A 72,089-nucleotide genomic window follows, 5' to 3' on the forward strand; every position below is an offset into this window, starting at 1 on the left:
CATACATTTCGTTTGTTGTTGGAATCCTCTCCAGGTTTATGCAAAAGCCTTGTGAGGGACATTGGTCTGCTGCAAAAAGAGTTCTAAGGTACTTGAATGGAACTCAAGACTTTGGAATCAAGTATACACAGGTGGACGACATCAGCTTTATTGGATACTCTGATTCAGACTTCGATGGAGACAAAGAAACTATTCGTGGAACAAGAGCTATCTCTTGGAGATCACGCAAACAATCAGTTCTAGCAGATTCCACAACAGAAGCATAATACGTGGCAGTAGCTGAAGCAACAAAAGAAATTGTGTGGCTCAGGAAAATTCTTGAAGATTTGCAGGTAAAACAAGTACAAACAACTCCACTCATGATTGACAATACCTCTGCAATAAAGTTGGCCAAGAACCCAAAGTTCCATGATAGAACGAAGCACATCAATACTAAATATCATCTGATTCGACATCATGTTGAGGCCAAAACAATCCATCTTCCGTCATTGTTCCACTAATGAGCAAATTGCAGACATCTTCACCAAAGCGATTGGAAGAGAAAAGCTTGAACGATTTAGAATGATGCTTGGACTCACCAACATCCCTTCAGATTAAGGGGGGGAATGTTGACACCTAATCATCAGGATTGGGTGAATATAATGTAAATAAATAAATAAGTAATATGAACAGTCATCGGGAGATGAAGTGAACAGTCTCTCCCTCATGTATATAATGAAGACCTACCTGAAGGAATAGGATATATGAATCAAAATTGCTTTGAGGAGTTACTGCCTGGCATGACACCAACATGTTTTTTAATACCTTATGTATAACTCCCCCTCCCCCTAAAAATTCTTGTAGGAACAACACATCTAGCTTGTTCTTCAACAAAAACCTCCTTAAGGTTATTTGTTCAATGGAGTTGGCCAACCCCATAAAGAAGGGCATATCATTTAAGCATTCCAATAGGTATGTTCATCACTTTGAGAACCACGTTAATTGTCATTTGTTTTCTAACAACAATATCTAATGTAGTTCTAACTTGTGCATTTTGAATATAATATTTCCTTCCTCTTCCTCCACCCCTGGGTCAACAGGTAACTCCTAACCCTAATCCAACATGATACCCTTTGGCTTTCAACTATGGATGAAGATTATATGACATCATGTTCTCTTCAAAGTATAAGGGTGGACTAGTATTAGAGAACCACAAACCATCAATATTTCCCTCCCTCATTAAATAATTAATTTTTAAAATAGGAAAAAAACTCGTGTCAAGCGCTCGCAAAAAGATGATGGCCTCAAAAGTGGCAATGGGGCCATCACAAATGTCCTCATGCAATATTAAGTGTGTATTCTTTTTGGCTTGTTGGGGCCTGACCCAGGTTTAGAAGTGATTTAGCCAAACAAATCCCGAAACTACTGGCCCTTTCGGCAACAGTCGCGGAGCGCGGACTGAAGTCTCACCCAAGGTAGTATGGGAGGGTGCTGGAACCAGGTTTTTGCACCCTAGGGATGTCTTGATGAGATCTGGAAAGGTCGCGAACTGATCCTGCGCACCTGTGCAGCTCCGCACAACAGTCTGACCTTCACGTAGCTCTGTACAGAGCGCGAAGGGGTGTTATCTAGATCCTTTACCCTTACGGTGTTATTATTATAGATCTAACTTAATTTTGTGGGCCCAGTATTCTTATTTACTCATTTAACATTTATAATTAATGCACGCAATCATAAGCTGTAAATAGATGCAAGGATATAATTGAAACATAAACACACAGATCAGATGCACAATATTCCAAAATCAACTTATCTTTTATTAACCTTCTGTTCCAGTACAATCCAATTCCACCTTGTGCACTCAGCTGCAGGGGTCCGCGTACATAGCTGCGGACTCTACCAGGCCTCTACGCACACAGCTGCAGAGCCTCTTCCTACTCCTACAACCCAAGACTCGAACTTACAGACTCAGAGCGAATATCGTATTCAAAAACCCATATCACTTAAGATCAAGACTAACCAAAAACTTACTTCTACACTTAGAGGCTCGCTCTATTTATACATTCCCATGGTCCGCAGACCATGGGTAAGTCAACACATTCTATATTAAATTACAATATTTTAGGGCAGACTACCCTAGACTCTCGCACTCCGCGCCCGCATTTTGCGGGGTCTTACATTACATTTGACCAAAATTCGGGCAACAAGCCCCAACAATTCGTTATGGGGGGGATCCGCTGCCCAACAGGCCCCCAACACAATCATTGTGACTCGTCCCGAGTCACCCCGTCGGTGTGGCGAGTCACACTACCAAGGCTTCGCGGTTCGCCATCCTTATGAGTGACACACTACAATCTGTTGCTCCATCATTACCTCCTACAACGCTTCTTCAAACTCTTGCTTCATTGCCCCTACTAATTTGCTTAATTGATGATGCTCATTCTGCTCTGCTAGGTTAACAAAAAGCGACCCCTCATAGGATTTTAGCTCTAGCTGAGATGTCAAATGTGTGCACTTTTTGTGCAAGAGCAGCAAGCTTGCGATCCTTGGTTGAGTATCCTCAATGTCTACTTAAGCTTGTGTTGCATTTTTGCAAGAGAGTTGTTGCTGTACGTGAGGTCCCAATCTTCAAGTTTCGTCATGGGCACGTGGCCTAGAGACAAAGTTTTAAACGGAATTCCGTCTTTTGTCTCAAGATTCACTGTCTTGCCCTTATCTTTCATAGATCGCTTACCAAACCGCAGGTTTCGCGGCGACATCCAAACCGGTCTTGCTACCTGTATGGGAATTTCTGGGACATCTCCCACCGTTGGTGTTGGGCTCCGTGCGACGTCCTTGGCTGTCGACATATGCTGTCTCGAAGGTCCTGCATCTCTTTTGGCAATGTTGCAAACACTAGGCTTACTCTCAAAGCGTCGAAGTTCGACGGGTTCATACCTATTGGATAGCGCAATAACTTAATTCTCAAGATGCCACGGTTTGTTCAGTGGATGACCAGTTGTGATTTATAGGCTTGAAATTCAAATTCGACCATTCCCCCCTTTTTTGGCTCATTAATGCTATACTGGCGGTAGATCGTTTCAAATCTAGTTCTGACTCCGTGTCTTAATTGCCCACTGTCTGCTCCTCGTTGTCTTAAATTGACCATCTTTTCATGAATAGTGACATCAACGGTCACTTTCCAGCCTGTCCACACAGCAGCGCAGCCCCTTATGTGCGACCGCGATCCCTGTGACATACCAGCCCTATGCAGAACCTTCTTTCCGTGCAACTTTCTTGCAGACTCGTTTATAGTCCTGGGCCTTCTTTCAAATGCTTGGAGCGCTAAGACTGTGCTTCGGTTGGTTAGTTAGACAGCCGGCCCACTCGTGTAGGGCTTCAAGAGATTGCCATTTACTCTTCCTGGGAAGGGCTCTCCATTAAGTTTTACTAGCTGGACCATGCCTCCGTCTGTGACCTCTTTCACCACATATGGCCCCAACCAATGCATTCGGAATTTTCCAGGAAATTTTTCGAACTTGCTCTCATACTGCAACACTAAATCATTTACCTTGAATATGCGAAACTTGATATGGAAATCGTGCTAAGCTTTCTTGCTCTGTTTCTATACTTGCTGATGGAATCCCGCCAGAAACCGTTCTTCCTCAAGTTCTTCCAATTGCATGAGCCTCTCTTCCAAAGCTTCGCGGTCTGACATGCTTGTCATTGCTGCTATCCGTAGACTGGGTATGATGTAGTTCATTGGCATGACTGCTTCTATGCCATATACTAACCTGAAAGGTGTCTGACTCGTCAACTTCTTGCATGTAGTTCTGTATGCCCATAATATGGCAGCTATGTGCAAGTCCCAGTCATTTCGTTGCGTGTTACACACTTTGGTCAGCGCAGTCTCCAGAATCTTGTTGAATGCTTCTACCGTCCCATTAGCTTGCATATGGTATGGCGTACTTTTCTGATGATACACTTGGAACTCCTCAGTGAGTGCACTAATAGTTTCACTTATGAAGTGCATTCCGCGAGCACTCATTAAAATTTTCAGGCACCCAAACCGTGTCAACACATTGTCGAACAAAAATTTCATTGTTGTGGCAGTCGTGCAATCCTTAACCGACCGTGCTTCCACCCATCGAGTCAGGTACTCTGTCGCGATGATGATGTAGCGCGCACTCATCTTCCCCTAAGGTTTGATTGGCCCTACAAAGTCTATCGCCCATTTTTCTTTGTCAAGCTAGGATCTCAAAGGCTCCCTGGTGTTCAAAGACCCGACCCCTCAAAAATTTGTCACCATCCCTAGAAGTTGAATTTAGTTGTCCATAGCTCATGGAGGGAATTTATAAATGTTCTTGACCAGTTCTCTCATTTGCAAGTCAACATTATCTATCAAAGAGCTAAGGTTCAACAAGGCAACTTATTACTAGAAACATAGCCATTCAAGGGCATGGATGTGCATTGGGAGCTTGGCATCGAGGTACCATGAGCTCACCCCCCAATCGTTTCAAGAGGAAATAACTCAAGAAGAATGAGATCTAGCTAATGAAAGGCTCATTCTCACTGATACAATGGTTTTGGCAAAAGTGGCATAATATTTTTTGGATGTAGGACACACTAGGGTCCACTATAGTCAATACATTTACATTGTGGATATCTATTGGCATTTGAAATTTCCTCTTGGAAGAGTTATAGTTGATAGAAATGAAATCAAGGAGGAAATCCTCTTGACCTTGAATGAGATGTAGAGGCACATGATCTCAATGAAATGATGGCTTGGACATTTAGAAAAGCAACTAGGCATCCCTCTTGATCTTTGTTGCTCCCTAGGTAACAACAAAGAACCCTTTCCAATCAAAGCCATTAATTTTGATAAGTGTGTTTGAATATCTTACAGAGACACTGCTTTTTCTATTTCTTTGTTTTAGTTCTATAGTTTTTTTTTAATAAAATAGGGCCCTAAAGGCCTAGTAGATAATCACCGAGTTTCTGTTTTTACGGCTCCAATCATAACTCTTTCTTTTGGGATAATGAAACAATTGAAGTTCTTTATTAGTCTTGTTTCCCTAATGACAAATTAGAAAACACACACATCATTAATTTGAAAAAACAAAAAATTTACTTTACATATAGAAAAGTGTTAAATAATTTTACTTAATACTCTTTTTGGGTAAGTGATTAAAGAAAGATTTGAAAAAATAAAAAAATTTACTTTACAAATAGAAAAGTGTTAGATAATTTTACTTAATACTCTTTTTGGGTAAGTGATTAAAGAAAAAGTATGGAATTTTATAGTAATTTGAAAAAGTATTAAAAAATATAATTTAAATACAAAATATAATTTAATACTAACTATAAAATATACATATTTTAATATTATAAATAATGTAATTATATAAAATTAATTGATTAATATTATTCCAAATGCAAATATCAATCAAATCAAATCAAAATAATATAATATAATAAAATAAAGATTTTTTGGTGGACGTAGCGACCACTCACTGAGCAAAGTGTTCGTGAAGCACACTAAAAAAAATATAATAAAATAAAATAGAGAAAATATGTCCAAACAAATTTTAATTATTAGATATATAAAATTTTGAAAACAAAACTTAATTAAATGCAAATATAAAGTACCTCTTTCATTGCTATTTTTAAATTTCTCACATAGATATTCGACGGATTCTCGGCAACTTGCTTTACACTGGCTATTGATATCATTGATTGCTGTGACAAAAAATATCGGTTAAGAAAAAGTCAGAAAAATGCAATTAAAAGGGAAAATAAATATAAAAATAATTTAAGTTTAAATAAATAAATAACAAAAATATTATTTATATATTTTATAAATATTTTTTAAAAAACAAATTACATTTTAATATTATATAAAAAAAAATAAAAATAAAATTATAAAAATAATTTAATTAAAAACATTATATAAAAGATTTAAATGATAAAAAATTGCTTTCTTAATTACCCTGTTTTTGTTGGTAAAAATTCTTTAAAGATATTTTCTAACTTTATTTTCACGTTCTCATCTTCCCATAGAATGCTTTTCCACCAACTAAGTGGATATCCTAATATTGCAGATAAATTTAGCAGCTTTTCTATTCCATTCGGAAATCTTTTAAAAAATGAGCACTTTCTCATCTTCAACACATGGAGCTCAGGGAGTGTCCTCTCATCCCACACTCCACTGTTTGAGGGTCCAGCTAGACTCTCTAACATCTCTAGATCTTTGAGAACCAACTTCTGTAACATTAAATATCCACTTGGAAAGCTCCCTATCCCCAACTTTCTCAAATTCTTGCACCCATACAACTTTAGAAGCTTCAAATTTGGCGTCGACTCTAATGGAGAGAGCTCCGTTATGTAGTTGCACCTGTACAAATATACCATTTCAAGATGTTCAAACTTCCAATTAGGCAGACTCAACCCTTCGTAACGCAATAGTCCTAAACTTTGTAGCTTCTTCATGCTCTGCATGTCTTGAGGAAGGTTCTCCATGATTTCATTTGCACTATTAGGTTGGTAGACCAACTGTAAGTGCCTCATCTCCGACCAGGTTCCCATTATGCCATCTTTAAATGCTGACTTTGTTCCACCCAGGTACGGTTTTATGTGTACTCTCAACTCCGTCAGGTTATTAAGACCCTTTAAACTCCAAATACTTGTAGGCGCTTCCTTTTCCACGCTTAAAAATGTGCCTAAAACAAAGCTGCTCAATGAAGTAAGTTCAGAGATCTCACGAGGAATCATCTGTAGCGACTCACACCCACCTAAATAAAGAGAACTAAGATTTTGAAGCTCTCCAATCTTAGATGGGAATGATTCCAGAGATTTACAGAATCGAAGATGCAAAAATTGAAGTCTAGAAATATGGTATATTTCTTTTGGAAAATATTTGATGGGAAGTTCCTGTAATGAGAGAAACTCAAGCATTCTTAGCTGCCCAATTGACATTGGGACTGAAGTTATTTTGGTGCAGCCGGACAGATTAAGAACCCTGAGAGAGGTTACACTGAGTAGAAATCTTGACGGAAGCTCTTTCAAATTTGGATTGTCGTATAAGTTGAGACTCACAAGCTTTGGGCATCTCAACTCAGTGGGTAGATCTTCCAAAAGATTATTGGCTAATGATATCCTGCAGCAATTCTCATCGTGAACCTCAGGGAAATTTCTTTGATCTTGATTTGCCATGAATAAACAGTTCTCCTCTTTCTGCCCAATGTACACAGCCATATCACGAATACAATCGTCAACTCTTATTGTATTCCATGTATAGACATCCGTGCGTTGCCTAACTTTTATTGTAGTCCTTCTAAATATATTCGTGCTGTGACGAACTCTCTGGAACAATCAAAATTCTACAATGAGTTTTAGGTATTTCCGCCCAATGGCCATGTCCATTAAATAGCTTCCTTGTTTTCTCTTGACGAGGCCTTCTCCAATCCACATTTTCAGTTATGTGAACATATCAATTTCTTGATCTTGCTTGTACATAGCACAATATAAAAGGCACCTCTTCAGGGCTGAATTGGGCAGGGAATCATAACCATACCAGAGTACTGCATAGAGCTCTGCATCAAGGCGAGGATGAGTCGCTGGAAAAGATGGATCTACCTTTTTAATGGAAGATAAACAATTATCCCATTCATCTACACTGGTTTTTCCAACCATTGCTGCAGCGACTGTATTTACGGCCACAGGCAAACCTTTGCACTCGTATTTAGAGAGGGGTTGTATTTCAGTGGATTGTTGTGCGCCCATTTCTGGAATCAGATCCTTCCTGCGAGTAGAGAATAGGAATTTACTGTGTTTATGATCGCCAAAACCCAAACCTAGTTCTTGCAAATCGAGGCGACTCCACAAGTCATCCAATAACAGAAGAAAGTTCTTCTCCTTCAGATATGCAGACAACTTCATCTTTCTCTCATCAAAATTGCTTGGGAGGCTTAAATCTATTTCATGAGCAAGACGATCCTGCAACTCTAAAATTCCACAATTTTGGGAAACTGTGATCCAAATGACATGCTCGAAAACATTACCTCCCTGTCTATATTTATTGCAGAGAAATGGGAGGAGGTGCGTTTTCCCAGAGCGGGATATGCCATATACACAAATTACGTGAACATGGTCACCTTCGTTAAGCCACTTCTCTACTTGATCTTGAGCATCTATAAACCCGGAACCTTCAAACTCAGAGGAGGTTGCTGCTTCTTGAGGGAATATTTCCTTCTTTTCATATAACGGTTTTGATTAAAAAAACTCGAGAGAAGTCACCAAATTTGACAAGTCACTTTGGATGCTGTCATAGATCTTGTCAAAAGATGTGCTCCATTCGCTTATTTCTTTGAAGAGATTCCTAGGTTCGCGCATGACACACACAACAAAGGTTCGGCGCCTTGCGAAGCGATCGAGCAGGCCATCTGCCTCTATAAGAGAATTTTGCAGCAATTGTAACCACTTCTTCACCATCTTCAGGAGTTCCCTCTTTTGACATTGAAAGAGGGTTGTAATATCGGGTTCATCTCGGAAGAGAGTGGTAATATCCTGTAGAAGCCTCTCCATACGCCTCAAGTCAGTTTGAAGAATCTGACAATTGTCCTCCTTGTTAATAACATCCTCCAACAGCTTGATGATCGGGCCAACCAGATGGTTGTTGATGGCATTGCTTGAAGGACCAATGTGTTCAAACCAGTCACTTACAAAATGTTGAGAGAGATGATTAAAAAATGCTTTCCATGCGCTTATTTCTTTGGACAATCTCCTTGGATTGGCATTGCAAACGACACTGTCGAGATACCTCCGGCGTCGTCTCAACTGATTGAGTAGGATTTTTACTTGTGTAAGTGAATTTTGCAGCAATTGCAACCAAATCTTGATAATCTCCGAAGGCTCTTTCTGTTGATATCGGAGGAAGATGCCAATATCTTGCACAAGGTTCTCCATACGCCTGAAGTCAATTTGAAGGATCTGACAGTCATCCTCCTTGTTAGTAACATCCTTCAGTAACTCGATGACCTTGTTGATTATGGTGTCGACTGGTACTGTGGTGACGGTTGCCATGGTTTTGTGAGAGAGTAGCGCAGAAAAAAAGAATGGGAGAATGCAGGGGTTATATGTCTATGACCTTCAGCCGAGTAATGGGGGTGTAAAACAAGGGAGGTGAACGGGTAATGGGGGCAGCTGTGATATGTAAAACAAGGGAGGTGTAGAGTAAGGGAGGAAACTGTTGGGAATTTCTGATAATTCCAAATGAAAATGAACAGAGAATAATGCTCTGTTTCTTAACACAGAGAAACAAAAAAATGTCTCAGGAAGGCAGAGTTTGACACACACACAAAAAACTTGTATTCATTAACAAAACTAACTATTACAAAAAGGTCTTCCTCTAACAGAGGGATTACACCAACACTGCTTCAGAGGCAGTTTGAAAACTTCACTCTGTCTCACACTGTTGTGTGTAATTTTTCTTTTTTTTACTACTTACTTTTTTTTTTTCACTGCTGTGCATTACCTTTTATCTCTAAGAAAGAACATTACATTTTTTTTTACTTGTATCGTAAGAAAAAAAACGACTCCCGTGAATTAAAAAAACAATAAAATTAAAAACTCCACCTACATTCAACAACCGTAATGAATTAACATTAATTACTTCACTGATAAAGCTGGCCATCAATGTAAATTCCAATTCACGTCAAGTAATAAATAGCTCCATGGTGCAGGTTTGTACATCAAGCCTTGATATTAATCGGACGGTTGTCAGCAAAATCGCATGGCCCTTTTTACCGCACTTTATGCGCCGGGGAAGGTTGTATTTGCAAAACTGCTCAGGGTACGTGTCGGCTGATGAAAGTGCTCGCTGCCCCCGGAGAATTACCACCATTCAGCAAAAAGCGGTGCGGGGAACTGGCAGTTTTGATGCTGCAGTTGAAAGTAACATTTCAACACTCCCCTTTAATTTCAACTGCTAGGTTATCAGTCATACCCAGACATTTCCTCAAAAACTCAAAACTTTTCTGCCCCAATGGTTTGGTCAGAATATCTGCAACCTGCTCCTGAGTTCTGCAGTGTTCTAAAACAATTTCTCCATTGTTTACCAATTCCCTGATGTAATGAAACTTTGTGTCAATGTGTTTCGTTCTCTTATGAAACACATAATTCTTGGATAATGCAATAGCTGAGCTATTGTCACAAAAAATCACAGTTCCTTTTGCTTGCTCTTGGCATAAACTCCTTAACATCCTTCTCATCCAAATTGCTTGACACGTTGTTGCTGTAGCTGCCACATATTCTGCCTCTGCTGTAGACAACGCTACAATAGGCTGTTTTTTAGAAGCCCATGAAATGGCTCCTGAACCCATGTGAAAAATATAACCGGATGTGCTTTTCCGATCATCTACACTTCCAGCCCAATCACTATCAGTGTATCCAATTAAATCTGAACATTCTGAAGCAGTATATAAAATGCCAAACCTTTTAGTACCTTTAACATACCTCAAAATCATTTTTGCTGCCTGCCAATGTGCTTCTTTTGGCCTCTCCATGAATCTGGATCAAACTAACATCGTGCATTATATCCGGCCTAGTTGCAGTCAAATACATGAGGCTACCAATTATGCTCTTGTACAAGCTAGGATCAAAATCCTTGCTGTTGTCCTCTTTGCTGAGTTTTAATCCCATAACTGTGGGAGTGATTGCTGCTTTGCTCTCCTGCATATTAAATCTTTCCAACACTTCATTAACATATTTCGCTTGTGAGATAAAAATCCCATTTCCATTTTGTTCTACTTCTATTCCTAAGAAGTATCTCAGCAAACCCATGTCAGTGATTTCAAATTCTTCTTTCATGACTGTTTTGAAATTTTCAATAAGGTAATCATCATTACTTGTGAAAATAAAATCATCAACATATAACATAATAATTAGTATTTTACCATCCTTTTCTTTGATGTAGAGGGTGGGTTCTCCCTCAAACTTTTCAAATCCATTTTCCAGTAGATAGGAATCTATCCTACTGTACCACGCTCTTGGTGCTTGCTTCAGCCCATAAAGAGCTTTCTTCAATCTGCACACTTTGTGCTCTTAACCTTTCTTTTCATATCCTAGAGGTTGTTTAATGTAAACCTCTTCCATTAACACTCCATTTAGGAATGCTGACTTCACGTCCATTTGGTAAAATTTCCACTTGTTTTGTGCTGCTATGGACAACACTGCTCTCACGGTTTCCATTCTAGCAACTGGTGCGAAAGTTTCCTCATAGTCTCTCCCATGCTGCTGCTTATATCCTTTGATGACAAGTCTTGCCTTGTGTCTTTCTATTTTGCCTTTAGCATTACTCTTGGTCTTGTAGACCCATTTAACTCTAATGACTTCCTTTCCTTTTGGTAGTTCAACTAAATCCCATGTCTTGTTTCTATGGCTTTGATATCCTCATCCATGGCTTCTATCTATTTCCTATCCTTAATTGCTTCTTCGAAATGAACAGGGTCATCAACATGACAATATAAAGAAAACAAAGAGTTCATACCTTCATTTGTTGCCTCTTGTTAATAAATGTTACTTAAATTTCTGAACTTCTTACCTCTTTCCTTTGGTGTATAAGTGCTTGAAGAAGCACTTGAATTTCGTCCTTGTGGTGTGCTTGGAGAAGCACTTTCATTTCTCCTCAAGGGTGTCTCTTGCTGCCCTTGTATTGGTGCTGCTGTTTGGGGATGCATTTCAGCCATCTCCTCATCATCTTCATCATGAGACAAAGAGTTCTTAACATTCACTATTTTCTCTAAGATCCATCCCAAGCTTCCTCCTCAATGAACTGAACATCTCTACTCACAATAAGCTTCTTGGTGGATGGGTTATACAACCTATAAACTTTGGATTCCTCACTGTATCCAATGAAAATACATTTCTCCCCTTTGCTGTCCAACTTCTTCCTCAGTTGATCTGGAATGTGTGCATAAGCCACACATCTAAAAACTTTCATGTGGGTGACTCCTTGCTTTGTCTCACTCCATGCTTCTTCCGGCACTCTGTTCATGACTGCTTTTGTAGGGCATCTATTCAAAATTTACGCTGCACAGTGTACAGCTTCAGCCCAATAATCATTTGGCAAATGCTTTACCTTTAACATACTCTTCGACATATCCATGATTGTCCTATTCTTTATTTCGGCAACTCCATTTTGCTGCGGAGTGTACTTAGTGGTAAACTGCTTATGAATTCCATTTTCTCTACAAAAATGTAGAAAAAATTTGGAGATATACTCACCTCCTCTATCAGTTCTTAGAACTTTGATATGCAGCCCACTTTGGTTTTCTACAAGTGCTTTGAAACTGCAAAATCTTTCAAACACTTCACTTTTGTTATTCAGAAAATAATCCCAATTTTTTTAGTAAAATCATCAATAAATGTTAGAATATAGTGGTTGTTTGCAAGTGATGGAGTTTACATCGGTCCACATAAATCTGAGTGGACAATCTCTAAGGGTGCTTTTGCCCTTATGCTTTTCCCAGATGGAAAACTTTCTCTGTGTTGTTTCCCCAAGATACAACCTTCACAAAGGCTGTCTGGTTTCTCTATCAATGGTAATCCTCTTACCATTCATTTTCTATTCAACAAGTTAAGACCTCCAAAGTTGAGATGTCCAAATCTCAAGTGCCACAACCAATTTTCATCTTTTGGTTCGCTTTGGAAAGCCTCTTGTGTCACTGCTGCTATTTCTTCTCCATTTTTAAAATCTGCTTTCATTCTGAGAGGGAACATCCTGTTCCTTGTCATCTTCACTTCAGCAATACATTGTTTGCTGGGTGTTTTATCCATGATGGTGCATACATCATCCACAAAGAAAACATTGTACCCCTTTTGAATAAGCTGTCCAATACTTATGAGGTTACATTTCATTCCAGGAACATAATAAACATCTGATATGGTTTTCTTTTCACCTTTCTTTGTTAAGACATTTACTTCTCCTTTTCCCATAACAGAAACTTTATTATCAGTCCCTAGTGTGACTTGTGACTTCACACTCTGATCTAACATAGAAAACAGGGCTATGTTTCCTGTCATATGGTTACTGCAACCAGAGTCTAGAAACCATACATCTTCACTCTTTGCTTCAGTCATATTATAGGCTAAAAACAAATTATCTTGGCTGATATTTTCTCTAGTGAAATTTGCACTAGTTCTATTACTCATATCATGTTGCTTCTTCCTACATTCATTTGCATAATGCCCATATTTTTTACAATAATGACATTGGACATTGGATTTATCATACCTTTGTCCTTGAGCATGATGTTGTCCACTTTGTTGGCTACTGCCTTGGCCTTGGTTCTGATTTGGATTGCTGCCTCTTCCTTGAGCATTTGCTGGACTGTTTCTTCCACCTCTGTTTTGGCTTTTGCCTCTTCCTCTCTTGTTTCCTCTGCCTTGACCTCTTCCTCTTCCAAAGAACATCTGGGTCTTAAAGGCATGCTCTAGAGATGAGTTTTCATTTCTACTCAATCTCTGCTCATGTGTTATCAGTGATGCATGTAGTTCATCAACTGAGAAGTTTGTGAGATCCTTTGTCTCTTCTATGGTGGTGACAATCACATCGAACCTTGAGGGTAGGATCCTCAATAGTTTCTCCACAATCCTCCTTTCTTCAAGAATCTCTCCATGAAACCTTATCTGTGTGACCAAACCAATCACATGTGTGAAGAATGAGTCAATATTATTTGACTCCTTCATGCAAAGAGTCTCAAAATCTCTCCTCAGCAACTGTAGTTTTGCTGTCTTCACTTTCTCCATGCCTTGATAGGCTATCTTGAGAGTTTGCCATGCTTCTTTGGATCTCTTGGCTGCTACTATCCTTGGAAACACACTCTCATGCACTGATTGACACAAAAAGTAGAGGGCTTTAGAATCTTTCTTCTTATTACTCTTCAACAGTTCTTTCTCTGCCTGAATTAAATAATTAAACTCATTTTCATCTGCTGGTTCTTCAAAACCATCCTCAACAAATTCCCATAAGTCTTGGGAAGCAAGCAAAGCTCTCATAGTTATTGCTCAATAGTCATAGTTTTTTCCATTAAATTTTGGGAGCTGAGTATTAAAGATACCCATGCTAGTGCTGGCTCCAGCCATTCTTGCACTCTTAACTATGCTTCAAAATACTTGACTGTGTATTTAAAATAACTGACTGTCCTCAACAGTAACACAAAAAATAACTTGAGAAATACCTTGGATTCTTTCTTGACTGAGTCTTCACTCTGCTGGAGAAACTGCTGCTACAAGAAATCCTTCCTTCAGCTTCTTTGACACTTTCAAAGAGCCTGGACAAGCTCTAATAGTCACAACAAAGAGTTCCACTAAAATTCACATACAACTCACTATTCACTCTAATTATAGAAATGTTTACTATACTCTAATAATGTTAGGACTTTGAAAATTATTCGTATCCACGTCGTTTTAATGTGGTTAAAACATGATGGATGCACATGGATTTATCACACCCATGGGTATTTTCAAATGAAGCATTTATGCAACTTTAATCATTTTATAACTTACCACTAAGATTCCAACTTAGGCCGAGTGCTGCCTAGTAGAACTCCGCAGCCTGTTGTTTGAGGGTAGTTACCCACTTTGCAAATCCCTATAATGGGAAGGGCCATGGATACAAGGATAAAATCTCTTTATCGTTCGTGAACGTTCTACCCCATCTGTGGCACATGCTTACCATAAAGGAAAGGGATATGAAACTGATTACAGCTCATTACTATGAAACCATGACGAAAGGCTATGAAATTCATTACTGTGCAACCAGGAAGAAAATCTGCCACTGTTTCCTTTGGATCCAACAATAGCCCATATAGAATTATCATAATTTCGTACCACCACCATTTCAAGAACATAGATGCACAACTTGGAATAGCGACACTCAAAAATGATGTCCAACCTCTGAGGCATTCCTTCGATGGCATTTCCCATGACTTCATATACACACCAAATAAATTGAAATAACATAACAGTGACAATACCATGGTAAAATTTGTCCACACCGCAGCCAAAGTGACCACCTGGATCCCCATGTGGAGATACTCCATGAACACAAGATTTAGGGGAAAAGGAAGAGCTTTCTGTTCTTTCTGAAGGTTCTGTTCTTTCTGCTCTGTAATGAGAGCTTTTTCTTGTTGTACTTCCAGCTCTGCTTCTACATATGTCTCTGTTTTCTCTTTCTGGTTTTCCTTCTTTGCCTCTTCCTCTGTTTCTGTCTCTCTCTCTTTGACTTATTTACTAACCTGTGCTGCTACAAACATGTTGTCTTCCACTGTCTCACCAAATAACATCATCTCAGTATGATGTTTTTGTTGCATCACCTACAACCATTCATCATTAGCCAACAATTCTTCATCAAATTTTACATCAGAAATATTATTTGTTGGATTCACCATAGCATTGACTACTCCAATAGAAGTTTCACTACCATCAACGAGTTCTGTTGCTGGATTTACCAAACTTTCATTAGCAAGCTTTGTTGCCGGTTTTACCAAATCCTCATCAGCAAGCTTCGTTGCTAGAATCATCATATTGTCTTCAACAAGATCTATTGCTGGAATCACCAAGTTGTCGTCCACCTATGGCTGTGCACAGTGGGGTTCACGAGCATCTATGTGCTCCTTCTCTCTTGCTTCTGCAACTTCTTCACAAACATCATCCACTTGTGACTGAGCACAGTGAGATTCAACAAACTTTTCATCTCAATGTAGATCTGTTGTTATAGATCCACCTTCATCTTCAACTTCAGTGCTCCCCCTTAACAAAAACTCCTCCCAAGGGTATCCCAAGCCTCCTTGGTTGTCTTGGCTTCTGAAATCAAGGGAAGCCTCTCGAATTTTCCCATTTGTTGAGTGTTGGCTCACTACGACTCAACAAACAAAACAAATTGTGGACATCACATCTAACAGCAATAAAAATGTCGTTGTTGCTTGGCTTCCACAAACAAACTAGTCTACAAATTTCTTTACAAAGACCTTAATTCCAAAAATTATTTACTAAAGAAACACTTTCAAAAGGCTTTTAAAAAATATTACCATGTCGAGAACTCACTTAGAACAATGTTTTTATTTTTTATTTTTTATAAATCTCATATTAAAAAAGAACTCTTTAAAAAAATGAAGCGCTCCCTTTTTTTTAATTCACAATACTTGGTTTGATGAGGAATGCAAAAGGCAAGGAGAATGTGGAATGAGTCAAACAAGGATAACATAAAGTTCAAAGCTTACAAGCAGTTATTGAGCAAGAAAAAGGCTAATTTCATGGTTTCAAGGAGGGAAGAACTAATCTTCTTTGGGAAAGATAATCCCAAATTATTTTGGAAGGAGCTCCAACCGAAAAAGATAAAAATTGGAAATAATATTACAACTTCTAAATGGTTTGACTATGCTAGACAACTCTATGAGCAGGTTCCCAAGGTTGACCCTCCCCCCTTGGTCAACACTGATACTGAACTCTTCACAGTACAAGAAGTAGAGATGGGTATCAAGAAGTTGGGCGTTGGAAAAGCAAAAGACTTAGTTGAACTCCAAGCAGAATATCTAAAGTGGGGCTCAAAGATTCTTGCACCTCACATTACAAAAATATTCAACAATATCATACAACAAGGGCTCCCCACAGATTGGACAACCAGTCTGGCAATAGCTCTTTTCAAGAGCGGTGACGTCAATTATCCCTCCAATTATAGGACCATCATGATAAAACCTTTGTTTGCAAAGCTATTTGGAAGCATGCTAGAAAACAAAATTAACAAGTGGGCAAAAGAAAGAGATAAGTGTGCTAAAGGGAAAGCAGGTTTTAGACCTAAACATTCCACAGTTGATCATTGTATAACTTTAAGGCACATCATTGAAAAAGTTTAGGAGAAAAAGGAAGAAGTCTTTTGTTTCTTTGCTGATTTTAGAAACGTGTTTGACTCGGTTCCTAGGGATAAGCTTTGGCATAGAATGGAGGAACTTGGGGTTCCTAAACATTTGAGAGAAGTGATGCATAGGCTGTATGGAGAGGTGAAAGTCAAAATTAGAACTTCAACAGGAATTTTTGAAAGTTTTAGAAGCGATATTGGGGTCAAACAAGGGTGCCCACTATCTCCTACCCTTTTTGATTTATATATCGATAAGCTTGAGGAGTGGTTAAATTTGCAAGAGGGTGATGGTATCTATTTGGGCAAATTTGTTATAAGGTTTCTTTTATATGCAGATGACCTTATTCTAATTACTAAATCGGCTCTTGGTTTGCAAGAGCACTTATTATCCCTTGAGCATTTTTGTAGAAGTGTGGGGATGCAAGTCAATCTTAGCAAAACAAAAGTAGTGGTATTCTCTAAGAAACAAAAACATAACCATCATAAGTTCTACTTTGAAGGTAATATTCTGGAAGAAGTTGCGGATTACAAATACCTCGGAATTGACTTCAACAAAAATCTAAGCTGGAATGGTTGTAGAAAGAAAAGAACTTTGGGGGGTTGGAAAGCATTTTATGCTTTTCAAAATAGGTGTAGAGATGCAGAGTTATGGAACTGGAAAACCACTCAAACTCTTTTTGGGCTTCTATTGATTCCGGTGATTCTCTATGGTTGTGAACTATGGGCCAACAATACATCCAACATGCAATGGAGACGAATTGAGAAAATTTAGAAGCGTTTGATTACAAACAAATTTAAGATTAAAAGTGCAGTTCCTTATGATATTTTGTTAAGTGAAACAGGGATTGCTCCTATTGAAGCAATTGCTATGGTGCAATTCATAAGGTATTTAAAAAAAAATGAGCAAATGGAAGAGGGTAGACGGCCTAAGGTTGTATTTAATGATAGATTGTGCGAGAACAAAAAAACTTGGATGCAACAAAATAACAAATGGTTTAGTAAATGGGGTATTTGCTTGAATGCGTGTCCCATAAACAACAAAGAGATAAAAGCTTTTTTATGGAAAAGTTCCACAAGCGTACTTGGGATAAAGAGCTAGGAAGAAAGAAAAATTACTATATTGAAGTGTTTAATCCCACACATAGTCATCAACCAAAAACATAATAGAGGTCAATATCTCTTGGAGAGCCAAAATTCTTATTGCTTAGTTAAGGACTAATTCTCATTAACTCTGTTGTGAAACAAGGGGATGGAAAAGGCCAAAGGAAGTGTGGGAGGAAAGAGTATGCATTTTTTGTTCTTTCGGAAAAGTGGAAACAGAAAAACATTTCATTTTAGAATGTGAGGCTTTCAAAGACAGCAAGGAAAGTTATGCAGATATGCTGGTAGCTAGCTCTTTGGATAATCTATTTAGCGAGGGGTTTGTCGAGAAGCTGGGAGCATTTATTTTGAAGCTTCACAGAAAAAGGACTGAATACATCAAATAGATGAAGAAGCAATCTATCCCATAGGCTATCTTTAGCCTCGTGGAGGTTAAAATAGTTTCTTTCTTCTTTCTTTATTGTTTAAAAAAATACCTCTTATATAACCTTTATGGCATAAGGCCTCCTTTAACAAAATAATAACAACGCACTCAAAAATTACACGAGGCCTTTTTAATACATGCACATTTGTTTATCATATATCATGATACCATATTCCATTTAAGACATTAAAAAACTGATGCTTATGATTTTTGGTCATGTACCTTGATGCTTTCTAGCTAACCACACTCCCGATCCTCTTCGTGCCTCACCTTTTTCCTCTCGTGCCTTGTGGACCTTTTTTTTTAAATATCACGGGTAATGCTAACGCTATGTGGGATGAGAAAAGGCCACGTGCTAACTCTTATGTAGACCTTGAAGGGAAGTGTTAGTGCTCTAACACACTGTCCATCAAAACTAACCCACGTCAATTGAAAATTGGTGCAAGGAAACTCGATTAACATACTTTTTCCTCTCACTTGCTCAGCGTTAGTGTTGTCACTAACGTACTGGTCTAACTAATGTAAAGCGTTAATCTCCAAAAAACCTTCTTCAACGCAGACTTTGCGGCAACCTTCATCTCACAACTGCTTCACTTTGCTACAATATCTATAGCGAATCTCTGCTCTTTTCTTGTGACTACACACATGTATGAAATGCTGCACTCAACGAGTCTTACGCTCACGTTGCTGCTCTCTCAGGGAGTCTTATGCAAACTCGTCTCTCTCTGTTCCTCTCAAGGATTATTACACAGGCTAAGCTCTAATACCATGACAAAAATTGAAGAGAACAAAAAGTGGAGCAAAGGACTTGTTCTTCTTAGTATTACAAATCACTTAAATAAAATTACATTGGAAACATCAGTAATAAATGACTGGAGTTAAACTCGACTAACTCAAACTGAATTGGGACACTTGGAGGGACAATTTTGACACCTAATAGGTGGTTGGAATTAGATTCTCCAACATGCAATGATTAATCATATAGGGTTAAAACTTAGATGAAAGTCACTTGGTCACTCAAGCTATTGCATTGTTTTAGGTTCCTTAGGTTTTAGAATTTCTTTGTCAAGCTGGGATCTCAAAGGCTCCCTAGTGCTCAAAGACATAGCCCCTCAAAAATTTGTCACCATCCCTAGAAGTTGAATTTAGTTGTCCATAGCTCATGGAGGGAATTTATAAATGTTCTTGACGAGTTCTCTCATTTGCAAGTCCAACATTCTCTATCAAAGAGCTAAGGTTCAACAAGGCGCGCCTTGTTACCAAAAACATAGCCATTCAAGGGCATGGATGTGGATTGAGAGCTTGGCATCCAAGTACCATGAGCTCACCCCCCAATCGTTTCAAGAGGAAATAACTCAAGAAGAATGAGATCTAGCTAATGAAAGGCTCACTCTCACTGATATAATGGTTTTGGCAAAAGTGGCATAATATTTTTTGGATACAGGACACACTAGGGGCCACTATAGTCAATACATTTACATTGTGGATATCTATTGGCATTTGAAATTTCCTCTTGGAAGAGTTATAGTTGATAGAAATGAAATCAAGGAGGAAATCCTCTTGACCTCGAATGAGATGGAGAGGCACATGATCTCAATGAAATGATGGCTTGGACATTTAGAAAAGCAACTAGGCATCCCTCTTGATCTTTGTTGCTCCCTAGGTAACAACAAGGAACCCTTTCCAATCAAAGCCATTAATTTTGATAAGTTTGTTTGAATATCTTACAGAGACACTGCTTTTTCTATTTCTTTGTTTTAGTTCTATAGTTTTTTTTAATAAAAAAGGGCCCTAAAGGCCTAGTAGATAATCACCAAGTTTCCGTTTTTATGGCTCCAATCATAACTCTTTCTTTTGGGATAATGAAACAATTGAAGTTCTTTGTTTGTCTAGTTTCCCTAATGACAAATTAGAAAACACACACATCATTAATTTGAAAAAATAAAAAATTTACTTTACAAATAGAAAAGTGTTAGATAATTTTACTTAATACTCTTTTTGGGTAAGTGATTAAAGAAAGATTTGAAAAAATAAAAAAATTACTTTACAAATAGAAAAGTGTTAGATAATTTTACTTAATACTCTTTTTGGGTAAGTGATTAAAGAAAAAGTATGGAATTTTATAGTAATTTGAAAAAGTATTAAAAAATATAATTGAAATACAAAATATAATTTAATATTAAATATAAAATATACATATTTTAATATTATAAATAATGTAACTAACAATTGTCCCAAAAGGTACAAAGAGAGGCCGATAGGATTATTAAATTGGAATTGTTGAATTTTTCTAGAAGAGTTAATTGGTTTGTGGAAAACCTTGTTTTCTTGGACTGGATCATTGTGCGATTACTTTCTTTAGATGTTTTGTTTATATCTATATTACAAGGAACACATTGAATGTCTTATTTCATTTTAGAGCAAATTAATCACCCAAAATCAAGAAACCTCTATAGATGGCCAAGCATATACGAAGAATACATCTCATTCATATGCAATACCAAATCCATTTTTTCTTTTCTCTAAGTAAAATTTCAAAAGCATGAACACATGCCATTTCATGTGCACAATAAACCCAACTTCTGAAATTTCAATGCTTGGATGTATCCCATTCATATGCTACAATAAAACCATATTTTCTTTAAATTTCAATCCATAAACACATCCATTTATGAGCCATAACAGAACCACAAAAAACAAAATCCAGCCCTACAATGCCAAAGCATTATGCCCATTCAAAAGCAAAGAAGTAGTCGAGCCATGCAGAAGGTTATATCTCAAGTCTCTGCCAGTTTAAACAACACAGCAAAGTCCTGTCAGTATCAAACCCTACTCATTCCCTGGGATTTTCAGATAAACAAGAGGGATAAAGATTGGGGAACTTCTTGAATTAGCTTTGAGATTAGCCAGCTCTGGCGGAATAATTCCCGACAGTTCTTCATATAGAATTTTTCTGCAAACAGAAACAGAAAGGCATGAGTCCAACCTTTACAGTACACACACTTAAAAATACTACGTGGAATGATGATCCGACTTACATTTTAAGGACATGGCAAGTGCTGTTCTTTTTGAAGGCACAGTTGCAGAGGACGCCGAGCTCCCCCTCCCTATCGTCGAGAGTATACCAGGACGAGTCGCGGCTGCATGGATCCACATTGAAGTTCCATTTGGTGACCCCCATCTTGCTTGCTATTATTCTCAACGCATTGACTGTTAAACATCAAAGCTTGTAATATAAGCGCCCAAAATGCATTCAAGAAGAGTGATTCCAGAGAGCAAAATACATTCAAGAAGAGTGATTACAGAGGGCAAAATACATTCAAGAAGAGTGAACTGTTTCTCACCTTCCTTTGGATCCGTGACTGCAGCAGCTTTGCTGATTTCGCTGTGACCAGACAATAACATGATGCAGTAGCAAAGGATGAGGAAACTGTGGAACGGATTTGCAATTTGTGGAGATGAGATTTGGAGAGGCTTTGCCCACCCATTCTGCTAATAAGACGAAATGCATCAAAATTTAGAAGTTCAGGTGTTCGAAACAGAAACCATCCATTTTGGGTCCGGTGGCAGAGTATCATTTATACGTGTAAGAGTGATTTAAATCCATTGACAACTAAATCCATTGACAAGACACAATACTTTGACTTAAACATAAAAATAAAAATAAAAATATCTTCAAGAGTGACATAAAAGGATGGGAAAACGCAGTAAAAATATTTTTCCATGTCACAGAGGGCACAGCAGAATTTGGAGGTGAAAAGAAGGCAACTCCACTTATATATGGAAAAAGCAGTCACACTTCAAATCAACGGTTGAAAGTGTCTCACCTGATCCAACGGAGCAGAGTAAAAGTGTTGACGATTGTTGATGCATAGGAAGGCCTATAGATCTAATTACATAAAATTAATTGATTAATATTATTCCAAATGCAAATATGAATTAAATTAAATTAAACTAATATAATATAATATAATAAAATAAAGATTTTTTAGTGGACGACCACTCACTGACACACTAAAAAAATGTAATAAAATAAAATAAAATAAAAAAACTCTGTCCAAACAAAATTTTAATAATTAAATATATAAAATTTTGAAAATAAAACTTAATTAAATACAAATTTAAAGTACCACTTTTGTCGCTATTCTTAAATCTCTCACATAGATATTCAACGGATTCTCGGCACTTGCTTTACACTGGCTATTGATAACCCATCATCGATTGCTGTGACAAAAAAAATCGGTTAACATAAAAATTAGAAAAATGCAAGTAAAAGGGAAAATAAATATAAAAATAATTTAAATTTAAATAACAAAGATATTATTTATATATTTTTTAAAAAACAAATTAGATTTTTGAATTATAAAAAAAATAGAAATAAAATTATAAAAAATAATTTAATTAAAAAACATTATATAAAAGATTTAAATGATAAAAAAATTGCTTTCTTGCTTACCCTGTTTTTGTTGGTAAATATTCTTTAAAGATATTTTCTAACTTTATTTTCACGTTCCCATCTTCCCATGAAATGCTTTTCTACCAGCTAAGTGGATATCCTAATATTGCAGATAAATTTAGCAGCTTTTCCATTCCATTCCGAAATCTTTTCAAAGATGAGCACTTTGTCATCTTCAACACACGGCGCTCAGGTAGTGTCCTCTCATCCCACACTCCACTGTTTGAGGGTCTAGCTAGACTGTCTAACATCTCTAGATCTTTGAGAACCAACTTCTGTAACATTAAATATCCACTTGGAAAGCTCCCTATCCCCAACTTTCTCAAATTCTTGCACCCATGAAGCTTCAAATTTGGCATCCACTCCAATGGAGAGAGCTCCGTTATTTAGTTGCACCTGTACAAATATACCATTTCAAGATGTTCAAACTTGCAATTGGGCAGACTCAACCCTTGGTAACGCAATAGTCCTAAACTCTTCAGCTTCTTCATGTTCTGCATGTCTTGAGGAAGGTTCTCCATGATTTCATCCGTACTATTAGGTTGGTAGACCAACTGTAAGTGCCTCATCTCCGACCAGGTTCCCATTATGCCATCTTTAATTGCTGACTTTGTTCCACCCAGGGAAGGTTTTACGCGTACTCTCAACTCCGTCAGGTTATTAAGACCCTTTAAACTCCAAATACTTGCAGGCGCTTCCTTTTCCACGCTTAAAAATGTGCCTAACCCGAGGCTGCTCAATGAAGTTCGTTCACAGATCTCACGAGGAATCATCTGTAGCGACTCACACCCGCCTAAATAAAGAGACCTGAGATTTTGAAGCTCTCCAATCTTAGATGGGAATGATTCCAGAGATTTACAGAATGGAAGATGCAAAAATTGAAGTCTAGAAATATGGTATATTTCTTCTGGCAAATCTTTGAAGGGAAGTTCCTGTAATGAGAGAAACTCAAGCATTCTTAGCTGCCCAATTGACGTTGGGACTGAAGTTATTTTGGTGCAGCCTGACAGATTGAGAACCCTGAGAGAGGTTACGCTGAGTAGAAATCCTGACGGAAGCTCTTTCAAATTTGGATTGTCGTATAAGTTGAGACTCGCAAGCTTTGTGCATCTCAACTCAGTGGGTAGATCTTCCGAAAGACTACTAGCTAATGAAATCCTGCAGCAATTCTCATCGTGAACTTCAGGGAAATTTCTTTGACCTTGATTTGCCATGAATAAACAGTTATCCTCTTTCTTCCCAATGCACACAGCCATATCACGAATACAATCGTCAACTCTTATTGTATTCCATGTATAGACATCCGTGCGTTGCCTAACTTTTATTGTAGTCCTTCTAAATATATTCGTGCTGTGACGAACTCTCTGGAACAAGCAACGGTCTACAATGAGTTTTAGGTATTTCCGCCCAATGGCCATGTCCATTAAATAGCTTCCTTGTTTGCTCTTGACGAGGCCTTCTCCAATCCACATTTGCAGTAATGTGAGCGTATCAATTTCTTGATCTTGCTTGTACATAGCACAATATAAAAAGCACCTCTTCAGGTCTGAATTGGGCAGGGAATCATAACCATACCGGAGTACTGCATAGAGCTCTGCATCAAGGCGAGGATGAGTCGCTGAAAAAGATGGATCTACCTTTTTAATGGAAGATAAACAATTATCCCATTCATCTACACTGGTTTTTCCAACCATTGCTGCGGCGACTGTATTTACGGCCACAGGCAGACCTTTGCACTCGTTGGCAATTTTCGTGGCACGGTCTTCTATATCCATAGAAACTTGCTCGTCTTTGAAAGCCACTCTGCGAAACAGGTTCCAGCGCTCGTCTTTAGAGAGGGGTTGTATTTCAGTGGATTGTTGTGCGCCCATTTCTGGAATCATATCCTTCCTGCGAGTAGAGAATAGGAATTTACTGTGTTTATGATCGCCAAAACCCAAACTTAGTTCTTGCAAATCGAGGCGACTCCACAAGTCATCCAATAACAGAAGAAAGTTCTTCTCCTTCAGATATGCAGACAGCTTCATCTTTCTCTCATCAAAATTGCTTGGGAGGCTTAAATCTATTTCATGAGCAAGACGATCCTGCAACTCTAAAATTTCACAATTTTGGGAAACTGTGATCCAAATGACATGCTCGAAAATATTACCTACCTGTCTATATTTATTGCAGAGAAATTGGAGGAGGTGCGTTTTCCCAGAGCGGGGTATGCCATATACACCAATTACGTGAATATGGTCACCTTCGTGAAGCCACTTCTCTACTTGATCTTGAGCATCTATAAACCCGGAACCTTCAAACTCAGAGGAGGTTGCTGATTCTTGAGGGAACACTTCCTTCTTTTCATATAACGGTTTTGATAAAAAAAACTCGGGAGAAGTCACCAAATTTGACAAGTCACTTTGGATGCTGTCATAGATCTTGTCAAAAGATGCGCTCCATTCGCTTATTTCTTTGAAGAGATTCCTGGGTTCGCGCATGACACACACAGCAAAGGTTCGGCGCTCTGCGGATCGATCGAGCAGGCCATCTGCCTCTGTAAGAGAATTTTGCAGCAATTGTAACCACTTCTTCACCATCTTCAGGAGCTCCCTCTTTTGACGTTGAAAGAGGGTGGTAATATCTGGTTCATCTCGGAAGAGAGTGGTAATATCCTGTAGAAGCCTCTCCATACGCCTCAAGTCAGTTTGAAGAATCTGACAGTTGTCCTCCTTGTTAATAACATCCTCCAACAGCTTGATGATCGGGCCAACCAGATGGTTGTTGATGGCATTGCCGTTCAAACCAGTCACTTACAAAACGTTGAGAGAGATGATTAAAAAATGCTTTCCATGCTCTTATTTCTTTGGACAATCTCCTTGGATTGTCATTGCACACGACACTGTCGAGATACCTCTGGCGTCGTCCCAACTGATTGAGTAGGATTTTTGCCTGTGTAAGCGAATTTTGCAGCAATTGCAACCAAATCTTGACAATCTCCAAAGGCTCTTTCTGTTGATATCGGAGGAAGATGCCAATATCTTGCAGAAGGCTCTCCATACGCCTCAAGTCAGTTTGAAGAATCTGACAGTCATCCTCCTTGGTAGTAACATCCTTCAATAACTCGATGACCCGGTTGATTATGGGGCCGACTGGTACTGTGGTGACGGTTGCCATGGTTTTGCGGGAGAGCAGCGCAGAAAAAAAGAATATGAGAATGCGGGGGCTATATGTTTGTGACCTTCAGCCGGGTAATGGGGGTGTAAAACAAGGGAGGTGGACGGGTAATGGGGGCAGCTGTGATATGTAAAACAAGGGAGGTGCAGAGTAAGGGAGGAAACTAAGGAGATGTGGTGCATAGTAAGGGAGGTGGATTGGCTGTAAACAAGGTAAAGGGCAGTTATCCAACAAGCATTAATATATAAGCGTACAACCGCGGTGTTATGAGAAAATAATTTTTTCAGGGAGCGCTCGCAGAACGTGGCGGTGAAGCAAACCTGAGAACGAAGAAAAATTTCTGGGAATCTGAGAGTTTATTTCGAAAAGAAGAAACAGAAGGTGTGGTCATATCCGTGTTCATGGCGCTGTTGAGCCACTGTTGTTATTGGGAAAAGTTGGAAAAATAAATTCTGCTACCGTTGTTGGGAAAATTTAAATAACTAATTTGTTTTTTTTTATACAACTACTTCAAATCAAGAAGTGCTATGTGCAAGACGAGTTGTTCAAAAAAGGGAAGCCTTGCCATAACTATAAGTTTTCACTTAGTGGGGCAGCATGTGCGAGGAGGGGGCAGGGTTTCCTTTACCAAAAGGAAAACAAGAAACATCATATGCCTCGTTAATTGGAGATACTTTAAATAATCATGCTCATATTTAGCTCTTTGGATGAGTCTAGATTCTAAAGAACCAAGACATAAAAAATATGATAATGGTTGTTTCTTCATGCGTCGAAAGGACTCAAATTTCAATCAACCAATTGATGTGATAGCCAAGGACTCAAATTTCAATCAACCAATTGATGTGATAGCCAATAAGGCCTGCTCATTTCCTTTTGGTCAAATTTGGAAAAGTGTGTGGGACAATGCCCCAAGATTTTTACCCACTCTTCTTATTGAATGATCACAATAACAATGCTGACAAGTGGCAATTCAATTGCAACAAGGAGTTGTATAAGACATAAGGGTGGCCTGTTGTATCATTAATTCATTTTGACAAGAGACACTCTTTATTATCCCTGGTAAAATGTCCAGATGGGATGGCGCAAAGCGTGTAGGATTTTTCTTCACCTTTTGATGGACATCTAGAAGTTTCAATTCTGGTTTAGTAGGAGAGATTAGAGACTTACAATTCTGCGCTTTTCTTTTCCAGTTGGAAGGTCTGCTTCTAGTTGGAAGGTTGGATTTGGAACATTTTTAGTGGGGATTCGCTGTGAGAACCTGAAATCTTGACTTTAGGAGCAGGGAATACAGAACTTGGTTTCAATTTGGATGTCGACCTCAAGCCTTTTTGTTCACAAGATTCAAGAAATTCCTAGGGAACTTTAGGCATATTATCTTGTGGAGTTTTTCAAAGAGGGATGTTTTCTTAGACAATACAATCTAGCCTAGGACTACTCTCCCTTGGGCTGGTCCTTCAGGTGTTTACAAAGTTTGAATAGTTTCTTCCATGAGATCTTGTATGGGTATACTTGTTTTTCACATTCTGATATGATAGAAGAATTCTGGGCTAATACTCAAATTATATACTTTGGATCAAGCAAAAAGGAAAATCACCAAGACCACATTTTTTATTCAATTAGATGTTGTGAGTGCCTTTGTGACAACAGTCAACAAATTCTAGCACAAGCGATGGGGAGAGTGGAGACATTTTGAAGGGATTGGAAGCACAATTATGAAAAAGAACTAAAACTAACAAGAAAACAAATGCTTATGATGAATACCCAACTCGACAAGCATAAAAAGAAAATAATCCTTATCTTGGGTTTGCAGATATGAGGTCCCTTGTGCTTCACCAACAATCTTCTTTGGTTCCTTTGGACAAGAGGAAGCAGTAGCAAAGGACGAAGACTCTGTGGAACAACATTCTGAGCATTTCAGGAGAACAAACCTATCCATGGTGTCATCAGTTGTAGGAAGAAAAAGGACTACCCGCTTTGGGCATGATAAAAAAATGGTTAATATTATGATGTATTTCAAGTTTGTGATTATGCTAGGCCAATTTGTGAGGCTTATACTCGCCAGACAATTAATAATAGCAAATTAGCTATAGAGACCTGATAATAGGAAAACTAGGGAACAATTACCAACATCAAGAGATGTTGTTTCATGGAATACAATAATAGCAAGATATGGTATGCATGGGAAAAGTGAAGATGCTCTTGGTCTTTTTCCCAAAATGTAGCAAATACGTATCAACCCAGACTCCATCACATTCATTTGTGTTTTGTCTGCTTGTAGTCATGCAGGGTTACTAGAAGAGGGCCTTGAATACTTTTATTACATGAATCGAGATTACTGCATCACATATAAAGTGAAACATTATGCATGCATGGTTGCCTATTTGAACTGGAGCCTGAAAAGATGGATATTATGTACCCTTGTCAAATATTTTTGTTGAAGATGGCAGGTGAGATAATGTTTCAAAGGTGATGACACTGATGAAAGACCGAGGCATTAAAAAGATGCCAGGTTACAACCCGGTTGAGGTAAAAAACAAAGTCCATGCATTCATTATGGGAGACAAGTCACACCCTCAATCTGAGAAAATATATGCAATGTTGAACAACTTGGCTAAGAAGATGGAGGAAGTAGGGTATGTCTCAGACACAAATTTTGTACTGCATGATGTGGAGGAAGAGGCAAAGGAAGACATGTTGCATAGTCATAGTGAAAATCTAGCCATAGCTTTTGGCCTTATAAATGCAAGCCCTGATACGCTTATCAGGATCACGAAAAACCTTGAGTCTGTGGTGACTGCCACAATGCCACTAAATTCATCTCCAAGGTTGTTGAGAGAGAAATAATTGTAAGGGATGCTAACCTTTTCCATCATTTCAAGAATGGATCATGTTCATGTGGGGATTATAGGTGACAATGATAGCAAGTATAACATGCACGAGCGTGCATAGAAATCTAGTGAAGCTAGAAAGCCTCAGTCTGGCTCCTAAAAGTTTTAAAATAAACAAAAAGGGTGAAGATATAAATGGGTAAAAACAAACCAGAACAATAGAAGCTTTAGCATTATCTGTCTCAGAAAATTAATAATCTATTATTATCTAAAAATAGGGGCATAATTGAGCGTTTTGGTTGATTAAGCCATACCAGAAACATATTTAAGCGATATAATTAAAAGTAAAAACATTACCAAGTATTTATATACAACGATGAGCAAATGAAATTTGAATCATATACAATGTTGATGAGTATTATCATAAAAGTGGAAACAATATTGTACATGCTATGCAATGTATTTCTTGAAATTTTACATATGGTGTATATATAGAGACGTGTTTTGCAGTTAATAACTAAACAAATATACAATAAAAGTATTCTATGACATCTAAACATATATACAATAAAAGTATTCTATGACATATAGATGTAATTGACAGTGAGCAACTAATCATATATACATGATGGGGCATGGCATCGACAACACCAATTAATGTTTATTGTGGTGCCAAACTATGAGAGTTGTTCCTGCAATTGATTCCGCATTTTCCTGTGTGCGTCCCTTTCATGGATGTGAATTGTTTTTTTTAGTATTTTTCTTATCTTCTGTAACAATTCAATAGTTGGACGCAAATGGTAAAGAGGCAATGATTGTCGGGGCAGGATCCTTGCTTGAATATCTTGTAAGGTAAGTTCCTGTTGCTGAATTTCTTGGCAATATTCATATAGCATGCGTAAGTAGTCTGTATCCATACCTGTTGGCCATTAAAAAAGAAAAAAATAGTAAGTGACAATGGACGTGTTTGCTGAAAACATCTTTTTTTAAGAAATGAAGTAAAATAAACAATTTTTTAAATAAGTATAAAACAATATGAGGTTAAATGTAATAGCAAACAAATGTATGTGAAATTTGGTTAAGTAGCAAGTGGTGTTTACCATGTGGGTAAATATGGAAGACAGGGTGTACAATTTGCTAGAGTGAATTCTCTTGCACAAATTTTGATGCGAGTAGTGATTCCTCTTGCTACTTAACCACTCTTGAAATTGCAGTGAATGTTAGACCTTGCCGTTCTTTGCTGAAAACATCTTTTTTTTTTCAAGAAACAAAATAAAATAAGAATTTTTTTAAGTAAGTATAAAACAATATGAGGTTAAATGTTATAGCAAACAAATGTATGTGAAATTTGGTTAAGTAGTAAGTGGTGTTTACCATGTGGGTAAATCTGGAAGACAGGGTGTACGATTGGCTAGAGTGTATTCTCCTGCACAGATTTTGATGCGAACAATGATTCTTCTTGCTATCTACGTTTAAGATATGGATTCTCATGCATGTGTGCGATGCGTGAGAATGGAAATGCCGGATTGATTAGAATGTATGTGAATGACCAGACTCTTGAAATTGCAGTGAATGTTAGCCCTTGCTGTTCTTTGGTGCCGATGTATACTGTTGCTTTGTCTAATGTCATTCCTTATGACTTGTGTATCATTAAATCCCATGCATTCGAAGTGGTATATGTCGGCGTGTACCCCTTGTGATGGGAGAAATGGGTACATATGTTGGGTGTGAAATGTCCCATGGTGTTTCTTTGTATTGGCTGAAGTCGACGACCATGAAGGATGGTAATTCTGGGGGCTTTGATTCAATTGAATAATATATTGAAATGAATTTCCCAAGTGCGCCATTGACAAGGCTTGCACTTACCCACAAGTTGTTGGTGAGCATAACTTTTTGTTCATTGCACAAGAGTAATTTTGCGAGCAAATGCAAATCTTTTGTTGTAGTAGAAGTCTGTTACCTTTGTTGTTCTGCAGAGCAAAGTGTGACTGGAATGTTCAAATTCTTAAACATTTTTTTATTATCCAAGACAACCGAGTTGTTCGTTGCATATAGGTGCATGGATTCTTCAAATGTGCGCTGCTCTTCATGTGTAAGAGAGGAATTTGTTCTTGACATTAGGAGTCCAATCTTCAAGAGTAGATATTCCATTTATGAGTATTTGCCGGAAAGCAACCTGGGAAGGGTTAGCTTCTTGTTGGCGAAAAAAAGTTGAAAGTGTTATGAATGTGTCAAATTTGCGCCAAAATGCAGTGCCACATGATGTCCCAATGTATAGAGGAATGTCTTTTACAGGTGGCAGCCAGCCTAAATCTCCGACAAAGATAATCGACCGATTATCGAATGGTGCATCCTGATGAAGGGGGAATGCCTCTCTTAGACAATCGTCAATGTGAGAAAGCATTTTTGGACCGATGAAGCTCATTTCATCAATGAGGATGTATTCTGCATGATGGAGCTACTCTTGCAAGTGTAGGAGTGACTGTCCTTCAAGAGGATACATTGATTAGATAGGGATATGAGAGGCAGAGTGGATTGTGAGGGCATTTATGTTGAAAGCTGCAATGCTAGTTGGTGCAAGTAACAACAAAGGGTAATCGTTTTTGTTTGTTGTGAGTTTTCCATAAATGCATGGTGCAGACATTTAATTAAATGAGATTTTCCCGTCCCAACTGTTCCTTGTATGATGATTCTGCGTGGGGGTTTTCGTGAAGGGGTTTTGAAGTGAGAAAAAATAATGGCAAAAGTTGTGTTTTGGGTAGGAGATCATGTGTGATCTTGGGGAAGGTTGGAAAAAGGATGATGTTGGTTTTGAATATTTGAGCGGTTGATTCAATGAAACTTATGGCAGTTTCTTGGAAGTGGAGAAGAATAGAAGTATGTGACCAATTGTGGTTAGTATCGAAGTCGCGGTAACCAATCGTGTCGAGGTCATCAATTTCAATATTGTAACCTGGGTGGAGTTGAGAGAGGATTTTCCAAATTGATTTACATGGAATCAAGAGGGGTGTCAGAGGTAGATTGATCTTCAGTATGTGAGGTTTGTGGGTTTTCAATTTCTCGGTGCATCAGTTGAACCAATGTCATTGGGGAGTATGACAAAAGGGAAATACAATAGTAATTAACTCCAACAAAGAGTGGCATAACAAGGATCATCAAAGGAAGGAATGACATTGTATCGTGGAAAGACATGTACAATGATTGGAGGGAATATGTGTTTCCATTGGTTGTTTGTTTGTTTTTGTTATTTTTCGACGGGTAGAAAATGACCAAGAGAATGCAGCTTCAAGGAGGGGCAATGATTCCAATGAAATAGGTATGTTCATGTATGCAAGGATAAAGTTTGGTGTCAAAAAGGGATTCTCAACATCTTGAGAAACATGTTTGAAAATAGTCCTGTTAAATTTCAAAGAAACAAATGTACGAATGTAGAGAGAGAGAAGTAGTTTTTGTAACATATGGAATATTTCTTACGCTCCAATGTCTCTATCTGCAATGGTTTCTATAAGGAGTTTCTGGATAACAATAACGGTAACTGCTTTTGAAGTGTCACTTTGCGAAATACGTGATAGCATTAGCTGGTAGCTCTTAGATCTTGTTTTTTCTTTTGCTGCATATTTTGAAATATAGTTTAACATAGCATGGTGAGATAAAACTGGTTGACAATCAACATTTTCTCTCCAGATAGAAAGTAGATTGGCATTGTGAATATTCAATCTATCATCATTGCGAGTGGGGACGTAGGTTTATGATCTTTATCATTAATGAAAAGTGAAGATGTGGAGTTTAACTACCACGATACTCCATACCGACAACTAAGAACATTGCCTTTCTTGTGAAGAGAAGAAGATTCATGACACTTTGTGTGATGTTGAACGCAGTTGATAAGCTCTACACAGTCTTCAAACTGGGTTTACCTGAAGATTGATGTTGTGTCAAGAAGACATGGGTTCTGAGTTGCTGATTGGTGAAACACAAGATTTCGATGTTCTGGCTGTCGTGGATTCCAAGCAGTTACATAGCGATCAAAATATTTCTGAGCATCAACAACTTCTAATGCATTTTTCTAGTCATTAGTGTCCATATTTGGCGCATTTTGCAACCAAAGGAAGCCATGAATGTGTGCGGATCCTCTATGTTTCCATTCGTATCTGAATATAAAAGTTGGTTAAAACATATATGCAATGTAGAAATTAATGCAGAGAGAAATGGATATTAAAAAATACCTGCACCAATAATCTATTGCGTGGAGGCCTTTTTGCAAGACTTCTTCGAGGAAAATTGTAAATCTGCAATGAATATATTGGGATGTTAGATGTGGGTTTTTAATTATGTTTTGAATTCTCCATTGGAAGTGGTTGTCTGAACTGGAGGGAACATTGGTAGGCATGATCATGTGAAAGTCATGCCATTTGGTATCAGCTGCACTGAGAGTGAAGAAGAATTTCGGACTTCCAATTTGTGTGATCATGTTAGTTAGCTCACATCATTGTTTGTTCCAGAAAGATCGAGTTCCTCGTAGTCCTGAACCGAACCACATTACTTGCTCAGGTAATTTTGAATCTGGAAAGTCACAAAGACACTATTGTAGGTCTAAAACAGTTGTTGGCAAGTTGTTCTCAATGTACTTATTCACAAAAACGATAGCGGTTATTTGGCTACGGTGGCACATTAGAATGTTATAAAGGTAGTAGAGGAATCTTGGATGTTGGCCAAATTGGTTATCATGGTAGTGAAACAAGTGCAAAGCATATTCATGCATCTCAACTTTTGTAATTCTTGGTTGCATGATCATGGAAATGCCTGTAGGAAAGAGTGCAGGGAATGCCATGGAAAAGAGACCCTCGGTGTTGTATTCCTTCATAGTTGTTAAAGATATTGGAGGCCAGTCAACTAAGCTTGTTGAATTTGGATGGGTCAAGTGCAAATAATCACAAATGTGCTTAAGTTCAGTACATGAATTTGGGAGTATTAGAACAAAAGAAGAGGGTTGGATTTCTAATGGAGGTAGCATGACATCAATATCATAAGTAGAATCAATATTGGTTTGATGGGGTTCAAAAGAGGAGGTGGTTACATTATGAAGAAGAGAAGAAATATCTGTAAGGTGATCAGGTAGAGAAAAAATTGTAGATGAGCTGAATTGGACGTCATTGTAGTAAGGGTCATTTTTTATTTTTTATTCAAGTACTGCAAGTACACGTGATTTGCAAACAAAGAATTCATAAGCCTTTTCAGATGGATTGTGCCTTTTCAAAATGAGGATGTCTAAGTCATAAACCATTCGGGGTAATTATTTGGCAAAAATAGTGATGTCTTGAGGGAAGCTAATTGTATGGCCACTATATTTGTATTGACCATCACGGGCATGAATGACTTGTAGAATGGGGTTCACACGTGCAATGAGTGTTTCCTCAAATTGTGTTAAATGTTGAAGGACATATGGTTGTTCACTAGGGTCCATGTTGATCAGATGAGAAAAGCGATTGGTAGATTTAGATGATGCACAACGAAAGGAAGAAAGGCTACCGTGTAAAAGCCTTGTTTTCGTTGCTGGGTATGATTCTTTGCATATTGTGCAAACATGCATGGTAGAAAGTCCAATAGATATCCATGATCGCTATGTGGGATGAGAAAAGGCCGTGTGCTAACTCTTATGTAGACCTTGAAGGGCAGTGTTAGTGCTCTAGCACACTGTCCATCAAAACTAACCCACATCAATTGAAAATCAGTGCAAGGAAACTTGATTAACACACTTTTTCCTCTCACTTCTCAGCATTAGTGGTGTCACTAACATACTGGTTTGACTAATGTAAAGCATTAATCTCCAAAAAACCTTCTTCAACACAGACTTTGCAACAACCTTCATCTCACAGCTGCTTCACTTTGCTACAATATCTATAGCGAATCTCTGCTCTTTTCTTGTGACTACACACATGTATGAAATGCTGCTCTCAACGAGTCTTACACTCACGTTGCTGCTCTCTCAGGGAGTCTTATGCAAACTCATCTCTCTCTGTTCCTCTCAAGGATTATTACACAGGCTAAGCTCGGATACCATGACAAAAATTGAAAAGAACAAAAAGTGGAGCAAAGGACTTGTTCTTCTTAGTATTAGAAATCACTTAAATAAGATTACATTGGAAACATTAGTAATAAATGACTGGAGTTAAACTCGACTAACTCAAACTGAACTGGGACACTTGGAGGGACAATTTTGACACCTAATAGGTGGTTGGAATTAGATTTTCCAACATGCAATGATTAATCATATAGGGTTAAAACTTACATGAAAGTCACTGGGTCACTCAAGCTATTGCATTGTTTTAGGTTCCTTAGGTTTTGGAATTTCTTTATCAAGCTGGGATCTCAAAGGCTCCCTGGTGTTCAAAGACCTGGCCCCTCAAAAATTTGTCACCATCCCTAGAAGTTGAATTTAGTTGTCCATAGCTCATGGAGGGAATTTATAAATGTTTTTGACCAATTCTCTCATTTGCAAGTCAACATTCTCTATCAAAGAGCTAAGGCTCAACAAGGCACGACTTATTACCAAAAACATAGTCATTCAAGGGCATGGATGTGGATTGAGAGCTTGGCATCCAGGTACCATGAGCTCACCCCCCAATCGTTTCAAGAGGAAATAACTCAAGAAGAATGAGATCTAACTAATGAAAGGCTCACTCTCACTGATACAATGGTTTTGGCAAAAGTGGCATAATATTTTTTGGATGCAGGACACACTAGGGGCACTATAGTCAATACATTTACATTGTGGATATCTATTGGCATTTGAAATTTCCTCTTGGAAGAGTTATAGTTGATAGAAATGAAATCAAGGAGGAAATCCTCCTGACCCTAAATGAGATGTAGAGGCACATGATCTCAATGAAATGATGGCTTGGACATTTAGGAAAGCAACTAGGCATCCCTCTTGATCTTTGTTGCTCCCTAGGTAACAACAAGGAACCCTTTCGAATCAAAGCCATTAATTTTGATAAGTTTGTTTGAATATCTTACAGAGACATTGCTTTTTCTATTTCTTTGTTTTAGTTCTATAGTTTTTTTTAATCAAAAATGGCCCTAAAGGTCTAGTAGATAATCATCGAGTTTCTGCTTTTATGTTTTTATGGCTCCAATCATAACTCTTTCTTTTGGGATAATGAAACGATTGAAGTTCTTTATTAGTCTAGTCTCCCTAATGACAAATTAGAAAACACATACATCATTAATTTGAAAAAATAAAAAATTTACTTTACAAATAGAAATGTGTTGGATAATTTTACTTAATACTCTTTTTGGGTAAGTGATTAAAGAAAAAGTATGGAATGTTATAGTAATTTGAAAAACTATTAAAAAATATAATTTAAATACAAAATATAATTTAATACTAAATATAAAATATACATATTTTAATATTATAAATAATGTAATTATATAAAATTAATTGATTAATATTATTCCAAATGCAAATATCAATCAAATTAAATTAAACTAATATAATATAATATAATAAAATAAAGATTTTTTAGTGGACGTAGAAACCACTCACTAACCAGGATGTTCGTGAACCACACTTAAAAAAAATAAAATAAAATAAAATAGAGAAAGTCTGTCCAAACAAAATTTTAATTATTAGATATATAAAATTTTGAAAATAAGACTTAATTAAATGCAAATTTAAAGTACCCCTCTCGTCGCTATTCTTAAATCTCTCACATAGATATTCGATGGATCCTCGGCACTTGCTTTACACTGGCTATTGATAACCCATCATCGATTGCTGCGACAAAAATATCGGTTAAGAAAAAGTTAGAAAAACACTCGCTATTGATAACCCATCATCGATTGTTGTGACAAAAATATCGGTTAAGAAAAAGTTAGAAAAAGGCAAGTAAAAGGGAAAATAAATATAAAAATAATTTAAATTTAAATAACAAAAATATTATTTATATATTTTATAAATATTTAAAAAAAAAATTATATTTTAATAATATATAAAAAAATAAAAATAAAATTATAAAAGATAATTTAATTAAAAACATTATATATAAAAAATTGCTTTCTTACCTACCCTGTTTTTGTTGGTAAATATTCTTTAAAGATATTTTCTAACTTTATTTTCACGTTCTCATCTTCCCATAGAATGCCTTTCCACCAACTAAGTGGACATCCTAATATTGCAGATAAATTTAGTAGCTTCTCTATTCCATGCAAGTTATGTTTCATAGGGAGAACAAACATACACATGCAAGTTATGTTTCATAGGGAGAACAAACATACACATCAAATATTAATGAAGGCAATGGAAAAAATTATGGGAAAGAATAAATTTTTAGATTTATGAATAGTCACAACAAAGAGTTCCACTAAAATTCACTATTCACTCTAATTATAGAAATGTTTACAATACTTTAGCCATGTTGGGACTTTGAAAATTATTCATATCCACGTCGTTTTAATGTGGTTAAAACATGATGGATGCACATGGATTTATCGCACCCATGGGTATTTTCATTTATGTAACTTTAATCATTTTATAACTTACCACTAAGATTCCAACTTAGGCCGAGTGCTGCCTGGTAGAACTCCGCAGCCTGTTGTTTGAGGGTAGTTACCCACTTTGCAAATCCCTACAATGGGAAGGGCCATGGATACAAGGATAAAATCTCTTTATCGTTTGTGAACGTTTTACCCCATCTGTGGCACATCCTTACCATAAAGGAAAGGGATATGAAACTGATTACAGCGCATTACTGTGAAACCATGACGAAAGGCTATGAAATTCATTACTGTGCAACCAGGAAGAAAATCTGCCACTGTTTCTTTTGGATCTAACAATAGCCCAGATAGAATTATCATAATTTCGTACCACCACCATTTCAAGAACATAGATGCACAACTTGAAATAACGACACTCAAAAATGATGTCCAACCTCTGAGGCATTCCTTCGATGGCATTTCCCATGACTTCATATACACACCAAATAAATTGAAATAACATAATAGTGACATTACCATGGTAAAATTTGTCCACACCGCAACCAAAGTGACCACCTGGATCCCCATGTGGAGATACTCCATGAACACAAGATTTAGGGGAAAAGGAAGAGCTTTTTGTTCTTTCTGCTCTGCAATGAGAGCTTTTTCTTGTTGTACTTCTAGCTTTACTTCTGCATCTGTCTCTATTTTCTCTTTCTGGTTTTCCTTCTTTGCCTCTTCCTCTATTTCTGTCTCTCTCTCTTTGAATTATTTACTAACCTGTGCTGCTACAAACATGTTGTCTTCCACTGTCTCACCAAATAACATCATCTCAGTATGATGTTTTTGTTGCATCACCTGCAACCATTCATCATTAGCCAACAACTCTTCATCAAATTTTACATCAGAAATATTATTTGTTGGATTCACCATAGCATTGACTACTCCAATAGAAGTTTCACTACCATCAGCAAGTTCTGTTGCTGGATTTACCGAACTTTCATCAGCAAGCTCTCTTGCCGGTTTTACCAAATCCTCATCAGCAAGCTCTATTGCTAGAATCATCATATTGTCTTGAGCAAGATCTATTGCTGGAATCACCAAGTTTTTGTCCACCTATGGCTGTGCACAAGGGGGTTCATGAGCATCTATGTGCTCCTTCTTTCTTTCTTTTGCAACATCTTCACAAACATCATCCACTTGTGACTGAGCACAGTGGGATTCAACAAAATTTCCATCTCAATGTAGATATGTTGTTATAGATCCACCTTCATCTTCAACTTCAGTGCTCCCCCTTACACAATGACTCCTCCCAAGGGTATCCCAAGCCTCCTTGGCTGTCTTGGCTTCTGAAATCAAGGGAAGCCTTTCGAATTTTCCCATTTGTTGAGTGTTGGCTCACTACGACTCAACAAACAAAACAAATTGTAGACATCACATCTAACTGCAATAAAAATGTCGTTGCTGCTTGGCTTCCACAAACAAACTAGTCTACAAATTTCTTTACAAAGACCTTAGTTCCAAAAATTCTTTACTAAAGCGACACTTTCAAAAGGCTTTTAAAAAAATATTACAATGTCGAGAACTCACTTGGAAAAATGTTTTTTTTTTTTTTTTTTGTAAATCTCATATTAAATAAGAACTCTTTAAAAAATGAAGCGCTCCCTTTTTTTTTAATTCACCTTTAATACTTGGTTTGATGAGGAATGCAAAAGGCAAGGAGAATGTGGAAGGAGTCAAACAAGGATAACATAAAGTTCAAAGCTTACTAGCAATTATTGAGCAAGAAAAACGCTGATTTCATGGTTTCAAAGAGGGAAGAACTAATCTTCTTTGGGAAAAATAATCTCAAATTATTTTGGAAGGAGCTCCAACCGAAAAAGATACAAATTGGAAATAATATTACAACTTCTAAATGGTTTGACTATGCTAGACAACTCTATGAGCAGGTTCCCAAGGTTGACCCTCCCCCCTTGGTCAACACTGATACTGAACTCTTCACGGTACAAGAAGTAGAGATGGGTATCAAGAAGTTGGGCGTTGGAAAAGCAAAAGACTTAGTTGAACTCCAAGCAGAATATCTAAAGTGGGGCTCAAAGATTCTTGCACCTCACATTACAAAAATTTTCAACAACATCATACAACAAGGGCTCTCCACAGATTGGACAACCAGTCTAGCAATAGCTCTTTTCAAGAGCGGTGACGTCAATAATCCCTCCAATTATAGGACCATCATGATAAACCCTTTGTTTGCAAAGCTATTTGGAAGCATGCTAGAAAACAAAATCAGCAAGTGGGCAAAAGAAAGAGATAAGTGTGCTAAAGGGAAAGCAGGTTTTAGACCTAAACATTCCACAGTTGATCATTGTATAACTTTAAGGCACATCATTGAAAAAGTTTGGGAGAAAAAGGAAGAAGCCTTTTATTGCTTTGCTGATTTCAGAAACGCGTTTGACTCGGTTCCTAGGGATAAGCTTTGGCATAGAATGGAGGAACTTGGGGTTCCTAAACATTTTAGAGAAGTGGTGCATAGGCTGTATGGAGAGGTGAAAGTCAAAATTAGAACTTCAACAAGCATTTTTGAAAGTTTTAGAAGCGATATCGGGGTCAAACAAGGTTGCCCACTATCTCCTACCCTTTTTTATTTATATATCGACAAGCTTGAGGAGTGGTTAAATTCGCAAGAGGGTGATGGTATCTATTTGGGCAAGTTAGTTATAAGGCTTCTTTTATATGCAGATGACCTTATTCTGATTACTAAATAGACTCTTGGTTTGCAAGAGCACTTACTATCCCTTGAGCATTTTTGTAGAAGTGTGGGGATGCAAGTCAATATCAGAAAAACAAAAGTAGTGGTATTCTCTAAGAAACGAAAACATAACCAGCATAAGTTCTACTTTGAAAGCAATATTCTGGAAGAAGTTGCGGATTACAAATACCTCGGAATTGACTTCAACAAAAATATAAGCTGGAATGGTTGTAGAAAGAAAAGAACTTTGGGGGGTTGGAAAGCATTTTATGCTTTTCAAAATAGGTGTAGAGAGGCAGAGTTATGGAACTGGAAAACCACTCAAACTCTTTTTGGGCTTCTATTGATTCCGATGATTCTCTATGGTTGTGAACTATGGGCCAGCAATACATCCAACATGCAATGGAGACGAATTGAGAAAATTCAGAAGCGTTTGATTACAAACAAATTTAAGATTAAAAGTGCAGTTCCTTATGATATTTTGTTAAGTGAAACAGGGATTGCTCCTATTGAAGCAATTGCTATGGTGCGATTCATAAGGTATTTAAAAAAAATTGAGCAAATGGAAGATGGTAGATGACCTAAGGTTGTCTTTAATAATAGATTGTGCAAGAACAAAAAAACTTGGATGCAACAAAATAACAATGGGGTATTTGCTTGAACGCGTGTCCCATAAACAACAAAGAGATAAAAGCTTTTGTTATGGAAAAGTTCCACAAGCGTTCTTGGGATAAAGGGCTAGGAAGAAAGAAAAATTACTATATTGAAGTGTTTAATCCCACTCATAGTCATCAACCAAAAACATAATAGAGGCCAATATCTCTTGGAGAGCCAAAATTCTTATTGCTCAGTTAAGGACTAATTCTCATTAACTCTGTTGTGAAACAGGGGGATGGAAAAGGCCAAAGGAAGTGTGGGAGGAAAGAGTATGCATTTTTTTTTCTTTCGGAAAGTGGAAACATAAAAACATTTCATTTTAGAATGTGAGACTTTCAACAACAAAAGGAAAGTTATGCAGATATGCTGGTAGATAGCTCTTGGGATAATCTATTTAGCAAGGGGTTTGTCGAGAAGCTGGGAGCATTTATTTTGAAGCTTCACAGAAAAAGGACCGAATACATCAAGCAGATGAAGAAGCAATCTGTCCCATAGGCTATCTTTAGCCTTGTGGAGGTTAAAATAATTTCTTTCTTCTTTCGTTATTGTTTAAAAAAATACCTCTTATATAACCTTTATGGCATAAGGCCTCCTTTAACAAAATAATAACAACGCACTAAAAAATTACACCAGGCCTTTTTAATACATGCGCATTTGTTTATTGTATATCATGATACCATATTCCATTTAAGACATTAAAAAACTGATGCTTATGATTTTTGGTCATGTACCTTGACGCTTTCCAGCTAAGCACACTCTCGATCCTCTTCATGCCTCACCTTTTTCCTCTCGTGCCTTGTGGACCTTTTTTTTTAAATATCACGGGTAATGCTAACGCTATGTGGGATGAGAAAAGGCCATGTGCTAACTCTTATGTAGACCTTGAAGGGAAGTGTTAGTGCTCTAACACACTGTCCATCAAAACTAACCCGCGTCAATTGAAAATCGGTGCAAGGAAACTCAATTAACACACTTTTTCCTCTCACTGCTCAGCATTAGTGGTGTCACTAATGTACTGGTTTGACTAATGTAAAGCGCTAATCTCCAAAAAAACCTTCTTCAACGCAGACTTTGCAGCAACCTTCATCTCACAGCTACTTCACTTTGCTAAAATATCTATAGTGAATCTCTGCTCTTTTCTTGTGACTACACACGTATGAAATGCTGCTCTCAACGAGTCTTACGCTCATGTTGCTGCTCTCTCAGGGAGTCTTATGCAAACTCGTCTCTCTCTGTTCCTCTCAAGGATTATTACACAGGCTAAGCTCTGATTCCATGACAAAAATTGAAGAGAACAAAAAGTGGAGCAGAGGACTTGTTCTTCTTAGTATTACAAATCACTTAAATAAAATTACATTGGAAATATCAGTGATAAATGACCGGAGTTAAACTCGACTAACTCAAACTGAACTGAGACACTTGGAGGGACAATTTTGACACCTAATAGGTGGTTGGAATTAGATTTTCCAACATGCAATGATTAATCATATAGGGTTAAAACTTACATGAAAGTCACTTGGTCACTCAAGCTATTGCATTGTTTTAGGTTCCTTAGGTTTTGGAATTTCTTTGTCAAGCTGGGATCTCAAAGGCTCCCTAGTGTTCAAAGACGTGGCCCCTCAAAAATTTGTCACCATCCCTAGAAGTTGAATTTAGTTGTGCATAGCTCATGGAGGGAATTTATAAATGCTCTTGACCAGTTCTCTCATTTGCAAGTCAACATTCTCTATCAAAGAGCTAAGGCTCAACAAGGCGCGACTTATTACCAGAAACATAGCCATTCAAGGGCATGGATGTGGATTGAGAGCTTGGCATCCAGGTACCATGAGCTCACCCCCTAATCGTTTCAAGAGGAAATAACTCAAGAAGAATGAGATCTAGCTAATGAAAGGTTCACTCTCATTGATACAATGGTTTTGGCAAGTGGCATAATATTTTTTGGATGCAGGACACACTAGGGGCCACTATAGTCAATACATTTACATTGTGGATATCTATTGGCATTTGAAATTTCCTCTTGGAAGAGTTATAGTTGATAGAAAAGAAATCAAGGAGGAAATACTCCTGACCTCGAATGAAATGTAGAGGCACATGATCTCAATGAAATGATGGCTTGGACATTTAGAAAAGCAACTAGGCATCCCTCTTGATCTTTGTTGCTCCCTAGGTAACAACAAGGAACCCTTTCCAATCAAAGCCATTAATTTTGATAAGTTTGTTTGAATATCTTATAGAGACACTGCTTTTTCTATTTCTTTGTTTTAGTTCTATAGTTTTTTTTAATCAAAAAGGGCCCTAAAGGCCTAGTAGATAATCACCGAGTTTCTGTTATTATGGCTCCAATCATAACTCTTTCTTTTGGGATAATGAAACAATTGAAGTTCTTTGTTAGTCTAGTTTCCCTCATGACAAATTAGAAAACACACACATTATTAATTTGAAAAAATAAAAAATTTACTTCACAAATAGAAAAGCGTTAGATAATTTTACTTAATACTCTTTTTGGGTAAGTGATTAAAGAAAGATCTGAAAAAATAAAAAAAATTACTTTACAAATAGAAAAGTGTTAGATAATTTTACTTAATACTCTTTTTTGGTAAGTGATTAAAGAAAAAGTATGGAATTTTATAGTAATTTGAAAAAGTATTAAAAAATATAATTTAAATACAAAATATAATTTAATACTAAATATAAAATATACATATTATAATATTATAAATAATGTAACTAACAATTGTCCCAAAAGGTACAAAGAGAGGCCGATAGGATTATTAACTTGGAATTGTTGAATTTTTCTAGAAGAGTTAATTGGTTTGTGGAAAACCTTGTTTTCTTGGACTGGATCATTGTGCAATTACTTTTTTTAGATGTTTTGTTTATATCTATATTATAAAGAACACATTGAATGTCTTATTTCATTTTAGAGCAAATTAATTACCCAAAATCAAGAAACCTCTATAGATGGCCAAGCATATACGAAGAATACATCTCATTCATATGCAAAACCAAATCCATTTTTTCTTTTCTCTGAGTAAAATTTCAAAAACATGAACACATGTCATTTCATGTGCACAATAAACCCAACTTTTGAAATTTCAATGCTTAGATGTATCTATTCATATGCTACAATAAACCCATATTTTCCTTAAATTTCAATCCAAAAACACATCCATTTATGAGCCATAACAGAAACACAAAAAACAAAATCTAACCCTACAATGCCAAAGCATTATGCCCTTTCAAAAGCAAAGAAGTAGTCGAGCCATGCAGAAGGTTATATCTCAAATCTCTGCCAGTTTAAACAACACAGCAAATTCCTGTCAGTATCAAACCCTACTCATTCCCTGGGATTTTCAGATAAACAAGAGGGATAAAGATTGGGGAACTTCTTGAATTAGCTTACATATTTGACAAATATGTGAGATCAGCCAGCTCTGGCGGAATAATTCCCGACAGTTCTTCATATAGAATTTTTCTGCAAACAGAAACAGAAAGGCATGAGTCCAACCTTTACAGTACACACACTTAAAAATACTACGTGGAATGATGATCCGACTTACATTTTAAGGACATGGCAAGTGGTGTTCCTTTTGAAGGCACAGTTGCAGATGACGCCGAGCTCCCCCGCCCTGTTGTCGAGAGTATACCAGGACGAGTCGCAGCTGCAGGGATCCACATTGAAGTTCCATTTGGTGACCCCCATCTTGCTTGCTATTATTCTCAAAGCATTGACTGTTAAACATCAAAGCTTGTAATATAAGCGCCCAAAAGTGATTCCGGAGAGCAAAATGCATTCAAGAAGAGTGATTCCAGAGAGCAAAATACATTCAAGAAGAGTGAACTGTTTCTCACCTTCCTTTGGATCCGTGGCTGCAGCAGCTTTGCTGATTTCGCTGTGACCAGACAATAACATGATGCAGTAGCAAAGGATGAGGAAAACTGTGGAACGGATTTGCAATTTGTGGACATGAGATTTGCAGAGGCTTTGCCCGCCCATTCTGCTAATAAGACGAAATGCATCAAAATTTAGAAGTGAGAGACGCACTTCCAAACCATTTATGTAAATTATTGAGTTCAGGTGTTCCACACTGAAACCTGCCATTTTGGGCCCGGTGGCCACATATGTTTGACCATCAATTAAAGCATCATTTATACGTGTAAGAGTGATCTAAATCCATTGACCGGAGAGAATATTTTGACCTAAAAATTAAAAATATCTTAAGAGTAGCATAAAAGAATGGGAAAAAGCATTAAAAATATCTTGTCATGTGATAGAGTGCACAGCAGAATTTGGAGGTGAAAAGAAGATAATTCCACTGATATATGGAAAAAGCAGTGACACTTCAAATCAACGGTTGAAAGTGTCTCAACTGATCCAACGGAGCAGAGTAAAAGTGTTGGCGATTGTTGATGCATAGGAAAGCCTATTGGCCTAATTTTATTGATTAATATTATTCCAAATGCAAATATCAACTAAATTAAACTAATATAATATAATATAATAAAGATTTTTAGTGGCCGAGTAACCACTACTCACTGACCAAAGTGTTCTGAACCACATTAAAAAAATATAATATAATAAAATAAAATAAAATAGAAAAAATCTGTCCAAACAAAATTTTAATTATTAGATATATAAAATTTTGAAAATAAAACTTAACTAAATGCAAATTTAAAGTACCTCTTTCGCTTAAATCTCTCACATATATATTCGACGGATTCTCGGCATTTGCTTTATACGGGCTATTGATAACACATCATCGATTGCTGTGAAAAAAAATATCGGTTAAGAAAAAGTTGGAAAAAGGCAAGTAAAAGGGAAAATAAATATAAAAATAATTTAAATTTAAATAACAAAAATATTATTTATATATTTTATAAATATTAAAAAAAAAGCTATATTTTAATATTATATTAAAAAATAAAAATAAAATTATAAAAATAATTTAATTAAAAACATTATATAAAAGATTTAAATGATAAAAAATTGCTTACTTACCGTGTTTTTGTTGGTAAATATTCTTTAAAGATATTTTCTAACTTTAGTTTCACGTTTTCATCTTCCCATAGAATGCTTTCCCACCAAGTAAGTGGATATCCTAATATTGCAGATAAATTTAGCAGCTTTTCTATTCCATTCGGAAATCTTTTCAAAGATGAGCACTTTCTCATTTTCAACACACGGAGCTCAGGTAGTGTCATCTCATCCCACGCTCCACTGTTTGAGGGTCCAGCTAGACTCTCTAACATCTTTGAGGGTCCAGCTAGACTCTCTAACATCTCTAGATCTTTGAGAACCAACCTCTGTAACATTAAATATCCACTTGGAAAGCTCCCTATCCCCAACTTTCTCAAACTCTTGCACCCATACACCTTTAGAAGCTTCAAATTTGGCATCCACTCCAATGGAGAGAGCTCCGTTATGTAGTTGCACCTGTACAAATATACCATTTCAAGATGTTCAAACTTGCAATTAGGCAGACTCAACCCTTGGTAACGCAATAGTCCTAAACTCTGCAGCTTCTTCATGTTCTGCATGTCTTGTGGAAGGTTCTCCATGATTTCATCTGCACTATTAGGTTGGTAGACCAACTGTAAGTGCCTCATCTCCGACCAGGTTCCCATTATGCCATCTTTAAATGCTGACTTTGTTCCACCCAGGGAAGGTTTTACGCGTACTCTCAACTCCGTTAGGTTATTAAGACCCTTTAAACTCCAAATACTTGCAGGAGCTTCCTTTTCCACGCTTAAAAATGTCCCTAACACGAGGCTGCTCAATGAAGTAAGTTCAGAGATCTCACGAGGAATCATCTCTAGCGACTCACACCCGCCTAAATAAAGAGACCTGAGATTTTGAAGCTCTCCAATCTTAGATGGGAATGATTCCAGAGATTTACAGAATGGAAGATGCAAAAATTGAAGTCTAGAAATATGGTATATTTCTTCTGGCAAATCTTTGATGGGAAGTTCCTGTAATGAGAGAAACTCAAGCATTCTTAGCTGCCCAATTGACGTTGGGACTGAAGTTATTTTGGTGCAGCCCGACAGATTGAGAACCCTGAGAGAGGTTACGCTGAGTAGAAATCCTGACGGAAGCTCTTTCAAATTTGGATTGTCGTATAAGTTGATACTCGCAAGCTTTGTGCATCTCAACTCAGTGGGTAGATCTTCCAAAAGACTACTGGCTAATGAAATCCTGCAGCAATTCTCATCGTGAACTTCAGGGAAATTTCTTTGACCTTCATTTGCCATGAATAAACAGTTCTCCTCTTTCTGCCCAATGTACACAGCCATATCACGAACACAATCGTCAACTTTTATTGTATTCCATGTATAGACATCCGTGCGTTGCCTAACTTTTAGTGTAGTCCTTCTAAATATATTCGTGCTGTGACGAACTCTCTGGAACAAGCAACGCTCTACAATGAGTTTTAGGTATTTCCGCCCAATGGCCATGTCCATTAAATAGCTTCCTTGTTTGCTCTTGACGAGGCCTTCTCCAATCCACATTTGCAGTAATGTGAGCGTATCAATTTCTTGATCTTGCTTGTACATAGCACAATATAAAAAGCACCTCTTCAGGTCTGAATTCGGCAGGGAATCATAACCATACCGGAGTACTGCATAGAGCTCTGCATCAAGGCGAGGATGAGTAGCTGGAAAACATGGATCTACCTTTTTAATGGAAGATAAACAATTATCCCATTCATCTACACTGGTTTTTCCGGCCATTGCTGCGGCGACTGTATTTACGGCCACAGGCAGACCTTTGCACTCGTTGGCAATTTTCGTGGCACGGTCTTCTATATCCATAGAAACTTGCTCGTCTTTGAAAGCCACTCTGCGAAACAGGTTCCAGCGCTCGTCTTTAGAGAGGGGTTGTATTTCAGTGGATTGTTGTGCGCCCATTTCTGGAATCAGATCCTTCCTGCGAGTAGAGAATAGGAATTTACTGTGTTTATGATGGCCAAAACCCAAACCTAGTTCTTGCAAATCGAGGAGACTCCACAAGTCATCCAATAACAGAAGAAAGTTCTTCTCCTTCAGATATGCAGACAGCTTCATCTTTCTCTCATCAAAATTGCTTGGGAGGCTTAAATCTATTTCATGAGCAAGACGATCCTGCAACTCTAAAATTTCACAATTTTGGGAAACTGTGATCCAAATGACATGGTCGAAAACATTACCTACTTGTCTATATTTATTGCAGAGAAATTGGAGGAGGTGCGTTTTCCCAGAGCGGGGTATGCCATATACACCAATTACGTGAACATGGTCACCTTCGTTAAGCCACTTCTCTACTTGATCTTGAGCATCTATAAACCCGGAACCTTCAAACTCAGAGGAGGTTGCTGCTTCTTGAGGGAACATTTCCTTCTTTTCATATAACGGTTTTGATAAAAAAAACTCGGGAGAAGTCACCAAATTTGACAAGTCACTTTGGATGCTGTCATAGATCTTGTCAAAAGATGCGCTCCATTCGCTTATTTCTTTGAAGAGATTCCTGGGTTCGCGCATGACACACTCAGCAAAGGTTCGGCGCTTTGCGGATCGATCGAGCAGGCCATCTGCCTCTGTAAGAGAATTTTGCAGCAGTTGTAACCACTTCTTCACCATCTTCAGGAGCTCCCTCTTTTGACGTTGAAAGAGGGTGGTAATATCGGGTTCATCTCGGAAGAGAGTGGTAATATCCTGTAGAAGCCTCTCCATACGCCTCAAGTCAGTTTGAAGAATCTGACAGTTGTCCTCCTTGTTAATAACGTCCTCCAACAGCTTGATGATCGGGCCAACCAGATGGTTGTTGATGGCATTGCCTGAAGGACCAATGTGTTCAAACCAGTCACTTACAAAACGTTGAGAGAGATGATTAAAAAATGCTTTCCATTCTCTTATTTCTTTGGACAATCTCCTTGGATTGTCATTGCACACGACACTGTCGAGATAGCTCTGGCGTCGTCCCAACTGATTGAGTAGGATTTTTGCCTGTGTAAGCGAATTTTGCAGCAATTGCAACCAAATCTTGACAATCTCCGAAGGCTCTTTCTGTTGATATCGGAGGAAGATGTCAATATCTTGCAGAAGGCTCTCCATACGCCTCAAGTCAGTTTGAAGAATCTGACAGTCATCCTCCTTGTTAGTAACATCCTTCAATAACTCGAGGACCCGGTTGATTATGGGGTCGACTGGTACTGTGGTGACGGTTGCCATGGTTTTGCGGGAGAGCAGCGCAGAAAAAAAGAATGGGAGAATGCGGGGGCTATATGTTTGTGACCTTCTGCCGGGTAATGGGGGTGTAAAACAAGGGAGGTGGACGGGTAATGGGGGCAGCTATGATATGTAAAACAAGGGAGGTGCAGAGTAAGGGAGGAAACTAAGGAGATTGGATGTAAACAAGGTAAAGGGCAGTTATCCAACAAGCGGTGTTATGAGAATAATTTTTTCAGGGAGCGCTCGCAGAACGTAGCGGTGAAGCAAACTTGAGAACGAATAAAAGTTTCTGGGAATCTGAGAGTTTATTTCGAAAAGAAGAAACAGAAGGTGTGGTCCTATCCGTGTTCATGGCGCTGTTGAGCCACAGTTGTTATTGGGAAAAGTTGGAAAAATAAATTCTGCGACTGTTGTTGGGAAAATTTGCGATAGAATTTAAAGTCATATATTTCATCGCAGGTAATGACTTAAATCAGAAAAGTTAAAGGTCAATCTAGCTTTGTACGCCACGAATAGCAGTAGAACAACACAGAAACAAGATGGGAATTGGCATGAAAGGAAGCATTGAGATGCCTTTAGCTTTTGGTTGGTCTCCGTATCAATGGGAAAGCAATTCCATTGTTCCGACACCTGTCATTTGCTTTAATTTGTCCGGAAAAGTAAAAGAAACGATTTATACGAGATCCCTTTAGCTTTTGGTTGGTCTCCATATCAATGGAAAAGCAATTCCATTGTTGCGACCCCTGTCATTGGCTTTAATTTGTCTGGAACAGTAAAAGAAATGATTTATGCGAGATGCCTTTAGCTTTTGGTTGGTCTCCCTATCAATGGAAAAGCAATTCCATTGTTGCGACACCTGTCATTTGCTTTAATTTCTCTGAAAAAGTAAAAGAAATGATTTATACGAGATGCCTTTAGCTTTTGGTTGGTCTCCCTATCAATGGAAAAGCAATTCCATTGTTGCGACACCTGTCCTTTGCTTTAATTTGTCTGGAAAAGTAAAAGAAACGATTTATACCTCTAGTCATATCCAGGAACAAGAGTAGAAAAGTACGAAGAAGATGCAGAAAATATAAGCACAAGGTGAGAAAGATGAACAGATGAGGAGGAGGCAAAGTATTGGAATTTTAAGTAAAAAAAAACAAAGGACGAGGAAAAGAAGAACAAGGACCCTAGTAAAGTATAAGAATATGAAAAAGTTGAAAAAATAAAAATATAATAGAGTTAGATAAACATGTCTCACGAGAATATTGAGGAAAAGAACCAAATGATCATGATATATAATTAATTAAAAAAAAACCCCGGTATGGGATTGGTAAAGGACCAAAAAAACAGCTATATGGGATTGGTAAAGGGGATATATATATATATATATATATATGTTTGTTGTTGTTGTTGACTAGTTAAATTGGCAACGGGGTGGTATCGTACTCGCGTTACAACGGGTCGAATCTTATCGACTGCCATTATAACTTCTAGGAGGAACCACCCAGGGGTCGAATCCCACCCGCTGCCACTAAAACCTCTAGGGTCGAATCCCATTGGCTGCCACTATAACTTCTAGGAGGAACCGCCCAGGGGTCGAATCCCACCCGCTGCCACTATAGCCTCTAGGAGGAATTGCCCAGCGCACAAGAACGGCCCTCGGGTAAGACGAGACTCGAACTCGTGACCTGCACAACGGCACGGACGACTTAACAGATCGTCTGCTGGCCACAAGACCAAACCTCTGCGGGCTAATAGATTGTAGATTCATTTAATAAAGTGAATTGAAATTTATATGAATATAACTAGCAAATGTCCCAAAAGGTATAAAGAGAGGCCTGAAGGAATTTGAAGAGTAGGTATAGAACTACTTTGTGGGATTTGATCCCAAAATCACTGATTTGTAAATACATACTCAATGTTTGATATAAGCAAATAAGTCGAAAAGGTTGAAAGGCTACAACTAAAACTATAATCAAGATTTTACTTACTTTGAATTGGTTTGTTGAAAACCTTGTCTTCTTGGACTGGATCATTGTGCAATTACTTTGCTTTAGATGTTTTTTTTATATCTATATTACACTCAACACATTGAATGTCTTATTTAATTTTAGAGTAAGTTAATTATCCAAAATCAAGAAACCTCTATAGATGCCCAAGCATCTACTAAGCTTGCTAGTGACCAATGCAATAACCACCATGACTATCCCCTACCATTTGACAATGCTTCTCTACCCAACCCCATTCAATACTTAGGGAGGGAGAAGCAAGCCAATTCCACGAACGAATTGCCTTGGAAAGAATTATGCACATACATAGAGCAAAATCCAAATACTCTACCAAGAAGAAAGAAAGTAGTCCACACAAATCTGTTAAATGAATCCACTTTGTACACTGGTTCAAAGTGAAAATAATGAAGAGTGGTTTATATGTAAAGACAAAGAAACTTAAATGCATTTCAATAATGAAGAAATAAATCTCACACGCTTCTTGTCTCATGTAATGAAAAATGGCTTTATATAAAGAAATAAACTTTAAAAATTAAGAATACTTGATGAAAAATTAATAAAAATATAAATACTAAGAAATCCCAAATTTATTTTTCATTAGAAAACTCAAACCGTGCATATCGACGTAAACATGGCTTTAATACTCAATAAATGTAAAGTAAATGTAACATAAGCAAAGATTCTTATATCTATTTCAATAATGAGGGAAGCAATCTCAAGCTCTTATATCTTGTACAAATAAACATAGCTTTAGTAATCACCCAATATAATATAAAACAATTAACTAGTTGAGTTTCAACCCGAGTGACTATTTACACATACACTTTTTATCCATATATTTTTGGACATCATAGACTAAACAAAGGAACCTTAAGCATTATGCAAAATAGTTATACACAGTTACATCTGAATGGTTGTAGCGTACACACATAGGGCCATTATCATAGACTAAACAAAGGAACCTTAAGCATTATGCAAAATAGTTATACACAATTACATCTGAATGGTTGTAGCGTATACACTTAGGGCCATTAGAAATTTGAAGCTCCCAGTTACTTTACAAAGAATGGTGCAACTTAGGTGTCTCATGCAAGATTGTTATAAATTTTCTTAGATATAATGTTGTTTGTGTGTTATTAAAAAATTTGTTGTTCATAAATTTTATCTGTATAACAATTGTAAGACAAAGGTATTTACAAAGTATGAGTTGTACTGAAAAAAGACTTGGAGTTTTGAAATTTAAATTCTTGAATTAATGGGATAACATCCTCCCTAACTTTGATACTAACTTTAAATAATTAACCTCTTTGATACTAACTTTCAATAATTAACCTGTTTTTCTTGAGACAACTACTTCAAATCAAAATTTAAATAACTAACCTGTTTTTTTTATACAACTACTTCAAATCAAAAAGTGCTATGTACAAGACATTGAGTTGTTCAAAAAATGGAAGCCTTGTCATAACCATAAGTTTTCACTTATTGGGGCATCATGTGCGAGGAGGGGGGCAGGGGGGTTTCCTTTACCAAAAGGAAAACAAGAAACATCATATGCCTCGTTAATTGGAGATACTTCAAATAATCATGCCCATATTTGGCTCTCTAGATGAGTCTAGATTCTAAAGAACCAAGACATAAAAAATATGACAATGGTTGTTTCTTCATGCCTTGGGAGGACTCAAATTTCAATCAACCAATTGATGTGATAGCCAATAAGGCCTGCTCGTTTCCTTTTGGTCAAATTTGGAAAAGTGGGTGGGACAATGCCCCAAGATTTTTACCCACTCTTCTTATTGAATGATCACAATAACAATGCTGACAAGTGGCAATTCAATTGCAACAAGGATTTGTATAAGACATAAGGGTGGCCTGCTGTATCATTAATTCATTTTGACAAGAGACACTCTTTATTATCCCTGGTAAAATGTCCAGATGGGATGGCGCAAAGTGTGTAGGATTTGTCTTCACCTTTTGATGGACATCTAGAAGTTTCAATTCTGGTTTAGTAGGAGAGATCAGAGACTTACAATTCTGCTCTTTTCTTTTCCAGTTGGAAGGTTTGCTTCTAGTTGGAAGGTTGGATTTGGAACATTTTTAGTGGGGATTCGCCATGAGAACCTGAAATCTTGACTTTATGAGTAGGGAATACAAAACTTGGTTTCAATTTGGATGTCGACCTCAAGCCTTCTTGTTCACAAGATTCAAGAAATTCCTAGGGAACTTTAGGCATATTCCCTTGTGGAGTTTTTCAAAGAGGGATGTTTTCTTAGACAATACAATCTAGCCTAGGACTACTCTCCCTTGGGATGGTCCTTTAGGTGTTTACAAAGTTTGAATAGTTGCTTCCATGAGATCTTGTATGGGTATACTTGTTTTTCACACTCTGATATGATAGAAGAATTCTGGGCTAATACTCAAATTATATACTTTGGATCAAGCAAAAAGGAAAATCACCAAGACCACATTTTTTATTCAATTAGATGTTGTGAGTGCCTTTATGACAATAGTGAACAAATTCTAGCACAAGCGATGGGGAGAGTGGAGAAATTTTGAAGGGATTGGAAGCAAAATTATGAAAAAGAACTAAAACTAACAAGAAAACAAATGCTTGGGATGAATACCCAACTCGACAAGCATAAAAAGAAAATAATCCTTATCTTAGGTTTGCAGATTTGAGGTCCCTTGTGCCTCACCAACAATCTTCTTTGGTTCCTTTGGACAAGAGGAAGCAGTAGCAAAGGACGAAGACTCTGTGGAACAACATTTTGAGCATTTCAGGAGAACATACCTATCCATGGTGTCATTAGTTGTAGGAAGAAAAAGGACTACCCACTCGGAGGCTTGCATGCAAGCAATGTCATGAATCATCTTTTGTGCTATGGCGCGTTTCGAAGCAACTGTTGATTTTGGGTAGCATCGAATGTGATCTAGCCACAAAAATTGGTGGAGAGTTTAAAGCACATGAGATATCCAATACCTAGAAATGGTTTGGGCAGATTCTAAACAGTTTGGGAGATATTAAAATAATTAATATTTTTAATGGAGTTCCTAAGTCTAAACTTAGGAAAAATAAAATATTAATGTGAATTAATATAAAACTGTGTTAGAAGGGTCCAAAAGTCATGGATCAAGCCAGAGTTAATCTTAGATGTTGATTAGGGACTTAATCTCGACCGTTCAACTGTCAAAGAGAAAAGTAATAGAGGAGGCTTGAGGGTCACTTGGAGAATACATTGAGTTGATCAAGAATTTGATTTTCTGGGGCAAGGCTTGCTGAGGAAATCGAAGGAGTGATCAGAGTTGCAGATGAGGGGAAGTGAATACAAAAGCAAAGAGACAAAGAGGGTACCGGGAGCATCAATGCAGAAGCGAGGAGAGAGGGACGCAAAGCCAGCTAGAGGCCACACAGATCTAGTCATATCCCATGCAGAGGCAACCGGGAGTTGCGTAGAGCCAGAGAGAGCCAACATGGGTGACATAGAGGCTCTAGAGGCTGACGTAGGGTGAGTTGGGGTGACGCTAGGCGAGAGAGGCTAACACAGTCCCTAGAGGCAGATGTTGGAGATTTCATGGGGCAGATTGGAGCTGAGAGTTGTGGGATTGTTCATCCGACATTTTAGCCGGAATATTTGTCTCCGATTGAGAGGTACTACTGCTGAGGAAGCATTGAGATGCCTTTAGCTTTAGGTTGGTCTCCATATCAATGGAAAAGCAATCAAGTAAAGCAATTTCATTGTTCCAACACCTGTCATTTGCTTTAATTTGTTTGAAAAAGTAAAGCAACGATTTATACCTCCAATCATATCCAAGAAAAAGAGTAGAAAGGTACCAAGAAGATGCGGAGAATATAAGAACAAGGTTAGAAAGATGAATGGGGGAGGAGGCAAAGTATCGGAATTTGAAGTAAAAGAAAAACAAAGGACGAGGAAAAGAAGAACAAGGAACCGGGTAAAGTATAAGAATATGAAAAAGCTAAGAACAAGGAACCGGGTAAAGTATAAGAATATGAAAAAGCTATTAGAGTTAGATAAACATGTCCCAAAGAAAAAGTATTGGAATAATATAGAAAGCATGAGCAGATTGAGGAAAAGAATCTAATGATCATGATATATAATTAATTTCAAATCAAACCATACAAATATTGAAAGAAAAACAATTATATGTGACTGGTAAAGGACCAAAAAAAATAAAATATATTTATAAAAGATTAATCAAATTGTAGACTCATTCAATAAAGTGAATTGAAATCCATATGAATATAATTATATTAAAGTAGAGAAAAAAATTATTATATACATAAAATAAAGGAGGAAAGAATAAAAACACTAATAAAAAGCATATTTATAAAATATTAAGTAAATTATAGAAATCTAAATTAACATTGAAATTATATATATATATATATATATAATTGAGAATATATTTATTAAATGGACATGGAGCCTATTATTTTTAAAATAATTTAAAAAAAGATATAATTCACTTTTAGTAGTGACTAGCTACCAAAATTTTAAAGAGTTTTCTAGAATTCTTTCATATACTAAAAATCAATTTAAGCGTTTTATCTCTTTATCGGCTCACCTACTGCCCTCATCTTATTTCTTCAAGTTAATTTCAACTGTATGGACTCTATATAAATCAACCCACTTTTAGCTAATTTATAAATGAAATATTGTGCTAGACCTAGGACCCCACGCCTCTAAATTGCTTAATGAGAAACTGAAATCTCCTCCAAAAGTAAGAGCCTCAAAATCCATACAAGCGGCCTTGAAAAGGTTATCCCAAAAGGCCACTTTATCCATGCAAGGCTTGTAGGTGTTCATGAACAAAATATATTTTCTAGTCTCTTAGGAAAAGAGTGTCACTCCTATTCCTAAGTAATAAGCCAATTGTTACAATACTTCATAGTCCTACTATTCCACCTTGTCACAAAAACCCTAATCTTTCCAAAACATCTAATGACAGAAAAATTTAGCATCCCAACATGTTTTCTAAAACCTTATGAATAACTCCCCCTCCCCTTAAAACTTCTTCTAAGAACAACACATCTAGTTTGTTCTCCAAAAACCTCCTTAAGACTAGTTGTTTAGTGGAGTTACTGATCTGATTGGGAAAATTAGTTTTTCTACTCTAAAATCCTTTTCAGAATATGTTAAATGTTCTTAAGGATTCATGAGATTATTTGCAAGTTTTAAACATGAGTTTTTGAGTGCTTTTATGTAATTTTTATGTGCAAATTAACATAAACAAATGACTAAACAACAACATATAACATACATAAACATCACCATAAACAATATCACAACAGCACATGATGAAGGAGTTCACCCCTCCTGGGTTACGTCTCCTTGGTCCAACTTCTAATGGCTTGACCCTCTCTATTATGCTAAAAAATGTGAATACATCAGTTTACAATGCTCAAAAAGCTCTGAAACTTGTTCCAATGGCTCCAGAATGCCCAAAAATGCCTGTGTAGCCTATTTTTGCTCCTGATTTGGTCAAAAACTAAAGAAGTTATGGCTTTTCAAAGTTTTCTGCTAATCACACAGCAAACTCCCCAAAATCCAGTACCATCCTACAAAGTTTCCCAAAACACGCTAACAGAGTGACAATTTCACTGAATTTCGAGTGAAATTGTCGATTGTTTTAAATGTCCTCAAATGCCTTATATCCGAAAAATTTGGGCACGTGGGGGCCCATGTGCCCAATGCTAAGGCCAATGGCCCACCCCCGCCAGCTGGGTCCCTGGTCCCCTCCGGTAGTGGTCATATGTTGGTGGCGCAACAAAGAGCTGGCCCTACCCTCGAATGTCACGTTTATAATATTCAAATATACGATGTGAACTTATAAGGTTAAGACTTATGTGTATGGCGTATTGGTATGGCTCTTGACTTGTGCCTTGGTGGTCGCGGGTTCAACCCTTGCTCCTATTTTCGGGACTCGACCCAAAATTTTGGTGGCCCCTGGGCTGCCATGTGGCGGCCTCTAGATGGGCCATGTGTCAACTTGTGATTGGCCACCAATCCAACCAATCAAAAACGCTGAATTGCATCCAATAAGAATGTGTCACTTGGCACAATACCATTTTCTAAGCCCGTTGACCAGTCAAAACTGCCACATAGACGTGCATAGTCAGCACAATGTCAGTAGTATGGACTACTGACTGGGCTGTCAATTTTTAACAAAAATTCCCCTGTTTGGGAAAGTGAAAAGAACATGATTCTGAGAGCATACGGTGTCTATTTTGCACGAAATGAGTTGCCCCAGATACAGGATGAAGAGCACTAAATGGCCATTTAGGTTCCAAACCGATCTGATAAATTTTAATTTTGGGTTATTTTTTGAGCACCTGATAATTCCTCCCCACTGGAAGCCTTTTGGACCCCAAAAGATCACTTTTAGTTGTCCAGCAGGTGAGGGTACAATTCCCTCACCTTTCCAATCTTGATCCATTCATCACTGACTTGGAACTTGTGATCTACCTGATGCTTGTCGTGTCTTGTTTTGTACTTGCCTTTGCTCTTTTCAAGCTGATCTTGCACTGTTTGATGTATCATTTGGAGTCGTTCAATGAACTTCTTGGCTTTGTCCATGTTACCATCAATAACAACATCCTTCTTACCAAGATGATACAACACATTATGATGCAAATGGTAAACAAATTCCTCTACTTGATTCCCTTGACTCAAGCTTGAATGTACATCTTGAAAGTATGTATTTTGCTGATCATAACTTTCATGTAAAACAAAATGATGCTTGAGGAAATTATATACACAAACAATAGGCCTAGAAAGCATATCAAAAAACTTGTCGCTTATACCTTTCTTATTCCTTTTGACCAAGTGGGATAGTAGAAGAAAACCCATCCAATGAAAGTGTTTTTGTTGCTGCAACTTAATCACTGCACCATTGAAACTTTCTGAATGAAATGAAATGGGCTTACCATGATGCATAAGGATTGCACCCATGGCATAGTCACATACATCAACTTGAAACTCAAATGAATTTTTCAAGGCTAGAAGAGCAAGTATAAAGGCTAAACTGATCTTTTGTTTCAAAGCATTAAATGCCTCTTGTTGTTTGCCTCACCACTGGAAGACCTTTTGCACAATTGTCAATGAATGCAAATGAGCTACAATAGAAGAAAATGTTTCCTCCAACATTGGGCTACTCCCAAAAACCCTCTTATCCAGATGACTATCTTGAGCATTGACCAATCCATAATGGAATCAATCTTGGAGAGGTATAACTTCAACTCACCTTCTCTAATATTATGGCCCAAGTACATCAAAAAAGTTTTACCCAAATCATACTTTGACATCTTCAATAATAGATGCTTTTGACTTACGACATCAAGTACTTTTCTCTCATACATGAAATATTCATAATGAAATTTTCTCAAAATGAAAATGTCATCTAAGTAGACTATCATGTTTAGAAACGGCTTCAACACATATTTCTTCATATGCATGAAAGTAATAGGAGCATGGAAAAGGCCGAAGAGCATAACAAGCCATTCAAACAAGCCTTTCTTGGTTTTGAATGTCGTCTTCCATATGTCTCCTTCAACAACTCTACTTTGATGATAGCCACTCCTTGAGTCCCATTCAATGAAATGCTTTCCATTCTTCTTGGGCACCAAAAAAATATGTGCACCACATGGTGAAGGGGATGTTTGGATGATCCTTTTCTTCAACAACCCTTGGATTTGCTTTGTTATTTATGCACTTTCCCTTCTTGACATCCGATGCATGTCAATGTTAGGAATAAGACATTTTTGCTGCAATGGTATTTCATGTTGGATTCTCCTACTGGGAGGAAATCCTTTTGCTTTCTGAAACACCTCATCATCATGGTTAACTACATCAACCAAATCAGTTTGAAATTTTGAATTACAACCATCAAACACTTCATAATCAACATCAACATTTGGTTTGATCATAAGAAGCACTAAATTCTCGCTTGAATTCACTAATATTTTCATTTTCCCTGCATTAACTAATGAAAGATTTAGTTTCTTGCGATGAGCTCTCACAATATACTCCACACAATATTTTAACAAGTGGTACTTGTTTTCATAACAATAGAAGATTTCTTTTCTATCATAGAGGCAAGGACAACAATTCCTGCAATATCAAGTGGTACAACATTTAATTCAACTTCGTCAATGAAGTTCGCTGTGATTACAAACCGAAGAATACTTTTCTTGTAACCTGTAAGTTTGTGTCCTTTCATATCCAACCCAATGGATATGGCTTGGGATGTAAAATGGTTTCAAGATTAAGTTTCTTGACTAAGTCATCAGATATCAAGTTGGCTTGAGACTCAATATCAAATAGTGTGTCGATTTTTGTATGTTTTGAGATTACCCTCACATGAAATAATTCAATCCTTGTTTCTTCATTTGGAGTACTGGTGTGACAATTTGATATACTAGTGCTAGCAATGGATTCTTTTCCTTTTATACCCATCGCTGTAATTTTAGTTTCATCACCTGAATCAGATACCAAATCCTCTTGAATGATTGAAACTATCTTTTCTTTTCCTTTGTTGTTGAATTTCTTTGGTTTCATCTCGGCATGAAGCTTCCAACAATGAGCTTTATCGTGACCCTCTTTGGAACAATGTTTACATATTGTTTTTCTCCTTCCTTTTTAATGGATGCATTTTCTTTCCTTTGAAACCATTTTATTTTTCTTTACCCTTAAATGGCTTTTTACTACTCTCTTCTGAAGTATTTTTCCCTCTTTCCTCAAGATGAGTGGCTTGCAAAGACATCTCGTCTAGATTATTGGGATTAAACATAAGGATACTATGCATATGATAGTTGTGTAAACCCCCTTTGCACTTCATCAACGTGTCTCGTGATTGCAAATCTACACCTAACATTAGAGACCTTTTTCTAAATTCTTGGGTGTAATGTTACACATTTTGACCTTTATGTTGTCTAAAGTTCTGCCAATTCATGATCGATTTTTGCATATATGCTAGAGGGTCGAATTGTCTTTTAATTGCAACAATGAAATCAGACCATGAAATTGAGATCTTATGTGTTTTTTTATCTCTTCTTATGTATTTGATTCCCACCATACTAGTGCTACACCCTCCAGCCTCAAGGAAGCTAGCCAAATCTTTATGTCATCCTCTTGAATGTTTTGAATCTTGCAATAGACCTCTAACTAACAAACCCAATTGTCAAGCTTCTCTTCATTCAATTCATCATTATGCATAGGCAATTCAAATTTAACATCAAGTTTCAACATGGTGATTTACCAGTTCCTTTTGAGGTATGTTGATGAGTATGAGTAAGGGTTGTATTAGTGGAAGATGGTGAAGATGCCTATGAAGATTAAGATGAAGAATATTGTGGAGAGGGTGGAGGTTTACCTCCATTTCCATTACCTCCTCCTCTTGAATAACCTTCTCGTTTGGGAGGCTTGGAGCTTTCACCCTACAATATGGTATTCCTCTCTTCATAGAGGACCCTCACCATCTCTGTCATATCAAAGAAATCCTTCATAAATACCTTCTCATCCTCTGTCATGTTTATAGGCTCTCCTTCATGAGACATGCTCACTGATGTCTCAACTACAACTTGAGAAAGAACTCGTGGCGGAGATTGTGGCAACCTTGCACTCCTTCTCCTTGACCCAAATTTAGGGTTTTCAACCAGCTTCTCTTCTCGTCTCTTGAGCTTCAACATTGTAAGCATGACACTCACTTGCAAATAGTTAATTCCTTCTTGCACAAAGAAAACCAAGAACTCTGATACCAAACTTGATCTCATCGGGAAAATTAGTTTTTTTGTGCTAGATTCCTTTTTAGAATATGTTAAATGTGCTTAAGGATTCATGAGATTATTTGCAAGTTTTATACATGAGTTTTTGAGTGCTTTTATGTGCAAATTAACATAAACAAATGATTGAACAACAACATATAAAAAACATAAACATCAACATAAATAGTATCACAACAACACATGATGAAGGAGTTCACCCCTCTTGGGTTACATCTCCTTGGTCCAGCTTCCAATGGCTTGGCCCTCTCTATTATGCTAAAAAATGTGAATACATTAATTTACATTGCTTAGAAATCTTTGAAACCTATTCCAATGGCTCTGTTAGTGTCAGTCTTCCTCTAGTGATCAAACATGCTCTTAACAAAGTTATTTTAAAGTGTCAAGGTCAAATTTTGTCATTTTCAGTGAGTCTTCAAGCAAAATTTGGTCATTAGGTATTAGGTCTAGGGTTTGTTTTCACTCCTTTCAAAGTTGTCCAAATGTTGGGTACCATCATTCAGAGGGTTTTCATCATCATGTCAAGTTCCAATGGGTCATTTTACACTTTTTTCATGCTTCAGTTGTGCCTAGGTAAGGTTCATTTCCCTCTCCTAGGGTTTTGAAGGTAATTTCTCTTGGATGGTTAAATCATCAACAAAACTTGTATCCTGATGTTCATATACCTTCCCCTATCCTTAATGTACCTTATTAAACACTTCCCATCACTGATATCCCTCAAATTCCTCATTTTCGCACAAACCCTAGTTTCTTGCTACAATTTGACAATTTTCTAGGCTAGGCCTGTGTTTTTCCCTTTTAGACCCCTTCCCCTCACTCAATCTTTGAAATTCCACTTTCCCCTACTTCCTAACATCCCTCCCTACTTCCCAAAATTTTCTCAAGAATTTAGAAGTCCCTTATCCCCTTCATTTCACTTCATTTCGACAAATCCCATGTTCCACACATCGGGATAGGTTTTACTCCAATGATGTTTCTGAGCAAGAAAAGATGAATTTGGGAAAACTGAGAGAGGTTTTTGTCCACAATAGGCCAAGGAAGAAAAAAATCCTTCACTTTTTACACAGGTGTCATGGTTTTAGAGAAATGTCAAAAATACAGTTGCCTCAGGAGAATTGATGCACCTCTGAAGTGACCTTGGGAAAATCAAGATTTCTCCTAGCTTGGTTGGCCAAATGACTTGATTGATGATTCAAATGATAACTAGACACAAATATATTTCCAATGAGCTATCATGAGCTCAATTTGGGGTTGAGGAAGACCTTAAAAATTTGACTGCAACAGAACTCTGCCTTTAGGTAGCCTCATTTTGCAAATTTTGACTAGTCTTGGGAGATTTGACTTTTGATAGGGCAAATGAACTCCAAATTGAAAAATTCAAGTTGTGTTGGAAATTGGACTCAATAATATTTCCAATGAGCTATCCCGTACCCAATTTGGACACCGGGAAGTCCTCCAAAACTGGTCTGCAAAAAGGATCTACACACTTGTTCCTTGGCGCAACACACCTAGGTTGAGGTGCGGCGCACCTGGGTGGCGCGACGCAGAGAGACTCAGAAAATACATTAAAACTTCAACTGGAACGGTGAACCAGTGTGGCGCAGCACACCTATTAGTGGGCGTGGCGCACCTGCCTCCAAGCCCGAATTTCCTCCAAACGACTTCATCAAGCTCAAAAATCCTGTAAACTTCATTCAACAAGTAAGTCAAACACTCCATTATGCCATTGCAAGAGTTTTCATCAGCTTTGATGGTGTGTAAATTGGCGAAAATTGAAATCCTAGTTTGCTACACAGTGAATTGAAAAATTGCATAGTGTTTTCAAAAAGTTGTCTTTGTTGTTGTTTATTTCCCTACCTCATTTTCACATCCCCTTCACTACATTTCCCTTGTTTCATTTTCCCTCTCCTTTCTCATTCACACTCATCCATTCCCATATCCCCAAAACTATAAACCCTAATACCTAATCCCACTACTCCCAAACCCTAATTTGCATCTCTAAACCCTGTCACTCCCTAAAAACCCTACTACTAGCATCAAATCCTCCCCTCATCAATCCCACTCATCCATGGAGCTGCAAAACATAAGAGAAAACTGACAAGCTGCCAAGAGGAGGAAAGTCAAGTTGACACCACTTAAACAAGAAATTGAGGTTGATCGTGAATCTTGGCTTGAGAGGGAAAACATGCACTTGGAAAAGATGCTGGAGAAGGCTAATAAAGAGAAAAGATGTTGAGGTACATGGCCTATCACTATTTGGCGAGAAACAAAGCTTGCAAAGTGAGAATTAGGACTTTGAAGGCCAAGTTGAGGAAAGCTTTGAGGAAGAGCAAAGAGCAAGACAAGCTCAAGATTTTGCCTGAGGCTTCCTTAGCCCAACACAACACTTGATGCAGGACACTCAGCCCAAATTTCAAGAAATTTTGGATACTTCTTGTCAATTTTGAATTTTTGGAGCAAAACACAGATTTTTCTGCCTTGTGCGCCGCGCCACCCGGCGCGCGCTTTTGCTAGGGACATCCTTTGGCAGAAAACTCAACATTTTTGGATTTCTCATGCAAAAATATGAATTCCCATAAATGGCCAAGAAATTTTGTCGAGTTTTGAGCTTCAAAAAGGGTCAAAAAGACCTCAAAAATGACCTTTCTACCCCTTTTTGGCCACACAGGGAGCAATGTTGGGAGAATTCACTTTTGGAGGGGAAAATGGACACCAAATTTAGAAATTCCACCTGTACTGGAAAGTAGACAGACAAAAATTTCCAACAAGCCCACTTGAAGCAAATTTGGTGAACGGGAAGGCCTCCAAAATCAGCTGCAAAAAGGCGTTACGCACAAGGACAGAGGCACGACGCACAACATGGAAAATTGACTTTTTTGCCAAAAAACTCAGTTTTTTCGCCTAGTTTTTTCTCAGTTTGACTTTTCTCTCTCTCATAGTCAAATTCATGATGTAATTTGATGTAACTTTTTTGGATTTTGACGTAAATATGCTAAAATTTCACTCATGGAGGTAGATACATCATGAAAAGGTAGTTTGAAACTGAATGAATCAGTTTTCTAGGTTTTAGAGGCAAGCTGTTCCACTGCCTACTTTTCAGTTCTTAGTTTAGATCTTGTTGAAACAACTCCTAAACTCAAGAATTCGACCCCTTAGGCCTAGCATGAGTTGATTGTTGCCTATATCTAGTATTTTTTCAGTCATTTGTAAAGGTTGGACTCTTGTGAATGCTTTGAGCATTATTGTACATTCATCTCTGCAGTTTGGCAAAGGAATAGACCAGGGTTTGCAACATTTTATGGGATTCTTGTGGCAACTTGATTTGGTATTGTTTTTCCTTCTGTAATTCAAGTTTACATGTGTTTATGTATGCCATCATCTCTTTCTGTTTAGCTTAACTAAATGAATCAAGGATAAAGGTATAATTCATTGATGTTGCAGTGCTCTACCTAGGGTTTGTTTAGTTATTCATTTTTTCAACTGTTTGAAGAGGATACCTGAGATTTTCATGCCCTATCCAACTTCTTACCAGTCTTAAGACTCTCGATCTCACTTATTTCAAAGTACTAAACCATTTGCCTACCTCGCCCCATAGAGATCTTTGCAAGACTGTGTCCATTCCCCGGACCCAAATCTTCCTTTCACATTTGAGCCAGCAAACCAAAATTAAATTCAATCAAACTCCTCTGAGCATATACCTAGCCTAAAATTAGAATTCACATCAGTCATCTCAAGCTTTATTGACCATATTATTTTGAGATTGACAAGGAGAAAGCCCTCTCCCGACCTGGTAGGGCTAGCTACCAGGTTAAGCGTGGTTTGATGTTACCCTAGATCTTGCCTTTCTTAGCCTGAGGTAGATTTAGGCCCTAACAGGCTCCATAATTCCCAAAAATGCCTATGTAACCTCTTTCTTCTCCTGATTTGGTAAAAAACTAAAGAATTTATGGCCTTTCCAAGTTTTCTATTAATCGTACAACAAATTCCCCAAAATCTGGCACCATCCTATAAATTTGCCCCAAAACACGCTAACGGAGCAATAATTTCGCCGAATTTCGGGTGAAATTGTCAGACGCTTTAAATTTCCTCTAACGCCTTATATTTGAAATTTACTCTTCCTATTTCAAAATCAATGATCTAATTCCATGTGAAAATTCCTACACTCGAAGGAACCCCCACTGCAGCAAATCTGAATCTACTTCACCTACTTGATTTTTAAATTACATTCAAGTTATTCTTCTGAATACTGAAGCAAATTACTTCTGCAACCTACACTAATTAAATATTTGATCTCATGAAACAAAAAACAGAGAAAAGAACAAGATACATAGGACAAACTTATTTTTGGACACAATAGTCCACTAAAAAACCCAGTGCAGGAAAATCAGTGCAACAGTTCTGAGGGTTTATTATTATGCAGGAGAAATATCTGAATACAAATCTAGGATTCTCATCTAGCAATCCTTTACAAAGAAAATACTGGCGGAAAATCTGTGTCAGTTTTACCTCACTTCACTCGGCAGAATTTCGACTGATCCGGCACAAAACTAGCTAACCTTGGCTATTTCTGCACTGGCTCTACATCGTCCCTGCATCACCTTTTATGCCCTCTATGTCAACTCTACTGGCTATTCTGGTAGTTCCCGACAGTTCCGGTATTTCTGGTCATTTTGTATTCTGTGTGACAAGAATCTTCTCTGCGTCAGCTATCTTGGATACTATGCTGCCTCTGCATCATCTCTCCCGGTTGTTCCAACAGTTCCCAACAATTTTATCTGTTCCGATAGTTCCCGACAGTTTTAACTATTCTGACAGTTCTGTATTCTGCGTCAGGTCTCCCTACTATTGCGATGCCTCTCTACAAGCTCTCTCTGCCTCTCTATTCCGTATTTTCTAGAAAGTCCTTCTCCCAGATTCTCTCTGCCCCTCACCTGCAAGAGAATCCCCAATCGATTTTCCTCCTGAGAACTTCTCACCTTAGAAAATCGATTTCCTCAATCTCTCTTTGTGTGTTTCCAAATCAACCCCAGGCCTCCATTTTATACTTTTCTTTTTGAGTCTTCAACGATTGAGATTAAGTCTCTAATCAACGACTTAGATTAAAACATGACTTAATCTACCTTCTAGATCATTCTCACCCATATTTTGATTAATATCCATTAATATTTTAAATTTCCCAAGTTTAGACTCAGGAACCCCATTAAAAATATTAATTATTTTAATAAAATACAACCTGGTTGGAATTTCACCAAAGAGTTTCTGGGTTCTTTAGAACTCATTTGCCTTAACCTCTCCACCAATTTTCAAGGCTATAACACTTCCAATGGTACCAAAAACTAACACTTGTTTGGCCTAGTGATTGGATGGAGATCGCAGTAAAGCCTATTGTGATGTGTTCATTGTGTTGGCCTAGTCATTTGGGATGGATTACAGTAAACCTTGGTTTCTATTTATGAGGGTGAGGTGGTTTAACCTTGGTATACTCTGGTTGGTTCTTTTGGTTTGAGTCGCATATTCATACTTGGAATATGAAACAGGGGTGAATGGCTAAAGAGAGATTTGGCCAGCCATTCTTCAGTTCGGTGGAATGTGGTAGTCCCATCTCCGGTTGGTTTATTACATTCATTAATGATAAATTAATTCCCTTGGTTTTATGTGTAAATGTATTGATGTATATGTGGATTTTATGATTGATATATTTATGTTATTTATGTTGTTACTATGTTGGTTATATTTATGTTTTATGACAACAACTATGTATGGCTCTCAACATGTTTTTACTTGTAAATGAATGGATAATGTATCTATGATGTAATAGATGATAATGCAACAAATGACATGAGGGAACAATGGTTCTTAGTGATTCGTAGATAAGTTCAAGACCCCTATGTTTAATTATGTTGGTTATACATGTAGATTACATGCTTGTGATATGTTTGACGAAATGTCTGTTGTGGCTAGTAGGGTTCTGATTAAGGTCTTGTTTAATTTATTACTTTTGCATCATTGTTTCCATGTTCTTTTACTGGTCTTAAGCTATCATTCCATTCTGGGAAGTGACTTGGGCTTTGGGCCTGAAAAAGTGGCTCAAATTCTAGGGATGCTGGCACAACACTGACAAAATGGGTCCCTGTACGTTGGCAGGAAAGCCTATGAGATCGACTAGAGGTCCTTGGATGTTGTCATGCCTATAGCATGAGAGTGATTGAGGGCTAGGTTGATCAAAAATTCAGTAGGACCCAGGGGCAAGCTGCCTGAAGTGTTGGCATGGTTCTTAGGAGTCATGTAGTTGATGTGGAATGTATGTGTGTTATGTTTCTGTCGATTCCACTTCCTTAAGGTCACATAGGAGGTTGAATACAACCATAGTAGCCTCTCGTCACATGTTTACCCCTATTGGCTGGTTACTTAGGTAGATGTGGGAGGAGGGTGTTACACATTGGACGACATTCTCAGCCATCAGAGATCACCATTTGACAAAATAGGTCTTGGTTATACAGGAGAATCCCCTTCTAAAGAGGCTACGAACCTCAAATCCCCAAGGGATAAATTTGAAGAAAAGCCTGAAAACAAAGTCATTATTCAAAACCAAAATCATAATGAAATTCAAGAGAATGTTGCATGTACTAACCTCTCAAGAATTTATATCGATGTTTTTAAGGAATCTCCTCTCAATATAAGCAACTGTGAAAATCAACCAAAGATTGAACCTCCTCCAAGGAAAAGCAGTTTCAAGAAACAATTAAGGGAAGCCTTCTCTTCCAAATATCAAACCATATTATTTGAACATTTCTTTTCATGTACAAACTTTGGGCACAAGGAAAGCTATTGTAGATCTTATACTAGGAATGGTTATGGAAGCAATAGAAGCTATTATCAATATTCTAGAAATCAGTTTGCAAGCTATACAACTCAATGACCTACTTCATTGTTCATGTACAATACAAAATGCTATAAATGTCACATTCTTGGACAGATAGGAAGTGATTGCAGAAGTAGCATGATATGGTCACCTAAGAAGGTCAAAGAATAAAATATTCCTATTAAGAACAAAGGAAAACTAGTGGAGCTCTTCTAGTAGTAAGTCCTTCAAACCTTTTTTCAAGAAGAATAATAATCAGCCAGCTAAGTCAGCCCAAAGCTCCAATGTGGTTCTTAAGAGTCAAGGAGGTTGGTATGGATAATTATTGTACTTTCCATCAAGCAACCCACTCATAGAAAATATGTCCACAATGGCTACATAACATGACTACAATGTTAAATAGAGTTCTTCATGATCAAACCGTAGAAGAAAAACATGATTAGTCAAAGGAAGAAGATGAAGCTCCTTCACCTGAAGGCAATGCTAACGCCAGAGAATCCATATTTATTTTGAATATGATTATAGAAAGTGAATCCCAAGCAATCAGTGAAGCTTCAGTCAATAAAAATCCTCTTATTGAACCACCTAAGACATACAATTTGAGGAGTAAAGGACCATTGCCTAAACCTAATGTAGATGATAAAAGGAAGATGTTCTTGAGAAGAATTATACCCCCTAATGATCCCACTCAAAATTCAAGTACTGGTTAGGATTACAAGAGTACTTTAGAGAGTGTTAAAAGTAAATATAATACACTTGAAGCAATTGATAAGTCTTCTCCACCAATATCTTCAACCCACCCATCTAAAGAGGAGAATGTGTCATGTGATTTCGATTACAACATTATTTAATATTTGAAGAAGGATCGAGCTAACGCATCTCTTTTTGAGTTAACCAAGTTGCTTGGCCAATGATAATTGATTATCACGACTTTTGCATCAATGACTATGACAAGCAAAGCAACTCCTTCTTCCAAGGCTTTGTCATTTGGTAAGTCTAAAGCCATATTGAATATTGAATCTATTGTAAATGAAACCAATGTTAATTCAAAATCTATTGTTTCTCCTTTTTTAATGGCATCTGAGATCTTTAACTACAATGTTCATAATTGTCTTATCGATTCTGAAGCATCAACAAATGTCATGCCTTTATCGACACGTAAAAATATAAATGATAAACCAGAAAAGACAGATTCTAACATCATACAACTTGACGGGTCTCAAGTTCAAGTGGTTGGGGAACTAAATTATGTATTGATTAGATTATCTTCTAGCTCTTGGGTTTATCAATCTATTGATATAGCAGTCATGTACATTCTTAAATCATATGGGTTTCTCTTAAGTAAAGATTGGCCTAGTAAGCTACAAGGATACTTCACCTTAGACTGGTCTCATTTATGGATCCCGTATAAAGGGAAGAATAACCAGATCAGGGTTAATAGTGAACCACACATGAAGTATACATTCATTGAGTTGGAAGCACCCAATGAGCCTACCAATATTGTATAGGAAGTATTAAGAAATTTCTTTTTAGAACCAGACATCGGTTTCTATTAGGCACTACCATCAACTATCTCATAAGATATGTACAGCTGGAAGTATTTCCTTGTTCTCCAGCTGGTGAAATGACTCTTCTATGATAGATGTAGATAATCTTAATTTAGATATAACCATGTTAGTACTAACCTTTAGACTTTGTATTATGATGGATTGAAAACGTAGGATGAAGTTGGTCCCAGATGTATCCTGGTTAACCCCGAGAAGAACAAATCCCAGATTTCTTGTCGTTTGGAGTTTTAGTGAACCAATAACATTGAAGAATATGAGGCATTAATTCTTAGATTGAAGAAGGATATCAACCTCATGGTAGAAGGTTTAAAGGTAATAGGTTATTATGGGATTATTGCTAGAAAAGTATGTAATACCATTCATTTCATTTCACCTAACCTTAAAAACGACCAAAAAGAAGTGTCGTGACTAATTACTACTTTTAAAGATTTTGATATTAAATCAATGCCAAGAATAAATAATTCTACAGTGGATACTTTAGTCAATGCAACCGCTAGGTTTACACCACTTAGGGACGATTTTTCTATAGAAATAATTTATAAATCTTTCATCCCTAATAATATCATTAATTTTTTCATTTTTAATGATTATCAACAAATTATGTACTTTCTTGCAAACATGGACATATTCAAAGACACTTCCATTGATGAAAATGACCACGATAAAGCTTTACAAGAGAGGTCTAATGTACGTGATGATAATCCCTTACCTAAGGGAATTATTTCATTAGAGAACTCTTCGATATACATAATTGGTTTAAAGGACCCCCCAAGACGAAGACCCAAAGTTCAACCTTATCACATGAATAGATCAATCTAGGGACAGATGAAGACCCCAACTATATCAATATCAATACTTGTTGTTCTCCACAAGAATGTCATGGGTTTATCCAATTATTCAAACAATATCAAGATGTATTCGTATGAAAAAATATTAAGAAAGGTACATCCGACGCTTGAACCCTTCATATTGAACCCTTAATACAAAAGGAGTTAAAGAAATTATTGGATGTCCAGATTATTTTTAAAGTTAGACATTCCACATGGGTCTCTAACTTAGTTCCAACAAGAAAGAAAAATGGGAAAATTAGATTATATGTGGATTTTTTGTAACATCAACAGAGCTTCAGATAAAGATAATTATCTGGTCCTATTGATGGAGCAAATACTCCAAATAGTCTCTAGTGTTGTGATGTTTTCAATATTACACGATTTTTTTGGATATAACCAAGTATAACTCGCACGTGAATAGATTAAACAGATCCGTAGTACCATATATGTTCTTATTCTTATGTACCTAAGCACCAACAAGTAAAACTCACCCATCATGAAAATAGTTATAGGCTTCAAATTCTACTATATGAATCAAAGCACGCATAATGTACTTTCTAAAGCCATTATATATAGTACATCTCAAACTTAATTAGGCTTAATAATGTCTAGATTGTACATAGGATTAAATCATCCTTGATGAATGTTCACCCACTCAATTTAGCCTCAGTATACTTCGAGTAAGAGTCTTGTGCTTTGTATAGAATCAGTGAGAACATTTAGCTTTAACACATTGTATTGAGTCAACAAAGGACCTATGAAAGGAGATAATTTTTGGCATAAAATCACTCTCTTATGGGATATATAAAGTCCCTTCTCACCATAGTGATGGCATCATTATTATGAATACAAGTCATAATTTATGGCAAGGAACTCATATGAGAATGATATTGAGAGTGGGTCCATTTTGTTTTGGTATCAGAGCTATAATATGCTCCAAGAAGTCATCATATTTGAAGCTTGGATGTATTGGATGAAATATTATACTTGTGATCATGAAGAATTTGGTACAAATCATACTAAGGCTTTATTAATTCATCAACATATGGTTATTGAGACGAGAGATTACATTTTGAAATATGGGTTTTTGGCTTTAAGAAACTAGTAAACAACATTTTAAACAAATGTGGTAAAGGAAAGAACTAATTATAGAAACCCATAGGAAAGCATTAAAAGTGAAGTAGGAAGAGAAACACCATGATTTTGAACTAATTTTGTAGCAAATCTAGAAGATATCTTTTTGAAAAAGATAGGAATATGAGAAGCAAATGTTGCTAGTGGAGCAATGGGGCAAAGACGCTATGGCAACCTATAATTGTAACAATTCGAGCTTCTAATAGATGGTGTGTAAGTACGTGTCCAAACACAAGCTGGTCTTAACATGCTTCCAGTTATTGCCAACTACCCCGTTGTTTCCTAGATTATAGAATCGTGAGTAGTTTAACATATTGAAGTTTAGGAATTGACCACTAGCAACACTGGAAGATGGAAAAAGTTAGTTCCCAACTAATCATATGTCAAAGAAGACAAGTACAATACAATAGTGTTCACAAGAAGTCTTGAGGCCTTACAACTTATAGTTGTGGCAAGTTTAAAGCCTTAATATGGACGCAGTGTAGAGCACATGCAACCTCCTCAGTAGAGCTTACATGCAAGATCACAAAGCCATCTATAATGGATACTACATCACTCACAAACATCAAAAGATGGCAAGGCCTGTCAATTTGGATTTTCCTTCTACATTTTCCTCTATTATTCCTCTAGTGCCAATTGGTATGAGCATAGACAGCCTACATTACACATATTCACATAAGAAAGAAGAATGCAAGTACCAAAAGGAGAACATCAAATCATACATGTTGTAAACTATTGTTTAATGTGATTATATTTGTACAAAAATGGTGGAGAGTGATCAAACTTTATCAAGCATCCAAGGGTTGCAACAATCAGAAACAAAGTTAAGTGGGTGATCATGTTTGACCGAGTCACCAATGAACTATTCACGACAAGGTAGATAAACTACAAGACATAAAGTACAAAATAAATAACAAACAAATATATTACATATTTGGACTAAATCCAGTAGGAACTATGGACAAAGTATGATGA

At 37.2% G+C, this 72,089-nt stretch overlaps 4 protein-coding genes across 6 annotated transcripts; all 4 read right to left on the bottom strand.

Annotated features, from left to right (window-relative positions):
* Positions 1–7,434: 7,434 nt before the first annotated feature.
* LOC149260779 (putative disease resistance protein At5g43730) lies at positions 7,435–7,896 on the bottom strand. The gene has a single exon (XM_089460965.1). The coding sequence runs from the start codon at positions 7,894–7,896 to the stop codon at positions 7,435–7,437; it is 462 nt and encodes a 153-aa protein (XP_089317091.1).
* Positions 7,897–21,016: 13,120 nt separating this feature from the next.
* Positions 21,017–22,624, bottom strand: LOC149260780 (putative LRR receptor-like serine/threonine-protein kinase At1g07650). Its single transcript, XM_089380663.1, has 5 exons — positions 22,529–22,624; positions 22,226–22,287; positions 21,743–21,887; positions 21,437–21,608; positions 21,017–21,351 (listed from the first exon to the last, which is right to left on the bottom strand). Exons 3-5 carry the CDS (start codon positions 21,801–21,803, stop codon positions 21,228–21,230), a joined length of 357 nt encoding a protein of 118 aa, XP_089236789.1. The 5' UTR covers positions 21,804–21,887; positions 22,226–22,287; positions 22,529–22,624; the 3' UTR covers positions 21,017–21,227.
* A 461-nt stretch (positions 22,625–23,085) lies between these two features.
* LOC149260781 (disease resistance protein UNI-like) lies at positions 23,086–25,526 on the bottom strand. Its single transcript, XM_089460966.1, has 2 exons — positions 23,496–25,526; positions 23,086–23,250 (listed from the first exon to the last, which is right to left on the bottom strand). The coding sequence occupies exons 1-2, from the start codon at positions 25,524–25,526 to the stop codon at positions 23,086–23,088; spliced, it is 2,196 nt and encodes a 731-aa protein (XP_089317092.1).
* Positions 25,527–44,282: 18,756 nt separating this feature from the next.
* LOC149260782 (putative disease resistance protein At1g61300) lies at positions 44,283–49,359 on the bottom strand. Of its 3 annotated transcripts, none has more exons than XM_089421101.1 (4): positions 45,722–49,359; positions 45,404–45,489; positions 44,575–44,720; positions 44,283–44,454 (listed from the first exon to the last, which is right to left on the bottom strand). In XM_089421101.1, exons 1-2 carry the CDS (start codon positions 48,928–48,930, stop codon positions 45,480–45,482), a joined length of 3,219 nt encoding a protein of 1,072 aa, XP_089277227.1. In that variant the 5' UTR covers positions 48,931–49,359; the 3' UTR covers positions 44,283–44,454; positions 44,575–44,720; positions 45,404–45,479. The 3 variants fall into 3 exon arrangements, with proteins under 3 accessions (XP_089277227.1, XP_089277232.1, XP_089277234.1); XM_089421106.1 differs by having other exon boundaries at positions 44,575–44,723; XM_089421108.1 differs by having other exon boundaries at positions 45,718–49,359.
* Positions 49,360–72,089: the final 22,730 nt, after the last annotated feature.

The sequence above is a fragment of the Pinus tabuliformis genome, chromosome 6 (assembly GCF_031772625.1).
Source record: "Pinus tabuliformis cultivar Carrire ecotype Pingquan chromosome 6, CPIR1, whole genome shotgun sequence".
Lineage (NCBI taxonomy): Eukaryota > Viridiplantae > Streptophyta > Pinopsida > Pinales > Pinaceae > Pinus > Pinus tabuliformis.

Bases quoted from the DNA above. Each gene is read 5' to 3' on its own strand.
- LOC149260782 (XM_089421101.1), bottom strand. From the start codon at position 48,930: ATGGCAACCGTCACCACAGTACCAGTCGACCCCATAATCAACCGGGTC.
- LOC149260781 (XM_089460966.1), bottom strand. From the start codon at position 25,526: ATGGAGAGGCTTCTACAGGATATTACCACTCTCTTCCGAGATGAACCA. The intron at 23,251-23,495 runs GTACGCGTAAAA...ATATTTGTACAG, and splicing joins ATAACCTGACGGAGTTGAGA to GTGCAACTAAATAACGGAGC.
- LOC149260780 (XM_089380663.1), bottom strand. From the start codon at position 21,803: ATGTTATTGTCTGGTCACAGCGAAATCAGCAAAGCTGCTGCAGTCACG. The intron at 21,609-21,742 runs GTGAGAAACAGT...GATGTTTAACAG, and splicing joins AGTCACGGATCCAAAGGAAG to TCAATGCGTTGAGAATAATA. The intron at 21,352-21,436 runs GTAAGTCGGATC...TTCTGTTTGCAG, and splicing joins ACTTGCCATGTCCTTAAAAT to AAAAATTCTATATGAAGAAC.
- LOC149260779 (XM_089460965.1), bottom strand. From the start codon at position 7,896: ATGAAGTTGTCTGCATATCTGAAGGAGAAGAACTTTCTTCTGTTATTG.